Raw genomic sequence first — 72,089 nt, forward strand, 5'->3', positions numbered from 1 at the left:
GGGGGGTAACCCTCCTTTGGACGGTCAGTGTAACTTATACTAGATACATATGAGGGTAACCCTCCTTTGGACGGTCAGTGTAAATAATACTGGATACATATGGGGGTAACCCTCCTTTGGACGGTCAGTGTAAATTATACTAGATACATATGGGGGTAGCCCTACTTTGGATGGTCAGTGTAAATTATACTAGATACATATGGGGGTAATCCTCCTTTGGACGGTCAGTGTAAATAATACTGAATACATTTGGGGGTTAGCCCCTTTGAAAGGTCAGTGTAAATAATACTAGATACATATGGGGGTAACCCTCCTTTGGACGGTCAGTGTAAATTATTATAGATACCTATGGGGGTAACCCCAATTGGACGGTCAGTGTAAATTATTCTAGATACATATGGGGGTAGCCCCCCACCCCCTTGGGACGGTCAGTGTAAATTATACTGGATACCGTCATGGGACTGTCAATTAATACACTACTGGGTACTTGTGGTGTTACCGCCGTGTGATTGTCAGTCAAAACACTACTATATACATGTAGGGTAATGTGACGGTCAGTGAAACTATAAGTGGGTTCTAACTGTCGTTGACACAAGTAAGTGTACTAGGTAATTTACATATCGAGTACTGTACAGAGGTAACTAGAAAAAAATATGTGCACGTAAAACTGAGCCTTGAAAACAAAAACACACACACACACTATCATATTGCTTAAAATCGTACTTTATATACGGATTTAACAATTATAGACAATTTAAGAAAACATGGATAAATTACAAACATAATATCATAACTTTAACAATGTATGCATCTGTATAAAACAGTGATAAACATATTGCAATCAGATGAAGCTTGCATCGAATTCAAGGAAGATTAATTAATGTAAATACTTTTAAAATCAAATAAAACATGAGTAAAATGAAGGTATTGGGCGTAAAAATGACCATCGGGCATGGGCATATATGTATGGAAGGGAAAATAAAGATATCAAAATTGGTTCGTTATTACGAATACACAATGAGCAAACCTTGTCCGACGTCTCATCATAATACTAGACTTGGTCCCGTAAAACAATCGTATTGCTAGTTCGTATACAAGGACAACACGAAACATATTCGAAATTATAGACAGTAAATCTAACATAATATTCCACAACCAACAGTTTGATTTGGGCTTAAACTTTTGACATTTTTCTTTTCTATCGTCCCACAGTGCAAGCTTTCAAAAATGTCCCACTTGGCACAATACATTTGAGGCGACGGCGCCAGTCCAGCGAGCCGCGCTTTTTCCTCTTTTAGGTTTTGAGGTGATTTAGTCCCCAAGGCCCCTTATCATTTGCTTTACCATATAAATCTGCAAAATCAGTGTCAGCTTTTCTGAGTTTCTTCCATTGTTCAAGCTTTCAGCTGGTTAGCGCATATCTGCCAAATTTATGAAAATACTTAAACATACTTTCTTACTGCTACTTAATACTCACAAAAAATCATATGGCAACGAATCAGTCACAAATTATTATCTGGCCCGTATTGATATGTCCCTCCCTCAGCCAGTGAGCAGTGTCAGGTCTCGGGCGTTTTCGATGCTTTTCCGTTTTAAGCATTTTTACCACAAACCAATTCACAACAAGAACTTTGAAACTGATGTCAGGTCCTTGGTGTTTTCGATGCTATATAGTACCTCTCAACTTGATACAAGCCAACAAGCCCACAACGCCGGTCCCTCAATCGCTCCACGAACTCCCGCGCGACATCCGATATGCTCAACCCATCCTCGCACTCACACAAAATTGCAAAGGTGAATGGGTCAAGGTCACTCGTAGCCTTAAAAAACGTTACTCGTCTTAACTTTAACTTTTCTGGACATTTCCAGAGAATGAAGTCCGCTCCACTCCACACTTTCCACGTTTCCTCGAGCCTGCCGATATGTCCGTCCGTTTGGAACACAGACAGGAAGTACACACTGTCCTTGCTTATCGGTGTCCTTGGTAACGGTTTCACCTCGTTTCGCAAGATGTACTCTAATTCGTCGTAGACACCTGAAACATTAAATTATCTACATACATATTTTTTTTTTATTTCTCAAAAGCTGTTCTTAAAGCAGCGTTGAACGTTTTGAACGTTTTGACAACTTTTTTATTTTTTTGTCTTGTGGAACGAGCCAATTTTTGCGAAATTAAGTGTAAACCATCTATATAAGACTGCTGACAAAAAAAGAGATCTCTTTTTAATATTAGATCAAACTAGAGCTGTCACAGGAGTGACGAATACCCCCAAATGCCGCCTGGACACAGGAATGGCAAACCATTTCTTTGAAAAGATGCCATAACTCCAAGGTTACTGCACACTGCATCTTCTTTTATCATGCATGTATTGTTTGTCCGGAAACCTATTTTCGTAACAGTGCACAAAAACCTTTACTCCACTGGTCCCATTTTCAATCACAAGCATTGTCTTCACAGAGGCTGCCTATACAGCAAGTTTCATCACAATATCTCATGCCCAATTAAAGTTATGAAGCAGAAACCATTTTTCTATTTTTAGTAACAGTGACCTTGACCTTCGCCCCACCAGCCCCAATATCGAACTTGACCTGTATCTTCTGATGTTACACCTGTGTACCAAACAATGTTCAAATCTGTTAAGCCTTTCATGAGTTATCGTCCGGAAACCGTTTTTCTATTTTTAGTAACAGTGACCTTGACCCCACCAGCCCCAATATCGAACTTGATCTTTATCTTCTGATGTTACACCTGTGTACCAAAAAATGTTCAAATCCGTTTAGCCTTTCATGAGTTATCGTCCGGAAACCGTTTTTCTATTTTTAGTAACAGTGACCTTGACCTTGGCCCCACCAGCCCCAATATCGAACTTGACCTGTATCTTTTGATGTTACACCTGTGTACCAAAAAATTTTCAAATCTGTCTTGCCTTTCATGAGTTATCGTCCGGAAACCGACAGACCGACCGACCGACCGACCGACAGACCGACCGACAGACTGACCGACAGACCGACCGACCGACCGACCGACCGACAAGCTCACTCCTATATACCCCCTCAAACTTCGTTTGTGGGGGTATAAAAATGATGTTTTATGCATTTTTCTTAAAGCCACAAAACATTAAAAGTTTATATTTTCAAGACTGATTTGTTGGTGTATTTTTTCATATAAACGATGATTGAAAACTAGACGCTGCTACCAACTTCAAAATGATTTATAACATATTTTGTATTCAGCTGAAGTCCTCTCTTTGTTAATGTCGAAACGACGTCCAATTTAAAGTACACGTATCTTGAAACAATGACGACAACAAGGTCCCCTACATGTTTTGTCATTGTCAACAACAATCACCCAATGTTTAAACTGTTGGGAATGGCGAAGCACCATTGTCTGCTTTTATGACATGCAAGTGTGACGTCAACGTCCGTCAACGTCAGTAACGTTTAATTGTGAACGTTGACAGATATGCGGTTATTGTATGTACATGTATGTGTTTCTTTAGACCTTGCGGTCAAGGTTAACCCGTGGAAGTGCAAGTACTTATTTCTAACGGGGTCCTTTGTTTTTGCTGAAGGGACAGCACGCGGAAGAGACAGTGGTGGGATACAAGGAAGTCCGGGTGCGATACCCTAGGTCTTTTTCGAAGAGACCCCTTGGTTCTTTAACGTGCTCGGTGTAAAGTACCGATACACGGGGTACAACTTTCCTGGGTTAAACCAGTGCTGAGTACACCCCTTTTCCATGCAAGCCACCCTTTAAATGCCGAACGCCACGCAAGGGAGCTACTTGTAGCAACTTTATTAACGTATTTAGGGATCGAACCCGCGACCCCCCGCTCCGTAGGCGGACGCCTTAACCACATGGCCAACTATTAACAGCAGTTACAGTTTGCAAGGCTCTGTATTCTGGTAAATAGCCATGTTAATACACAAAAACGTGAAATTATTTTCATGGTTTCTACGCTAGCTCAGTTGACTTTTAATCAATCGTTTGAATCCTAAATCAAACGACCAAGAGCGTGGCCTTCGTTCGGTCTGGCAATGGTTGATCGTTGGGTTAGCACGGCACTGACTAACGGGACGCCGTCTTCTCCCAGTTCTTAATTAAGAAATGCGATACACGGTAGGATAATCGTACACGTACAATATATTTCGAGGAAAAAATCTACACAATATCATGTTTACAAAAAAAGATACGCATAAGTAAACACATAAATAAATAAATATAATGCAAAAGAAAAAAAGGAAAATAAGATTTAAACCCCTAATATGATCGAGCAAGGCCTGGCTGAAATGAAGTTAAGTAAGTATTCGGTGTATAGGTCCCCTGACCCCTGCCTTCAAAGATTCCCCCTGTCTACCGGTGCCACTTTTGTTTCATATGTACGATATTCCAAGTTATAAACATTGTTTAACACAAAATAACATTACAAATAATACGCTTAAGACGATTTGTAAAGATATTATAAAATTGTGCACGGCCCGACCTCAGGCAACTGCCGTCTTTCCAGTAATTTGCATAGTGCAGTGTATATCATAAAAATGTTAACATATTACAGCGCCGTTTTAACATATCTAGTTGGCAAAGCCAATGGGATTTGGCAGTATAACTAGGTTGTTGTTATGAGTCATTATTATGGGAAATGGAAAATAGAAATGTAATTGTATTAGAAAAACAGAAAATGATCTATCTTTTGGATATAATGAATTTGGTGTCTTCGTGAACAGGAGTGATTCTTACCGACAGTCCCAACTAATCGCATACATTCGTGTACAAACGACGAACATTGCAATACTACCAGAGTTATGGTGAACTAATTATTTGCATATTTACATACGTGTTCCTTCGAGAAAAGACTAATTAGATATTTACTGCCTGTTATTTAACCAATTCCAGTTGACGTCAGTCAAGTTTTCACACGGGGATTGTCCGTAGTAAATAAACATGGTAATTGTTATTTGAACGGCTCTAAAACAAAATAATTATTCCAAACGACAGACACTCATAGTCATTTATAGTTTACATATATCTAGCTCGATATATCTGGCAGCTGCAATTTATGAGTTTAAGCAGTGCCAAATTGTTACGATATCACGTCTGATAGTATAATAGTTTTCATGAAGCATAATTAACAACGAAACAAAGGCTTTCTCGTTTTCCAGTTGTCTGCATTATGCAATTATACGATCAAGGCATGCCACATACGATCTAGGCATGTAACATACTATCTAGGCATGTAACATACGATCTAGACATGTCACATACTATATAGGAATGTCACGTATGATCTTAGCATGTCGCATACGATCTAGACATGTCACATACTATATAGGAATGTCACGTATGATCTTAGCATGTCATATACGATATAGGCATGTCGCATACAATCTAGGCATGTAACATACTATATAGGAATGTCACGTATGATCTTAGCATGTCACATACGATCTAGGCATGTCACATACGATTTAGGCATGTCACATACTATCTAGACATGTCACATACTATATAGGAATGTCATGTATGATCTTAGCATGTCACATATGATCTAGGCATGTCACATACGATCTAGGCATGTCGCATACAATCTAGGCATTTCATGAACAATCAAGGCATATCACATATCATCTAGGTATTTCACGTACGATCTAGGTATGTCACGTACGATCTAGACACGTCACATACGATCTATGCATGTCAAATACGATTTAGTCATGTCACGTATGATCTTGTCATGTCACATACCATAAGGTATACCACGTGCGATCAAGGCATGTCACATAACAAGTAGGCATGTGACATACGATTTATGTATGTCACGAACGATCTAGCATGTCTCATACGATCTATGCATTGTACATACGATCTAGGCATGTCAAATACGATCTAGGGATGTCATGGACGATCTAGTCATGTCAAATACGATCTAGGAATGTCGCATACGATTTAGGCATGGTACGTAAGATATAAACATGTCACGTACGATCTAGACATGCCACATACGATCTATGCATTTCACATACGATATAGTCATGTCTTGTACGATCTAGGCATGTCAAATACGATCTAGGGATTTCATGGACGATCTAGTCATGTCACATACGATATAGTCATATCACGTACGATCTAGGCATGTCACATACGATCTAGGCATGTCACGTACGATCTAGTCATGTCACATACGATCTAGTCATGTCACGTACGATCTAGTCATGTCACGTACGATCTAGGCATGTCACATACGATCTAGTCATGTCACGTACGATCTAGTCATGTCACGTACGATCTAGGCATTTCACGGACGATCTAGACATGTAACGTACGATCTAGGCATACGATCTAGACATGTCACGTTCGATCTAGGAAGGTCACATACGATCTAGTTATGTAATCTACGATCTAGGCATGTCAAATCCAAAACAGAAAAATATCCAAATGCTATTTCACTGATTGAAACAGTGAAATATTATTTTTATTTCACAGATAAATCCTTATAAAATCCCAGAAAGCATAAACAACCCTAAATTAACCCTAATTATGATCATTGTAATGTGACAATTGTACGATAGTTATACCTGATGCGATGATCCTTCCGGGTCCGTTTCGCGGGACAGGCAATTTCCTGCAGTTCCGAAAAAGGCTATGTGTGGGGGCGCCGGGGCTAGAGGTTGTGCTGCTGTTGGTGCTGTTGTTGCTATGGTGGTTGTTGAGTGGAATGTGTTGATGCCCTGCCGCCAAGCTCGTGCAGTAGACCGCGTAGTCCACATATTGGAATGGATCTGAAGAACACACATGGCTTATAAAGAGAGAAGTAATAACAGTGTTGACACTTTTACATGTCTTTATATGCTCTACAACGCTACATGTGATATACAATGTTTATATGTGCTGTACAATGTAATATGTGATGTATAATGTAATATGTGCTGTACAATGTAATATGTGATTTACAATATTAATATGTGCTGTATAATGTTATATGTGATGTTCAATGTTTATATGTGATTTACAATATTTATATGAACTGTACAATGTAATATGTGCTGTACAATGCAAAATGTGTTGTACACTGTTTATATGTGCTGTACAATGTTTATATGTGCTGTACAATATGTGCTGTACAATGTTTATGTGTGCTGTACAATATGTGCTGTACAATGTTTATGTGTGCTGTACAATATGTGCTGTACAATGTTTATGTGTGCTGAACAATGTTTATATGTGCTGTACAACATGTGCTGTACAATGTTTATATGTGCTGTACAATATGTGCTGTACAATGTTTATATGTGCTGTACAACATGTGCTGTACAATGTTTATATGTGCTGTACAACATGTGCTGTACAATGTTTATATGTGCTGAACAATGTTTATATGTGCTGTACAACATGTGCTATACAATGTTTATATGTGCTGAACAATGTTTATATGTGCTGTACAATGTAATATGTAATATGCAATGATTATAAGTGCTGTTTAATGTAATATGTGCTGAACAATGTTTATATGTGCCGTACAATGTAATATATGATGTACAATGTTTATATGTGCTGTACAATGTAATATGAACTGTACAATGTAATATGTGCTGTACAATGCAAAATGTGCTGTACAATGTTTATATGTGCTGTACAATGTTTATATGTGCTGTACAATGTTTATATGTGCTGTACAATGTTTATATGTGCTGTACAATGTTTATATGTGCTGTACAATGTTTATATGTGCTGTACAATGTTACATGTGCGGCACAATGACATATGTTCTGCACAATGTAATATGTGCTGTATAATGTTTATATGTGCTGTACAATGTATAATGTGCTTTGTTCTCAGCATAATTGCCTCCCCCGCTAGTACAGAAGCAGCTTCACGTTTCAGAGATATCTATTATTGTTTAGATGCATCGGCCTAATGTTTCGTCACAAGTAAATCGTACGATATTGTGGTTTACCTTGCTCATTTACATCATTCAAACCCAATCGTCAATGGTGTACAGTTCCACCACTAGGTGTGCTTCTAACATGAACAGTCAGTGCTTTTTAATAAATAAAAACTTAAGAAGGCTTTGGGTTGGCACCAGTATAGACGTGTTCGCAGTTCTAAGTGAAGGAATCCTGAGACAAGAAGAAACATTAACGCGATATAAGTGCTATTATCACCATTAATTATCAACGATATACTTAAGATACGTTAATACATTAATAACATTCCTTTGTTTTAATGCGCTTGATTAGATTGATATTGTCTTTCTGTGGTCTTGTAATGCCATAAATGTATTTGGCGCAAAAAAATAAGACAAAGAACTGGAAAGACTTTGGACTGAACTTAATGCTACTATTCAGAGGTGAAAATGTCGTCTAAATAGAATACTTTTGCGCTAAAAAAATGCTTCCGGGTCGTTAAAAGTCCTTAAAGTAGTTCTTTAAAATATTTTCCCGAGTTAAGTAGCATTTAACGATGTGTACATTGCAATCTTGTATGTATTGTCAAGTTTACACATGATTATTATCATACTTTAAGACATTAATGTGGTTTTGAATAATACTTTGAATGACCTCTTTCTTGGGCGGATGGATTCAGAGATGACTCCAGGCATGCGGCAATAAATGTGTCACATGGACGTTATAGATAGTGAATGTAAACAAATCGTCTGTTGTGATATAAACAGACAACGTGCTCATGAATTATGGAAAAATATTGTTAAAGCTGAAATCTTTTCTAGAAATTCAATATGCACAGAAGTCATTTTACATATAATAAAGAAGATATTTTTGTTCCGACACCTATAATTCGCATTCTTCCAATCACCTATTCTAGTCCTGGGGCCAAACTGATTAACTGGTATAAAACCAATAATTAGTAACCAATCATTTTTTTAAATTCTTTTCTCGAACAAATCGTGTCCTGTTAACGAAGCCCCAGAAATAGTCCCGAGGAATGTTTGCTCGGTGAATCCTGACGAACAATTACTACCATAGTTCCAGTAGGTGAATCCTGACGAACAATTACTACCATTGTTCCAGTAGGTGAATCCTGACGAACAATTACTACCATTGTTCCAGTAGGTGAATCCTGACGAACAATTACTACCATTGTTCCAGTAGGTGAATCCTGACGAACAATTACTACCATTGTTCCAGTAGGTGAATCCTGACGAACAATTACTACCATTGTTCCAGTAGGTGAATCCTGACGAAAAAATAACTATCATTGTTCCAGTAGGTGAATCCTGACGAAAAATAACTACCTTTGTTCCAGTAGGTGAATCCTGACCAACAATAACTACATTTGTTCCAGAAGGTGAATCCCGACGAACAATTACTACCATTATTCCAGTAGGTAAATCCTGACGAACAATAACTACCTTTGTTCCAGTAGGTGAATCCTGACGAACAATAACTACCATTGTTCCAGTAGGTTAATCCTGACTAACAATAACTACCATTGTTCAAGTAGGTGAATCCTGATGAACAATAACAATTGATTGCTCCAGTAGGTGAATCCTGACGAACAATTACTACCAATGTTCTAGGGAATAAGTGATTTAAGGTATCTGCTGTATAATAAGTTTACGAGTAGTTAGTTCACGAATTCATTGGCCAAAATGTTAAATTTCGATGTCTGGTGGCCCCTCCATTTTTCTGGTATCATTAAAAATGGTAGTGCTTGGTAAAAAAATACCTGCAAAATATCACATAGATAGCTTCCGTTCTTTATTTCGACTCTTTCAAGAGAAATTGAAATTGTCTCCTTTGCAAATTTCCTAGGCCAAAAAACTGGTTTGACATATTGTTTTTGGTACTATTTCAACCCATTCATTCTTTACATATCAAACCGTTACAAATGATAACGAACAGTCTTGGCTCACCAGGAACCATAAAACAAACACACCTTTGTGTTTCGGATGATATGTTTCTGATGGTTAACAAATCGTTATAATCTTTCATAACGCGTTGAACTCCCGAGCGATGCCGTACTTAGGTGACCAGGTAGGATGTACTAGTACACCAATAAACACACCCACCTGTCTATGAGGAGAAGTCACTGTCTTCTAATACAAATGAGAAGCTATTTTAACAGTGACGATTGTGAAACTACAAAACTGGATACGTTTCCACTGCTTCATCAGAAGGAGACTAAAATAAAAGCATGTTTTATTGTTGTTAGCGTGAAAAGACTCGTATGGGCCACTAGTTTGACTGTTCTGAGCGTGATACGTCTCGTACAGGCCACCAGATTTAGTGTTCTGAGCGTGATACGTCTCGTACAGGCCACCAGATTTAGTGTTCTGAGCGTGATACGTCTCGTACAGGCCACCAGAGTTAGTGTTCTGAGCGTGATACGTCTCGTACAGGCCACCAGATTTAGTGTTCTGAGCGTGATACATCTCGTACAGGCCACCAGATTTAGTGTTCTGAGCGTGATACGTCTCGTACAGGCCACCAGATTTAGTGTTCTGAGCGTGATACGTCTCGTACAGGCCACCAGATTTAGTGTTCTGAGCGTGATACGTCTCGTACAGGCCACCAGAGTTAGTGTTCTGAGCGTGATACGTCTCGTACAGGCCACCAGATTTAGTGTTCTGAGCGTGATACGTCTCGTACAGGCCACCATATTAAGGGTTCTGAGCGTGATACGTCTCGTACAGGCCACCAGACTTAGTGTTCTGAGCGTGATAAGTCTCGTACAGGCCACCAGAGCGTACAGGCCACCAGTTCCAGTGTTCTGAGCGTGATAAGACTCGTATAGGCTACAGTTATTACCAGCCTGTGTCCGTGAGTTGTCTATCTAAGCAGCAAGTCGTATTACCAGCCTGTGTACGTGAGTCGTCTGTCTAAGCAGCTACAGTTATTACCAGCTCGTGTCCGTGTGTCGCCTGTCTAAGCAGCTACAGTTATTACCAGCTCGTGTCCGTGTGTCGTCTGTCTAAGCAGCTACAGTTATTACCAGCTCGTGTCCGTGTGTCGTCTGTCTAAGCAGCTACAGTTATTACCAGCTCGTGTCCGTGTGTCGCCTGTCTAAGCAGTTACAATAATTACCAGCTCGTGTACGTGTGTCGTCTGTTTTAAGCAGCTACAGCTATTACCACCCCGTGTCCGTGTGTCGCCTGTCTAAGCAGCTACAGTTATTACCAGCTCGTCTCCGTGTGTCGTCTGTCTAAGCAGCTACAGTTATTACCAGCTTGTGTCCGTGTGTCGTCTGTCTAAGCAGCTACAGTTATTACCAGCTTGTGTCCGTGTGTCGTCTGTCTAAGCAGCTACAGTTATTTCCAGCCTGTGTCCGTGTGTCGTCTGTCTAAGCAGCTACAGTTATTACCAGCTTGTGTCCGTGTGTCGTCTGTCTAAGCAGCTACAGTTATTACCAGCCCGTGTCCGTGAGTCGTCTGTCTAAGCAGCTACAGTTATTACCAGCTCGTGTCCGTGTGTCGTCTGTCTAAGCAGCTACAGTTATTACAAGTTCGTGTCCGTGTGTCGTCTGTCTAAGCAGCTACAGTTATTACCAGCTCGTGTCCGTGTGTCGCCTGTCTAAGCAGCTACAGTTATTACCAGCTCGTGTCCGTGTATCGTCTGTTTTAAGCAGCTACAGTTATTACCAGCTCGTGTCCGTGTGTCGCCTGTCTAAGCAGCTACAGTTATTACCAGCTCGTGTCCGTGTGTCGTCTGTCTAAGCAGCTACAGTTATTACCAGCTCGTGTCCGTGTGTCGTCTGTCTAAGCAGCTACAGTTATTACCAGCTTGTGTCCGTGTGTCGTCTGTCTAAGCAGCTACAGTTATTACCAGCCCGTGTCCGTGAGTCGTCTGTCTAAGCAGCTACAGTTATTACCAGCTTGTGTCCGTGTGTCGTCTGTCTAAGCAGCTACAGTTATTACCAGCTTGTGTCCGTGTGTCGTCTGTCTAAGCAGCTACAGTTATTACCAGCCTGTGTCCGTGAGTCGTCTGTCTAAGCAGCTACAGTTATTACCAGCCTGTGTCCGTGAGTCGTCTGTCTAAGCAGCTACAGTTATTACCAGCTCGTGTCCGTGTGTCGTCTGTCTAAGCAGCTACAGTTATTACAAGTTCGTGTCCGTGTGTCGTCTGTCTAAGCAGCTACAGTTATTACCAGCTCGTGTCCGTGTGTCGTCTGTCTAAGCAGCTACAGTTATTACCAGCTCGTGTCCGTGTGTCGCCTGTCTAAGCAGCTACAGTTATTACCAGCTCGTGTCCGTGTGTCGCCTGTCTAAGCAGCTACAGTTATTACCAGCTCGTGTCCGTGTGTCGTCTGTCTAAGCAGCTACAGTTATTACCAGCTTGTGTCCGTGTGTCGTCTGTCTAAGCAGCTACAGTTATTACCAGCTTGTGTCCGTGTGTCGTCTGTCTAAGCAGCTACAGTTATTACCAGCCCGTGTCCGTGAGTCGTCTGTCTAAGCAGCTACAGTTATTACCAGCTCGTGTCCGTGTGTCGTCTGTTTTAAGCAGCTACAGCTATTACCACCCCGTGTCCGTGTGTCGCCTGTCTAAGCAGCTACAGTTATTACCAGCTCGTGTCCGTGTGTCGTCTGTTTTAAGCAGCTACAGTTATTACCAGCCCGTGTCCGTGAGTCGTCTGTCTAAGCAGCTACAGTTATTACCAGCTCGTGTCCGTGTGTCGTCTGTCTAAGCAGCTACAGTTATTACCAGCTCGTGTCCGTGTGTCGTCTGTCTAAGCAGCTACAGTTATTACCAGCTTGTGTCCGTGTGTCGTCTGTCTAAGCAGCTACAGTTATTTCCAGCCAGTGTCCGTGAATCGTCTGTCTAAGCAGCTACAGTTATTACCAGCCTGTGTCCGTGAGTCGTCTGTCTAAGCAGCTACAGTTATTACCAGCTCGTGTCCGTGAGTCGTTTGTCTAAACAGCTACAGTTATTACCAGCTCGTGTCCGTGTGTCGCCTGTCTAAGCAGCTACAGTTATTACCAGCTCGTGTCCGTGTGTCGTCTGTCTAAGCAGCTACAGTTATTACCAGCTCGTGTCCGTGTGTCGTCTGTCTAAGCAGCTACAGTTATTACCAGCTCGTGTCCGTGTGTCGTCTGTCTAAGCAGCTACAGTTATTACCAGCTTGTGTCCGTGTGTCGTCTGTCTAAGCAGCTACAGTTATTTCCAGCCTGTGTCCGGGTGTCGTCTGTCTAAGCAGCTACAGTTATTACCAGCTTGTGTCCGTGTGTCGTCTGTCTAAGCAGCTACAGTTATTACCAGCTTGTGTCCGTGTGTCGTCTGTCTAAGCAGCTACAGTTATTTCCAGCCTGTGTCCGTGAGTCGTCTGTCTAAGCAGCTACAGTTATTACCAGCTTGTGTCCGTGTGTCGTCTGTCTAAGCAGCTACAGTTATTACCAGCCTTTGTCCGTGAGTCGTCTGTCTAAGCAGCTACAGTTATTACCAGCTCGTGTCCGTGTGTCGTCTGTCTAAGCAGCTACAGTTATTACAAGTTCGTGTCCGTGAGTCGTTTGTCTAAGCAGCTACAGTTATTACCAGCTCGTGTCCGTGTGTCGCCTGTCTAAGCAGCTACAGTTATTACCAGCTCGTGTCCGTGTGTCGTCTGTCTAAGCAGCTACAGTTATTACCAGCTCGTGTCCGTGAGTCGTTTGTCTAAGCAGCTACAGTGATGGTTACTACCAAGTCAGCATTTAAAACAAATGGTGATGCCTCTAAAGTACATACGTAAGATAAAGTAAAGCTGAAGATATCAAATGTTTTAGGTCACAAATCACGTCAGCTGATACGAATATTTGATCAATTCAAACATTTCTCAGAATGATTATAATGTAATAAAAAACAATGTTAAGTTCCAATATAGGTGAAGACGGGTCGAACCAAACAATCCGTAGAAAACTGTAAAAACATCATTGTTTTCCATCTTTACCTCATAACTTGGTTCATAATGTTGTCATTTTCTCAAGTTGATATGTATGATTTTTAAAAATCGATCGAACTATTTTATAAATTGAACATTGTACCCAAGTTGTCAAATTTAAGAAAAAGTAGGAAGAGTCAAGGGTAAAGATGTTTCGAACAAGAGAATCAGGCGAATACGAAAACTTATATGAGCACGAAGAAAAATGACGACAAAGCATGTCGACATGGATATGTTCTGAGAGTTGGAAGATGTAATAACATACCAAAGAAATGCAGTTCCATTTATAACTCCAGACATCGTTCATCTTGTAATAATTCTTGGTACAAAAAGTGTACTCATGAACCTAGATAAAGAGAGCGAGGAAATAAACTAATATTCAATAAACTTTAGACGCAGAGTAATAACTTACGATCACTATGAAGTGCTTTCAATAAGAAACCTTCCAGAAATGTCGGCTGTCGGATGTTTGCAAGTGCATGAAGCCTCCATTGTCGGCTCAAATGATCTTCATCGGCGTAAAATCGAAATCTGCCCTGAATGTTGTAACTTGAACGGTAAGTCATGGCTTTTTTATGGCAAGCTGCCGTCAATTTCCTAAAAACAACACACTCAGCGATATTACGATTTCAAGAGTAATCTGGTTTTCAAAATGAATGCCAAATATTTTATCAAATCAAAGAACAATAATTGTAGAGAAAATAACTGGTTCAAGAACAAAGCGTGGAAATCAACACATATCCGAATTACACAGAAAGAGGAATATTCCAGGAAACGTTATTATTGTTCGTTGGTGTCACCATTAAGCTGCTTTATAGATGACAATCCGGGTTTCTATCACGCACATGTCAGCCCTCTAGATATAAACGAATTTGTATCTAAACCGGAATTAATGGTATAGTATCCTATTTCATATGTATTTATGATGCATTTTCACAAAGGTACATTACAACTTCAGTATTCAGCAATATAATAACCTGAAGAAACCATTACGACAAATCAACAATCCCCGAAACATGCCATATTCCGCTGCAAAGAACGAACACTGTACTATTCCATCCCTCATTTGCCACCGGAATTTGATACTGTTTGTCACACGAGATATTCTGATATTCGACTATTCATTTGGAGCGGAGTAAGATAGACACACATCAATATGCTGATGACTTTGTACACATAATCCCAAGTTTTATAAAGAGCCACAGTTTAAACATGAGAATTGAAAGCCACACGTTCCAAGTACTTCATGGAGAACATCAATACCAATAATGCTGTAGCGTTGATTGTATGTGACGAACACATTAAATACTGCGCTAATGTTCAATTACATGCAACATAACTGGTTGGTACTGGAGCCGTTGTTACGATACACGATGACATATATTGCTTGTCGGAATCACATGTAAAGTATCTACTGTATCTTGAAGAAACTTATTTTTCTTTTTGTTTGATACAATATTGCTTATTTCAACTTGCGTATAATACGTTCAATTCCAGATGAAAACTTTAATTCACCCTTGTGCACAGTGGTCACAACTTGGCTGTGGGAGAGCAATATATCAAATACATCTATTTGATAAGCACATAGAGAGCTTCTACCTTCTTTACCCTGCGCGTATGAGTAAATTTAAATAAATATATAAATTATAACGAGAGAGAATATTAGGTATGACAACATTCTAAAGCGACCATATGATGGTGTTTACGAAGCTAGTGTTGTTTTTATCAATTTGTCGGACACGATTCTTTACTCTAGCCCCAATAGACAAACATGCAATAATTTGTTTATGTTATGCACGTTTAGTCCATAAAACAGCAAATCTGCAAAATCAGGTTTTGTTTCTCATTTGTCTCAACACCACAAGTGTTACACACAAAAAACAAAAATAAACAAAATGATAACGAACGCTACCTGATTTGTTATACAAATGTTTGTTACAAATCATAAAAAGCTGATATATGTTACGATTAATTCTTTTGAGAAATTCTCTGAAGTTTCTTAAAGAGGCGAGCAACTATTCCCTGCCCATCATCTGTCATTCTAACCTGCGTAATTGCTTCCATTTCAGATAATTCGTCTTCCGCTGGCTATATAAGATCTAGCCTTAAACGACAAGGGCGTGCCATTTCCATACGAAATAAGTCGGACTTGTAGTTAGTATATCTTTACATTCAATTGGACATTCACTGATATTATTTTACGAATGAAACATCATTGTCCACGTGTACAAATGAATTTGTTAACATATAAATGTATCACAAAACAGCTACAAAGGTTGAGCGAACTAGGGGTAAGACACAAATTTGCAAGGCAAATGTTTGGTGGGGTTTGACTATATTTGTCAGAGTGGTTCCACTCGTCGTACTTGACAACACTCTTGTTCACATATCTTTTCTCCTTGTGTTATCCACAAAATAAATATTTGTGTGTCACTTAATATTTGTGTGTGGCTTGTTTCGACACGTGTTGACTATCTGCTGTACCTGGGCTTTTAATCCTGGTGCTAGTGAAAACATCCCAACACCTTCTCGACAGCTCGGCGTGTCTATGTAATTTTCCTTACATTATTAATGAAGGTCAACAATATCGCAGCATCTGGCTCTACTGCTCCAGACATATTTGTCACACAAGTATTAATAATGTATGGTTTTAGCCAAGTTTTAAAAAGAGACATGGTGCTGCAGAAAAAGGGACATGGTGCTGCAGAAAAGGGACATGGTGCTGCAGAAAAGGGACATGGTGCTGCAGAAAAGGGACATGGTGCTGCAGAAAAGGGACATGGTGCTGCAGAAAAAGGACAGGGGGTGGTAAGGGCGAAAAAGGCGTTTTGTGTCTGGCATTGCCATTATGAATTTCAGTAAAAATATAAAAAAGTAGGATTAGGATTTGTGCTTAATTGAAGTTATAGTAGGTTTCAACTGCAAAATATGTCTTATTTGTATGCATTAAAAACAATAATTTAAGCTTCAGTCAAAACAAAAGATTGTTTTTATTATCTTAAACATTTAATTCTATGAATACAGAAGGAAACCCATGTGGGCAGAAGGGCGCTACCAAAGATTATCACGGCGCAGCACCCTTCCATGACTGTTTAGCTAAAGGGCAGAAGGCCGCTACCAAAGATTATCACGGCGCAGCACCCTTCCATGACTGTTTAGCTAAAACCCTTAAAATGTATACTTGATCCTATTTTGGTAAATAAACAAATATTTACAGTGTGTGCTCATCCACTTTATACAGTTGTGTCGTAGGTTTGTCTGATTTTCACAAAACATGATGAAATTGTACATATTTTGTTGAATAAACCTCATCGCCAGTCTATACTTTTAGCCTGTGTCAAACCTTTATGTGAAGTTTGAGGAATTTGAAATGCTGTCCGCATTATAATCAAGATGGAATACTTGAAACGCTTAATATATCCTTTCCCATCTTAAGACGTTTGGTTAGATGTATATTATCTGTCTCGTATTTCTACTCCCTAAGGCATTCTGCGTAAAGAGAAGACAGAAAACTATAACTGGTTTCATCTGAACTTGCTATTTTTCAGACCATTATCAGTGCATTATTCCAAGCAAAGGGAAAGGAAAGCGGACAATAAGACTTCACGTCGTTAGTGCTTTCTACGGTGGAAATGATGTCTGAAACAGAATACGCACATTCCACAACTGTCATTTGGTAACGTTTAAAGTGACACTCTTATTCAAAATCAATTCATACACATGTATAACTAACATAAATTTTGAGTGATAAACCTTAAACTACCTTTTAAATAATGCATTTATGGAAAATATTTATTACTGATAACAAGACTGAAGCCGTGTATTTAATGGTTGAAAACGCAAAAATATGAAATGACTGGTGAGTGCTAAAAAAATTACTGAGATTTACTATCGTCCCATATAAAGGTAGAACTACCGTGTTTCCTGCATCTTTCTTTGAAATTAAACTCGGTGTCCTTAATAAAAATCATTGTTTTCGACATGTATTCATCCTTTTTGGTATATTAAAACAATATTATGAATTGGGGTTAATCTTATTTGGAAGTAAGAGTGCATCTTTAAGAAAATATCTTTGTTAGAAATATGATTTATCTACGGCGGCATTTCCTACCAGTTTCTAGTGGTGCTGTTAAACACCACAACTCTCAACTCATTTTACCGCGTAAAAACACAGCAACATTCAATAATTGTATTATTTTTTTCATAGAAAGCGTTGACCTATTGTCAATATTACACAGAAAATAATTTCTTTAGCCAAATAAAAATCTTGAGTAATTGATAAAAACAAACAAGCGATGAATTGTAGGAGTAATTATTTGCTGTAGAAAATGTGTGGTTGTTTTATATTTATATGAACCTATTTTTTTTCACTATGTCTATGAGAGAATGCACTTTTAAAAAGAGTAAAAACACGTTTAAAAAAAAAAAATTCAATGTCATGTGGATAATGAGATTGAGATTGTGGTCGGACTCAAGTATTTTCGTGATGATAAAAATTGCAGGCAATTTTGGTCGTTAATTGGAATCATCTGAGTGTTATAGTTTTATAATTTTAACACAAAGTTCGGCAAATAAAAATAAAGTCAATGTATTGCCATTTGTGACGTTTATAGATTTCAGATGATTGACGTTACGACTAAAATCCTTAATTGAAAAGGGCCACCAAAAGGTTAAAGGGTCACCATTCAGTATCTGTAACCATGGCAATATATCTGGAACTTCATGAAACTGTTTCAATATTCACACACATGGATACAACGAGTACCAAAATTGACAGACCTTCTTAAAGGCCTAGTTTAAGCCTTCTATAAGTGACCCCAACCCCCAAATCGGTGAAAAGTACACAACCTTTGTGTATTGATCCTAATCTAATTGCCTATTTGTCTTATCAGGTCTCCGATCTGAGTATCCTGCTGGGCAGTTTTCGAGGTTTTATTATAGAAATGGACCCTAAATGGCCCTGAGCCAATAAACAAATACACAGGAAATTTGCCCCTACTGTGACACCAGTTCAATTAGCAGGAGATACACAGCAGGGGATTGTCATGCCAAACATTCCTTAACTATGCCTTTAAGTCCTATTTGATGGCACCTTGACAGCCAGGTCATACGGTAAAGAGAACTAATGATGATTGTTCTAGCTGCACTCTCACAGATTGACCGTTTTGACAATATGTGATTCTTTTGTCTTGGAATGAGCCAATATTTGCCATAATGTATAAAAGCTAGTGGTATAAGAAGGCCCAGTAAAATTTATATCGCAGTTTTTCATATGTATGGTCGAAGATTGATGTTTTATGGCTAAAAGCGTTACTTACGCATTAAGAACATTGGTTTTTTTGCCGTAATTCGAACAATTGGAATCTGTTCTAGTGTGTGTTGTCTTGACTGACTGATTTGAAGTCGTTGAAAAAATATCAGCTGATTCGGAGAAAAAAAATGGCATTATTGTAAATCTGTGAGAGTGCAGCTTTAAGACGTCTGCCTTTCAGAAATAAGTGTTATTGACATGAGAATTATCCTTGAAGAAAATAAAGCATCAAATCAATATAATAACTTCACAAACAAGATACAACGAAACACTTCAAAGACAACATTTGTCAATTATAAAAGTATAGAATAATAACTTGCAGACAAATATCTGAAGAAGCACGAAACTGAAAAAAATACAGGTTTAACTTCACAATGTCTTACATAGTGTCGCACCGTTGTAATGAGCTAAACATGCTGGGGCGGTATTCATAAAACTTTTTAAGTCATTTCCTAACTTAAGTCGATGTCTTAAATTTTCAAAATCAAAAGAAAAGAAATGTAGGAGTGTTTTTTTTACATTAAAGCAGGTTTTATGCAATATGGACAATAGAAATAATGCATTTGGGAGTTATTTTTTTCATATGACTAAAGAGATAGTAAAATTAGGAAAGTGACTTATTGAGGAAATTACTTAAGAAGTTTTATGAATACCGCCCCTGGTAATTATAAGTAAAATAAAGTTAAAACTATATTCTCTATCGAGCCAACACCCACGTGCATGATATAATAATAACATGAGTTATTGACGAATAATGTATGAAGTAATTAAGAGAATGTGTCTCATAGATTGCACTTGTATACCATTTCTGATGGGCAAATACTATCTCTCATGATGCGTTGAACTAGCGAACGAAGTCGTAAAATACTTTCTGACAGGTAGAAGACACTGCAAGAATACCAAAGAGATGCATTCCTTTAATAACTCCGGGAAGCATCTATATGACATTATGTTACGAAAGTGTGTTTTCTTCATGGAAACAAACGTGTGCATTGTGCATGAATAATATAAATGAAACTATGTAAGTAATTAACTTACGATCACCATGAATAGCTTTCAACAAAATCCCTTCCAGAAATGTCGGCTGTCGAATGTTTGCACGTGCATGTTGCTTCCATTCCCGCCTCAAATGGTCTTCATTGTCGTAGAATCGAAATCTCCCCTGAATTTCGTAGCTTGACCGGAAAGACATGGCCTTTGGTGGCGAGCTGTCGTCAAATTTACAAGAATGTTTTTAAACTTATCCTTTTAGTATGTATCATTTTAACTTCATCCTTATGTGCTATACGGAATTTATGCAAACTTCTGATGAAAACAAAGAACGTCTTACATATCTCGACCAACTAAGAAATTCAACTCAACTCAATTCGCTCAACAGGATAAACTTTAATCTTATGAAAATACTGGATCAAAAATAGCGCATAAAAATAAATCAACAAGCATGCGGACTACGAAGAAAATATTATATGATGACGTCTTTACAATTAGCTATGTCACCATGATCCTGTAGCAGAACATCCACTTATTTATAATCCGGGTCTTTCTAAACCATACACATAAAAATTATCTTGTCGGAATAATTCGCTACAACATCTACGAACTAATTCGTAGAAAGCTCCAAATTCATGATATCTGTTGCACTTTCACGCTGTATTTTATCAGAAATATTAACCTCACAAACTAACGATTAACCACAAACAACTAAACATCTAATATTCCACTGCCAACGACAGAACGCTGGTTTTATGTCGACCCTCGATTTTCACCAGAACTCGGAATTCTTGTCGCAGGCGAGATTTGTATGTGATCTAAAATTACTCTCAATTCTCCGGGGAAGATTCAATATTCAGATATTCGGCTATTCATCTAACAGCGGAATAACATAGATAAACATCAATAGGTTGATGATTGTAAACATTATCCGAAGTGTTATTAAGTGCCACAGGTCTAACCTAAATGCAAGCCACATGCCGTTACAGTTTGTGGGAGGACGTCGATAACAATGATGAACCTTTCTTGACGAAAACAATTAATTGTGAAATTGTTCATTTTGTTCTCATGGTAATTCTTGAACAGTTGTAATAACAGGTGGGGGAATCACGTGACTTCGAAGGGGTTCTCACATGGGTCACCACGGGTCACACTCGATGAAAACAAACAAGTGATGTTAATTTCTAAACAACTTATTTGAAAGAGAAGATATGAAAATAACTTAGCCTATAATTATTTTCAGCTTTTACTAGTGTGAAATATTTTAGATTTGCTTGTATTTAATGATGCAATAGTTGGCCGAAATTAGTCTTTTATAGGCTAAGAAATATTTCATACATTATTTGTCAAAAAGGTTAGTTAGAAATTAGCGTCACTTACTCGGTTGTGACCCGTGCTGACCCGTGTGAGAACCCCATTTAAAGTCCCTGTAAAACACGCTACACTGTGTCTCTAGTATACATGCTGAATGACAACGTCGTGGCTTGAGATGTCTTACTCTTTATATTTTGTTAATATTTATTTATATTTATATTTATATTTATATCTTTTATTCAGTTTCTCATTTATATGACATCCAATTTTTCTTATGACTGTGCATTTGAAATACAAGCGTAAAAACTGGCCAGTTTAAAGCAATAACACAGCTGATGTGGCAACTAGTCTTCGTATAATGGTATGCAAATTTGCAAATTCATGTAATAAATTGGAGGAAAAATATTAGTACATTAATACAGAGATCTATAGATACACGTCTAATAGGATATGACAACATCTGAATTGAGACTTCAAGTTAAATTGTGTTGATATTTGCAGGGGCGTAGCTAGCCCTCTATTCATGTGGATTCATAATTGTGCTAGGGGGATTCGGGGGCATGCCACCTCGGAAAATTTTGAAAAACATGGTGCAATCTGGTGAATTTTGGACGTTCTGTGGTGCTTTATTTAATGGACAGTTTTAGGATCATGTAGTTAAGTAGGCAAAATGCAACATTGGCTGGTTTTTGTTTTAAAAATTGTCAGAATCATGTATAGGCAGCTACGCGCCTGATATGTACTTGCTTCATACATTAAGTTTCCTTACAGTTATCAAATGCCATTTGTAACCATTTGTCTTTGAAAAAAATGTAAGGCCCATGACTTGTACTGCTCGTTGAAACCGGTTAATTGGCACCAATAATAAAGGGACACGTACCCAATAAGTATGAATTGTGTTTTTTAATAGAAGACTGTACACAGTAAAATATTGCGGCTACCTACATCTCTATCGGAACAAAAAAGAGCTCATTCTGTTTGATGTTCTGTTACTGAAGTAGGACAACAATGCTACCCTCATTGTTTACCCTCATTGTTAAGAAAATGTTGGCAATGCAATTTATTAGAAGCAATTTAGGTAATTATAATTTGCAAGTAAAAGTTGTCAAGTAATTAGTTTTTGGAAGAAATTTAAATAGCCGACTACGTTTCTGTCGCCCGAAGTTTTCCCGTGGTATTATCTGTCACCCAGGGCTACGGTATTGTTCCAACTGAGGAAATATTGAGGATATTGTCCGGATCTTGCGTTAAAGCTGCACCCTCACAGATATACCATTTTTACAACTTTTTCTATCTTGTAAATATCTGCAAACCTGGCAATGATATAAGATTGCTGATAGAAAAATCAGATCGTAGATTTTCATATTTCCGTTCGAAAATTAATGTTTTATGGCTTAAACCGTTACTAACGGTTGAAGAAAAATGCATACAACATCAATCTTTGAGCTTAAATATAACAATCTGCGATCTAATTTTTTTGTCAGCAATCTTAAACTGGTTTCCATGGATTTTCGCAAAAATTGGCTCGCTCCAAGACAAAAAATAAAAAAGTTGTCAAAACGTTCAATCTGTGAGAGTGCACACGGGGGTTCTCTCTACCTTTTTACCCTTTATATTTTAAATTGACAATGGGCTGAAGACACATTTTGCATACCTCAAACAAAATAAAATAAACAATGTAAAACAGTTAAAGTTTTTATTATTCATAAAATGACTAATATAAAACATAATGACTGTTGAATAAGCAAAATCAACACTGTATTGAGTTATCTATCAAAATAAATCGACTAATGCATTTGCACACGCGTTCGCAAAAATCCAAAATAAGAATTTACCTTCCCATCATTTGTCATGTTTTGTGCAATGCTGTACGCATATAAATATCCAGTTAAGTGAAGATACATCCGTTTAAATTACTCAAACCATTTTGCACATTGTTTATGAATGAAATTCACCACAAAAGTTCGCGATATTCAGCCACCAAGATTTGTTCCAGAATCATAGTAAGTAGTAGTTTTCGGCCATTTTGATTTCTGAGCACATCGAACAAATTTGATTGGCTGATGACTGCCGACGAATAAAATGGCGACTTTGCAAATTAAAAGTGCTTTGTAAAAAAATCAGTATACATGCTCTTGTTCAGAATCATAGTAAGAAATGGGGATGCAATGTGAACATTTTATGTTATTTTAATGATTCACATCGCGTAATGTTTGTCTTTTGGTTGATAGAGGTACTTTTACATACGTATTTCAAGTTCGCTTTGCAAACCCTTGTCAGGATTGCGCATAGGCGTTTTACCCCTTTTCAATAGATACTATTAGATAGATAGATAATAGATAAATCTTTATTTCCTCCTTTGAAGTATTATTTGAATTACATTCACAATGCAATGATATATTCATATTACGTTCAGTCACTCTCAGAATAATATTAGTTTTATCTTGCTCTTTTACAATGCGTACAAAAATACAAAAATAAGTACACTGGGTCGACTTTCGAATCCAAGGGTCGACGAAGAAGCTGTATATACCTGCGAACACATGTGTTTAATTTAATTGGTATACTAGACTGCATGTACCTGTTTGCAATTGTGAATAATTACCATGTTGGAAAACAGCACTTGAAAAGGCTTAAAAATTAATAAAAACTTAAACCAACATGCTGGTAACCATGGCTGTAAATCATTTATTACAGATAAGAGGGTTAGAATTCTATTAAATAACCCGTATAATGCATATTTTATTGATTAGATGTTATAGACGCCATGAAATATCATCCCTTGACTAAATCTTTCTTGCGTGAAATTGTCGAAGTAAAGCTATATGGAATTGATTTCGAGCATCCCAGACAATACTATATGAAACGTTTAAAGACAAAATTGATGTCTAACACGCGACAACCATGAACGAAACTTTTGATCAGAACAAATACTCCAATTTTCAAACAACCTATAATCGAACTTGACCTAGAATTTATAAGAAACAATACATGTAATTCGTAGCCAAGGAAAGTTGTCTCCTGTGTGTTGGTGCTTTACACCGCATAACCATGTTTTAGCCACGGAAAGTTGTATCATGTGTGGCAGTGCTTTATAGAGCGCGACCATGTTTTAGCCACGGAAAGTTGTATCATGTGTGGCAGTGCTTTATAGAGCGCGACCATGTTTTAGCCACGGAAAGTTGTATCATGTGTGGCAGTGCTTTACACCGCATAACCATGTTTTAGCCAAGGAAAGTTATCTCATGTGTGTTGACGCTTTAAACCGCGCGACCATATTTTAACCTACGAAAGTTGTCTCCTGTATACCACCTGTTTAATTACGTCACATATGCTACGTCGGAAGGCAATATTTTGCTTAGAATAAAGACTTAAATTAAATATAACTTTTCTTTTACTACACCATTTTAAATGAAACAACGGGCAGCCTATGCCGTAAAAAGAGCCCCACCTATGTTTTATAACCGGAGTTTTGATAAGGTGATTAGTTTCATCAAATACTTCGACAAACCTGTTTCCAAAACAATGTTTTGAAAGTGCTCCGTCAGACGGCCGAATCGTGAAAAGGTTTGTCGAAGTGTTATAAGAAACTAAACCCTCAATCAAACTTTGGTAAAAGACCGAAGGCGGGGCTCCGTAAGTGGCATAGACTGCGCTATGTTTCATTTAAAATGGTAAAGAAAATGTCAGTTATCATTGTTTTAAGTCTTCAATCGAAGCAAAATATTGCTTTCTGACGTAGCATTTATGACGCAATTGATCACGTGGTATACACACACTGTTATTGCTGTCAAGTGGTAAAACATCCTGTAAATCTGGGTGACAAACGGATGGAAGTTTCTTAATTATAAAGAGGGTTTTATCTCAGTTTTCCTCGTCCAGTCGACCACGTCTGTAAGTTCCATTTTCTGTCAAGCATTTTTGTTTGTTTTCCTTATTCGGACATACTTTGCTCACACTAGATAATGCTGTTTATGTAAATCGGTTTCCCAAGAGCTTCTTGGAGACTTCCAAAATAATAACATTGTTGATTTTGGTGTTGTCTACAGCAGGTTACGGAATGGTATTCAGGGAAATTATTTTTAGTGTTAATTCTCATTATCTTTAGTGTCAAAATGAATTTACTGTCCTGGAGAGTGCCATTGAATCAATGTTTCTGTTATTTAGAAGAGCTCTCTTCCACAATGTATTGATTGATACGCTTCCGACGGGCACATAAAATCTTTCCAATTTAGTGGTTGAAAAAAACCGGCCAGATCGTAAAAATACTGGTTAAGTCATAATATGGTTCATGTGGGGTAAAAAATCAAGATACAAGGTCAAATCATTTTTTTTAATTTTTATTAGTAAGCATACGAATCCACATTCGGAACTCCTCGGCCATTTTTATCGAAAACAACCTCGGATGTATGCCGGTACATCAGTAGAAGAAGTTCGTATTTTTTTTAATAATATCATTAATTAAATGTAGTATTTTAGTTTGTATTTGTTGATGTTAGTTTCAATATTGATTGCCAATGAAGTGTTTTATTGCAAGCATAAATAAGACTCCCAAGAGTTAGGTCATTAAGTTTAACTGCTAAATTAAATTACTACGCTATCTACTTGCAGCGGACTTAAACATACCGATTTCTGAATATGTAAACCGTCCATATACATCCGAGGTTGTTTTCGATAAAAATGGCCGAGGAGCTCCGAATGACGAATCCAATGTTATAATTGGGTCTCGTCGTCATGAAATATTCTAGAATGGTTATCTTTACGAAATCTAGGTCAGCTCAAGTTCACTTTTTGGTCATGTTGTATTTAAAACATGGTCAAATCATACAAATTTTAAAGATTATTTAGAATACAACCTACATTTTCATCCAATGAAATTGGAGATTGGCAATCCGATTATTAAGTTCTAGACTTAATCAATAAATGTTTACCTTCCGCGGGTATATTAAGGTCCGGCTGCTGCCACTCATCCGATACAAAGTCCCTGCGTCAGATTTTGCGTTGACAATGTGTCAGCCAATGAGGCAGTTAGACGACCATTCAGAACTCCTTGGCCATTTTACATCGAAAATAACCTCGGTTAACAATGTCAGAACTGTTTGCATTTAACTTCACTGCAAGTTGATCGTGTAGTAATTTCAATTTATCAGTTAAACATAATGACTTTACTCTGCACTGCAAATTAACCGGACGGTATACGCGTCCGGACGCGTTCAATTTTAGACATTTTAACCTACAAGTGTTCAAGTCTTAACACACACGTGTTCAAATAAGTGTAAACATTTGATTAATTTGTATCGGGTGTTCACTTTGGTATTCAAATTCTTAACGCTTCAAGTGTACAAAAAATTCTTGACATAAAGATTGCCTTTAAAATGTGTTCAGGTGATTTTAAAGTGGATGTAAATTATATTTAAATATATCATATTTTACAAACGATCTTGAAAATGAGTAATTTGAACGAACTTTTTACTGAATTAAAACTTTTGAACACCAGCGTTCAAATCGCGTCCAATCTTGAACACACCAGCCGTTATCACAATGAAAGCCAAAGCTAAAAATAGCGCAACCGGTTCATGGAATTCTGGGTAACAGAGCGTGTTAGATTGGAATAGAAGAAAGGTAATTGTAGACCATATTTTTTACTTTTAATCATACTTTTCAAACAAACAGATACTGCATGCATGGTTAAAACGCACCCCTTTATACTCATGTATTAACAGTGCCATTTGTATTGCACATGCCGCAATTTAATCACCAGTTAATCCAATGTTTATTCTGATTTTATTTCCTCGCGAAAACTCATTGCATTGCATATACAATTGAAAAGTATAAAATTAATCACTTCGATCGTTTTACTGAAAATGAACGATGATATAACGTCTGGAATTACATGTAAACATGTGTTGTCTTATTGCTGATACATTTCTGCCATTTCAAAATCATAACAATACATTATCACAAGGATGACCCTGGTTTTTCAGTTGCTTGCTCTAGATGAAACTAGAAGATACAGATGTGAGCTGTTGAAAACAAATACGACCATCCTTAAGAGTGTCATTGAGTCGGTGCCTTGTTTTGGAGAAGGAAAATATGTAAGTAGTTCTGATCTGCTGGGCAAGATCGTTAGTGTGATTGCTATATTACTTATTTAAAAAAAGAAAACATCAGGGAGTCTATTATAACATCCTTGCCTTTTTATCTGCTTGGTTGTGAAAATGCTAGTGCCATAACACATAAAGAGCTTTCAGTATTGAAATGAATTACTGCTCTCAAATTACAATAGACAACATGCAAAATATTCGTATAGCAGTTTAAAAGTTCATGATCAAAGTATTCGTCAAAATGTTTTGTACACCTTTTCAAACATAAGTTCTTTTTAAGGTGCTGTATGAGTTCAAGAAGATGTTTGGGGGAGAATTTGCAGACATTGTAGGAAACACAGAATTTTGGTGCGGGCTACTCAAAGGCTAATGGATACGGTTTTGGGGCCAGATGCATTGAATGCTGATGATGATGGAAAGGTAAAAAAGAACTATTAAATATATAGGACATTCTCTCATTCTTGTCTGTTCACAATGTATTCAATGGTTAAATGACAAAAGTGTTGACTTATTACATCGTTAATACACATGTCTCTGCAAAACATATTAGGGCTGGTAAGGAAATAAATGCATGTTTTTATTGATAAAGAAATTATTTCAACTTCCATCATTCCAGAAACGAAATGAGATCTGGAGTATTGTCCTTGGATCCCTGCAGCTAATTGAAAGCGAGACGAAGTTTGACCGGGGGGAAACAGGGCACAAAACGCCATCAACCCACAATTCAAGTGTGCGAGGTAATCCTTTTATGCATACAGTTAATACATACAGTAAAAGTAGTAAAAGTAGGCGGGGACTTGAACACCCTGTCATATGATATGAAGAAGGGACTGTAAGAAAGTATCCAGGTAGTCCTACAACAATAGACCCGCTGAGTCATTTGAAACCCCTGGTAATTATGGCAATTTTCAGTACATTACAGCTTAAATTAAGGAAATGAGTCTTAATTTTGACCATATTATACATCAACATGTTTTTTATATATATATTTATAGCATTGGCAGAAACCAAGTTGGAATAACTGGTGGCATTTGTTGCTGTTTTAAGAATGAACAGCAATAATTTGATCACTAGAATTTGCTGTCAACTATGGTTGAATGATTATTTTGAAACACACTCGTTAAATTGATATGCAGTGTTCCTCATTTTTTATAGTGTGAAGCGAACACAGAAATAGATGTCTTGCAGAAATCGAAAACCGGCACAGCCCCTACATTAACGATCCTAAAAGGAGATGTCAACTGTGCTTACATCACAAGAGACGATGTAACCATAAAATGTTATAGAGATTGCTATATGGTTTATATTATACAGCTTTTGGCTGTAAACTATGTTTTTGACATTGATTACCCAAGACCTATTGCCATGTTCCTGGGCTTCCTTCAACAGTTCATTGTTAATGAACTTTTTCTGAGAGAAACATCTAAAACATTTAAGTTCTTTTGCAAGAAAATCAGACCACTCCTCGATAAAATCAAGGCCCAGGACAGGACACATGCTAAGCCATCTAATACTTTGATAAACGATATATAATCTAATAACAGCAATAAAAATAACCCTGAATATATTTATTATATGCTTTCAGGTGGTTTACAGACATAAGTTAGTGAAATAAACAATATGGCAATGTTGAAAATAGTGCAAATATCAATTTGAGATAATTCAAACTGAAGGTTTTAAAAGTTTAGCCCATTCTACAAACCTAAACAAACGTGTCAGCATGCACAGGGCTGGGACACCAAAAGTGAATAGACCACTCGTCGCTAAGCCACTCGTAAAATATAACTTTTGGTGCTCACTAGGTGAAATATATTATGATCGTACACTGAAACAAACAATTATCCTCTATATGATTGCTCTCTATATATTCATGGTTATTTGTATAGCTGTTTTAGGTTATATTCCAAATGCAAAAAGAATGTCTTTCCCCAATCTCCATTTAATTATTCACCATGAATCTTTTAAAAACATGTGAATTTGCATGAGCCTTATTAAACTTTGAATTTGAAATCAAGGCAATATTCGTATGTCAACAACGAACTGTGTATCGACCATAAGTCGTCAAAATGGACTGTGGTGCATAGTGTTTCAAATGAATGTTACTTAGTCCATTTCAGAGAAATAATTGTATCACTCGAAACTGTTCATACCGATTTTTGAGGCATCAAATGAACAATAATTTGTTACTGTTTGGTTTTGAGTTGACATTTATCTTACAAAATGTTTCACATTATGTTTTTAATGCCATAGTGATACTAAAAATTTGATTCTAAGGATATGCAGATTTGGTCATGTATTGTCATATATTTTTGAAATACAGTGTATATACTATATTATAGAATATATACTTTTTGGATCTTTATTATAGACTGCTTAACCTGTTGTTCTTTAACTAATAAATGAAACATTTCAGTATCACTGTATGTTGCATGTACAGTGAAATTGTCAATTTTATTGTAAAATGTATTAAAACAAGCTGCGTGAATAATAATAAAGTATTGTATGAGTATTATTTTTCTGCCATTTATGTGGATTTTCGTTTGTTGAGTGATGATTTCAGAAATATCATTTAGGGTTTGTTTGTGTCTGTTATAACAATCCCTTTCAATAAAATTGTTTTTATGTTATATGATTTATTTCAATCTTTTATAACCATGCCATCTGAACACTGGTGTTAAATGTATTTGAACACTAGTGTTCTGATTTGAACACTTCCAATTTGGTCAAGATTACGAAAACTTCAATTTTGAACACATTATGTGTTCCAAAGCTGAACACTTTGCCTTTGAACGTGTTCTAAGTGTTCAATATCTGTTGCATGCAATTTGAACGCGTCCGGTGTTAATTTATAGAACATTTGAGGTGTTCAATTTTTAACACTGGGAGTGTTAAATATTGAACATGATGTTCAATTATTGAACAGTAGTGTTAAGGTTTAGAACACTCTTTGAACGGAAAGACGCGTTCAATATCTGTTGCATTTGGGTGTTCAAATCATGTTCTAAAACTTAACACTTGGATTTACAGTGTGGGGAATCTTAATCATGTTTGCAATTACAAACTTCACTGTCAAACAATTTAAACTGAGATATAATAAAATCACGTTAAAACACCACAACATATTAATATTATTATTTAAAATTTAACGAACTAATTCTATTGATGTATCGGCATATTTCCGATGTAAAATTGCCGAGGAATTCCGAATGAAAGATGACGCTGACTCCGTCCATTCTAAATCATTACGACTTCATATCGTCTAAGTATTACATAAGGATGATATTTTTAAATATTGACCGAAGGGAAATGGAACCAGTTCGTAATTTCACCACTGTTCTTTTTAGTAAGTTTTAAAATTCTAACAGGTATTTCAAGCTGCATACCGGAAATGACATCAAACGTTATAAGCAAACATGTATACACTTTCTATCACTTTAATGATTTGCTGGCGTACGTGTAACAACTTCCCTTTGTATAACATTTTCGCAATTTCATTTTATAGTTGCTCTGAAATGAGAACTATTTTCTACATTCATACACACCAGAAGTAACGCCCTTCGATCATTCAAGTGTTCAATTGTTATTTTGATCGAAAGAAAAAACCCCAGCTTTATCCGTTAACTCTTCACAATTTTATTTAGAGCAATATTGCCATTAACTATGTCTTAAATACCCTTCCGTCTAAGCTTTTGGCAAGCCAGCGCAATTCCAGCCACTTGAACGCGAATCTGTTAGATCGGAAATATATTCCAAGATATTATAGTACTTATCCAAATATGTTTGAAACCATAGAATTGTTGAATACAGATCATACTGATTTGTTAAAGGATCTTTCTAGTTTCGTGTATAAAGCATATGAGCAGAGAAAGAATTTCATTATTTACATGATACATGAGTATTATATGTTTTAGTACCAGCCGTTAAATTGTTGTTAAAGGACTGGTACGTAATAATACTTTTGATTAAAATTTGCTACTATTTTTGTAACTTTAAAATATCTTAACTAGTTAAAAAACAATCATAAACCGCCAAGCAAAAATAAATAATGGAAATGATCATGGATTATCATGGTCTACTTCATTGATGTATATATATATGTGATGTTATGTGTGGTAATAAACTTGTGTTCTGTGTTCTGTTATTAATTTAAAATTTGTGCTATGAGCTAAAATTATGATAGTTTAAAACAGCTGTACAAATTAGTTAAAACTAAGAAACGCAGAAATGCCTGCACCAGAAGATTGAAGATTTTCAACAATATGAGGCGACGAAGGAAATTAACTTGAACATGATCAGAAAATGGATGATGCAGGCAGACAACCAAGATTTCTTGAAAGATGAGAGACAGTACTAATACCAAACAGATGCAGTCTCATTAATTCCAATATCCACATAGTATGTCTCGTGACAATGATTGTAAAAAATAAATGTGTCTTCAAAGACACAGAGTATTGTAATTAATAGGACGGCATTGAGCTTTTTCACTTCAGAAATATAACTTACGATCACTATGAAGTGCTTTCAACAAAATCCCTTCCAGAAATGTCGGCTGTCGAATGTTTGCACGTGCATTTTGCTTCCATTCCCGCCTCAAATGATCTTCATTGTCGTAAAATCGAAATCTCCCCTGAATGTCGTGGCTTGACCGGTAGGTCATAGCTTGTTTATGACAAGCTGTTAAAGATGCACTCTTACTCCCACATTAGATTTACCACTATTAATACTTTTGTTTTATTATTCCAAAAAGGCTGAATAAATGTCGAAAACAATGGTTCTTATGAAGGATACCTATTATAATTTGAACGAAATGTGCATAAAACACAGTATTTCTACCATTTGAAATCATAGAAGATCACAGTAAATCTTTTAGCATTCACCAGTCATTTAATATGTTTGCAGCTTTTAAAAACACGGTTACAATCTTGTTATCAGTAATTAATATTTTCCATAAATGCATTATTAAGTAAGATGTTAAAGGTTTATCAGTCAAAATATATGTTGGTTATACACGTGTATGCATTGATGTTGAATAAGAGTGTCACTTTAAGTTTTCGAGGACATTCTTGCTTTCTAACAACTCCTTGATAATGTTACACTGTATTCGATTTAATGGTAAATGTGATTTCCAGAATGAATGCCAAATATTTCATCATATTAAAGACAGTATTACATATCTCGACCAACTAAAAGCACTAATACACATACAATTCTCAGGGCATAGAAATCAACGAGACAAGTTTCCAAATAAAGAAGAAAAGAGAAGGAAATTGGCAAAGGTTGGCGCGGTTGGTTCAGTTATGTCACCATTATGTTACGGACGAACATCCAGATGGATTGAATCCCGGTACTTTATCATCATAGACATAATGTTTCCATTGTGCTAAATGCATAACCTGCTCAACAGGATTTGGTCAAACCCGTGGCTAACAGACAATCATATACATGATGTATTATTCCTTTTTACTGTATCATTGGTTGAGTTTTCACAATATTTTGTTCGGCTTTTCCTCAACGACTTTACTCCCACAATCACCAAAACATCCAATATATCACTGCTGATGACAGAACAATGTTTTCATGTTACCTCCGTCTACTTTTTATTAGAACCCGGACTTCTCGTCCCAGGCGTGGTTTGTGTGATCTGGTTTGTATTTGTAGCAGTTTCCACAGAAATACGACCGCCACAAACCATTAGCCATGATCATCCAAACATCCAATATTTCACTGCGGCAAACACTGAACTTTTTTTTATATCTGACACTAGAACGTTACATGCGAGTTTTTTTTTGTATGGGATCTGAAATTACTTTCGAGCAAACTTGAGATGTTCGGCTATTCATATAACAGCGGAAAACATGGATAAACACCAATAGGTTGATAAGTCTATAAACATTACCAGAAGTGGTATTTAGTGCCACAGGTTTAAACTGAATAAACAGATCACGTACTCACTAATTTTGGGGAACGTCAACATCAATGAGTCTGGCTGGACGAAAATATTTAACATGCTGATTAATGCTGGAACGACTTAACGACATGTCAATTCGTCATGCCACATTGTAATTTCACTTAACGACATGACGATTCGTTATGACGTATAGTAGTACCACTTAACGACATGTCGATTCGTTACGACGTCTTAACGTTATGTCGAATCGTTATGACGTAAAGTAGTACCACTTCATGACATGTCGATTCGTTACGACGACTTAACGTTATGTCGAATCGTTTTGACGTATAGTAGTACCACTTAACGACATGTCGATTCGTTACGACGACTTAACGTTATGTCGAATCGTTATGACCTATAGTAGTACCACTTAACGACATGTCGATTCGTTACGACGACTTAACGTTATGTCGAATCGTTATGACGTATAGTAGTACCACTTAACGACATATCGATTCGTTATGATGTATCGCTATTACCATATCACGTGATTTATTCGTGTATTAACGTTTATAAATACAAATACAAATACAAATACATTTGTATAGCGCAAAAAGTATTGTTCAATATTCGATTGCGCTTCACACAGTTCATGCGGTATTTTACACAAGGCTATATACAGTCATTTACACATAAAATCTGGTAGGCTCTTAATTATAAAACAGTCCAAACAAGTAAGTTTTCAGTTCCTTTCTATAAGTAGGTTCACTTTTAATGTGTTTTATGTCTCTAGGAAGAGCATTCCACCATTTTGGCCTAACCACAGCAAGTGATCTGTCAGCAATTCTGGTTCTGGTTCTTGGAACAATAAATTGAATGTCATCAGAAGATCTTAGTCTGTATTTTCCCTGAACACGGTTTAACAAAGACCTCAAATAAGATGGAGCTGTTCCCTGCACAATACGGAACACAATGACAAGAATTTTAAACATAATTCTTGCCCTCACAGGTAGCCAGTGAAGGGATTTGACGACTTCGGTAGTTGGATGACCGTATGGTGTGTTGGTCACAACTCTTGCTGCTTGGTTTTGAACTTTCTGAAGTCTGTTAATCTGATAGGCAGGGATTTCCGTAAATAATCCATTGCAAAAGTCAATATGAGAATGAATAAGCCCGTTCACCATTATCTCTGTTGATTTTTGTGAAAGGTGTTTACAAATTTCTTTCAGATTTCAGATTAAAGTGTACGGAAGGAAGAATGAACTGTGACAACAGTTTCGATGAAGAACTTTTTCTTTTTCAACAGTTTGTCTTTTGATTTCTTTTTACTATAAAATTACCGTACTTTCTGTATAAACACCTTTATCGATTCACCTCATCCGCCTAACAAGAGACTATAAGGAACGGCCAAGTCAAACATGTAACACACAAAACAACATTTCCATGTATCAAGTTAAATGGCACTTATCTAAAATCAGCATCAGGAATTATAAGATGAATAAGACGAGAAATGCACGACGAAAAGCAATGAATTATGAATATTTTCTTTTGAAAACATATGTTAACAGTGAACGAAAATTGATACAGGCCGCCAAAACAGCCTTGTATCACAAATAAGACAATGGCCCTATCAAGCTAAGCATCGATATCAATATGATTCGATTGCCTAAAAAAAAACGAAAAAAAATAATACAAAACAAACAAACAAAAGCATGCCTACATCATAATGAAACTTTGCAATAAGTTTACTAGACGGAGCTCAAGAGCTGTTGCGATATATTGTCTCACGAAGTCCCAGAACACTATCGATGAGCTGGGACTGACCTGGATCTATTCTCTGAATCTGTCACTCAGATCTCCTCATTAATGCCCCCATTGATTGGCAACATTGCCTCACGCTGACAATAAGATCGATCTTTGAATGACAAGGTCACGCTACTGGTATATGAAACAAGTTGGAGGTGCGTTTTTTATATACATGTATACTAGATCGACATACAAGAATAAGAATAAAAATGTTATGCGAATTCCAGTTTGCTTTATCTCATAACCTTCGAAAGTATAATTTATTATACAGGCTGAAAGTTGAGGACACAATAAATAATTATCTATATTCTGTTTTGTTTTATTCCAATAGCAAACATCTATATACACTTGTTGTATTTTCCATTATTAAACAAGGCTGCATAGCGATGACTCGATTGTCATATGCAGTGTTAGGAAAGATTAAAAGAGATTCCACAGTTCTAAAGTGGATCTCAACGACCAAAACACAAACTATACAAAACTGTTGATGCCATTCTAAGATCAAATATTAAGCAACTTAGCGTGCCTTTCGTGTAGGTGTTTGGGAACTATTCGAGTGTTTCGAAATAATATATTATCAGGGTTTGGCCAACAAGAATTTGGATTTTTTTTTGCAAAAGTGATTGTGCTCAAATGCCAAACTACGAGAGACTATCCAAAACACAATGTATTGTGGCTTTTTATTTCAAGAAATATATTTGTTACGAGGAAGTGAATTTTAGGTACTCTGTTGCTTGTATTTTATTCAGTATCTTCCTTTTTAAAAGATAGAACACCAAGAAGCCACACGCCATTGTCGTCTGGATCATCTTAAACATTTTAAAACATTAACATATTTATATGAAGACATTTTTTCGTTAAATTGCAAATGGAATTCTGACAAATCTCTATTAAATGATTCCTTTGCAGAAGCGAATTCAGAGTTTGGCATTAGAGGGGGTTTGGCCTTTTGGAGCGCAAGTAAGAAATTACGTCCCAGTCCTGATAAACACGAACAATGCATTATTTTATCAGTTAATAAGGACTTGTTGTCGTTCTCAATGACATAAGCATTGTTTTCATATTAGTTCACGGATATTGTAGTTAATAAGTACATTTTTACAATTTAAGAGGGGCTGCGTGCCGGGTAAGCGCCTGTCTAAAGCAGCTAGTGCTAACTCAACATTTCACCAAAACATGATGCAAATGTTATATTATTAATTGTACCTTAGCATTGAATAACAAGGAACATTTGAAACGTTTCAGTTTTTGGCCTTCCCGATCCATCTATTGTGGTAGGCAATGAACGACACAATGTTTTTTTGGTTTATCTTGGCAATACATAAGGTAAGTATGCAATGGTAAATGTTGTTAAAACAACCCGCTAATTGCATCTTTTTTTTTGTTTTTGCTATGATAAGAGTAAAGTTCCTTTGAATAATCACCCAAGTTACATTAACTTATACTTAGTCGCTCACGTTGGCACGATGTTGGGCGAGAGTATTGTCTTGTGTTGTTTGTGGGGAGGGGAGGGGGACTGGAGAACCCAGAGAAAGTCCACTTGCCCGGCTTCCAGACTACCAACCAAACTCACATGCACCAAGGCCGGTAATCGAACCCGGGTCGCGTAAGTGAGAAGCGAGTGCGCTAACCATTGCGTTAACTGGACAACCAAAATCATCCTTAGCGAGATTGTCGTAGGCAAGGGTAATGGCTTAGTCGAGTATCCATAGACAACATGGATCTCGAGCGGTAGGTTGCTCTAGACTATGTCCGGGTCTATTGTTCGTGAAAAATTGTTTTAAATATTTATGTTGTGGTCCAAAAAACTCCGCAACTGCGTACCGAATATTTTCTTCTCTCCGTTACAAATAAACGAGAGTTAAGTTCCGAGTAATGCAAACAATCCTCGTACAACCCCCGCACAACCCCTTTTAGCCCCTTGTATACTTTAAAAGGCCACTGAATACCGCGGACAGGTTCCAGACACTAACCAGTTGTCCCTGTCACGAAAGACTATGAAGAACATAAAACAGTACCTTTATAAAAAATAAGGTGTCAACTTTAAGCTGTTATTAGTTAACAACGTTTGCATTTGCTTTTGGTACGGGAAAATTCCCCCCGACCACGTAATTGATGGTGTTGGTGGTGAAAATTCCCCCGACGAAATATTCCTCCCACCCACATAATTGATGGTGTTGGTGTGGGAATATTCCTTTCATCGTAATTGATGGTGTTGGTACGGAAATATTCCTTTCACCGTAATTGATGGTGTTGGTACGGAAATATTCCTTTCACCGTAATTGATGGTGTTGGTACGGAAATATTCCTTTCATCGTAATTGATGGCGTTGGTACGGGAATATACCTTTTACCGTTGTTGATGGTGTTGGTGTTGGAATATTCCTTTCACCGTAATTGATGATGTTGGTGTGGGAATATTCCTCCCAACCACGTAAATGATGGTGTTTGTGTGGGAATATTCCTCCCACCCACGTAATTGGTGGTGTTGGTGTGGGAATATTCCTCCCACCCACGTAATTGATGGTGTTGGTGTGGGAATATTCCTCCTACCCACGTAATTGATGGTGTTGGTGTGGGAATATTCCTCCCACCCACGTAATTGATGAATATTCCTCCCATCCATATACATATGGTGTTGGTACGGGATTACCCCCCCACACACACACACACACACACGTAATTAATGGTGTTGATGCGGGAATATTCCTCCAACCCACGTAATTAATGGTGTTGATGCGGGAATATTCCTCCAACTCACGTAACTGATGGTGTTGGTACAGGAATAGCCACGTAAGTGACGGTGCTGATGCGGGAATATTCCTCCCAGCCACGTAATGGACGGTGCTGGTACGGGAATATTCCTCCCACCCACGTAATTGATGGTGTTGGTGCGGGAATATTTCTCCCACCCACGTAATTAATGGTGTTGATGCGGGAATATTCCTCCAACTCACGTAACTGATGGTGTTGGTACAGGAATAGCCACGTAAGTGACGGTGCTGATGCGGGAATATTCCTCCCAGCCACGTAATGGACGGTGCTGGTACGGGAATATTCCTCCCAGCCACGTAATGGACGGTGCTGGTACGGGAATATTTCTCCCACCCACGTAATTGATGGTGTTGGTGCGGGAATATTCCTCCCATCCATATATTTGATGATGTTGGTACGTGAATATTCCTCGCCCGACGTGCGGGAATATTCCTCCCACCAACGTAACTGACGGTGCTGCATGGTACGGGAATATTCCTTCCATCTACATAATTGATGGTGTTGGTACGGGAATATTCCCTCCACCTACATAATTGATGGTGTTGGTACGGGAATATTCCTCCGTACCCGCCATAAGAAAAATATATCCCTTTGAATAATTCATTACTTCCGGCGATAATAATGGCTTTCTTACATCAAACGAGTACAGCTTCCTTCATATAAAAGTGTAAAGAAAGACACATTTCCTCGATAGCAATCTTTATAGTCACGTTGTTTAAGGTCGATGGATACCCCGTGAAAAAGATCATAGTTGCTTGGCGTAGTTAAAATACAACTACAAATCTCGTTTTTCTTATTAATGCTTTTACACTCATCCGTTTTATTATAAGGAATTCAGTGCGGAAGACTTTGAAGGTCGAGGATTAGCAACACTATACTAAATACTTGCACGCAAGGTCGTCCTTTTGATCGCCCATTACGATTCGATACGAGATTTGGACTGTATATAGTAATGTAACATGCTACAGCTTTATAAGTCTTTTTTATTATTTCATTGTGTTCAGTTTTCTTTAGGACTATCTTGCATTATCAGTATTAAATAAATAATGTCCAATCATCCCCAAGAAGCAAGATTTTTACGTTTAATTGGATGGACAAAATGTTATCACCGACATAAGTCAACTCAACTATGTCTGTTTGTAACTCTAGGTGTTCTGAACGATCTAACATTTTGATGCTCGTGTAATATTGTGCACAAGCCACATTTTTACCGGGGCTTATCAGGTACCGGGTCTACAATGTACAGCAGGATGTATTAAGCGTTCATTTAGTTGACGATCCTATGACGCTTATACTATTGTACACGGTTGAAACAAGGCATTTTACCGAGTCCTCTAATGTATCTGTGACACCTCCAGAACGGCTTTGGATGGAAAAGTGGGATTCTTCTGAAGAGCAAAGATACCAACCCGCGAAACACTTACTAGAGCCATCATTGATCGGAAAGAAATGCAAACAAGTGACACAACTTTCAAAAAAATCTTTAAAAACTCAGCATACGTTGACTATAACGTTACGAACACAGTTTAAATTATGAAACTAATATTTATGTTGATATACATATTCCTTTTTACAAAATACATGATGCTTTTATTTTTTTCATACAAGTTTATCTGTGTTCCACACTTAATTTCTAAAATTCTGCTACTTATTCTCGTATTTTCCATTGCATTGTTAAACTATGAAATAGATAGTGCTTTGTATACACACAAGGGCTTTGGTTTGACAGCAGTATAAAGCATTTTGCAGATATATGTGGATATCACCGCAATATAAAAGCTTTAATCATATTACATTATCAACAATGTACTGAACCAATTATTAGTTTTCCCTTTTCATGCGCGTGATTACATTGACACAATCATTCTATTACTTTATAATACCCCCAAGGGTGTTCTGCATCTAGCTCTCAACTCTCATGTTACTATTCAGGGCATTCAGCTCACGACAATGTCCACTGGAGTTACATTGTGATTTTTCGTACCAAATAGTTATCAAAATTGCTAACATACACGAATTCAATTGTGTAATTCATTTTTACGAGCATTTGTTTTTACATTTATACTTTTCGGATGGCGATGTTGAAAGGCAATGCTGTTGTTATTTAAGGAATGAATTGCGGGGTTGATGTCATTATCGGGGTATGAACGCAATTGGGTTGGTCAATGTGTGTGGAGTCCGAAGGACTCCACGCGTACTTTGACCAACCCAATTGCGTTCATATCCCTGATAATGACATCAACCCCGCAATTCATTCCTTATATTTACACCAATAGTTCATTATTTCATTCAAGAATTGTTAAAGAAATACTTTATTTCATTTAAGAAAACCTTTCGGTCATCCGTTCTTACCAATTCTATAAATAGAACGACCCGACTATAACCGGAAACATTTTTTTAAATGACGTCACAATAACGCGGGAAAAGATCAACCACTTGAAATCACTTTAAAACGTAAAATTGTAACACTTCTGGTACCAATATATTTAAAATATAATAAACTAACACTTTTAAAAATGCTGATCTATATTTTACGGGACCTGCAGACACCATACAATCAATAACAAGATCAATATCTTTAATGTATATTGTTATGAAATGAATTACGACCCGAACATATCCGAAGATGTTGCGTTCATCGATTGATGAACGCAATTGCCGAAAGGCAGTTCATTTAAGGAATGGAAGTTGAGGTGTAAACATTTCAGGATGAACAATATCGTACGATGATCTAGGAAGATGTATTTATACAGAACAGAACAGAAAGTTTATTTCGTATAAAACAGTTCACATAATAAAGACACTGATATAAGTAAACGATGACCCTTGATCATTGATAAATTGAATATTCTGCATATAGACATGGCGATCTGTTATAAAATGAATAAAAGCCTGAAAAAAGAAAGAAATAAATAAAATTAAATAAATACTGTTTAAGCTATATTCCTATGGTTTGTCTTGTGTGGATATCTCTACGTGATGGTGTTAGTACTAATGTCATTCACAAATAATAGCATATTATAATCAACGAAGTACATTTAAATATGCAATTCTTTGAAAATATACATTATGAAAAAAGTGCAATTTACAATATGACAGGTAACAATAATAACTTTTTCCGAAATTTTCATCATCGTAAAGCTAAGCGTTGTTCTGGCGGAGTTGCTGTTTATTATAAAGACTCACTTAAGCCCGGTATTAATATTGTACGAAATCATAACGATAGTATTATATGGTTAAAACTAGACAAATATTTTTTCAACCTAGATACTGATGTTTATCTGTGTGCTGTCTATTTATGGTGTGAAGGATCACCGGCTTATGATGTAGTAAACATTGACTTTTTTGATCTGATACAAAATGACATTTATGATTTTGACCGAATTGGAACTGTGTGTTTGGTCTGTGATTGGAATAGTCGTGTTGGAGTTAGAAATGAGTTTATTGTGTATGATAGATTTACTAATGATATTAATAATGATGACTATATTACAGACGTACCCCTAGTTCGGGCCTCTCTAGACAAACATTGTAATACATTTGGCTTACGGCTTCTTGATCTTTGCAAATCCACGGGATTTCGTATTTGTAACGGCCGAATTGGCAATGATAATAATTGTGGGTCATTTACCTTTGCATCGAGAAATGGGTCGTCTGTTATTGATTACCTGTTGTGTAAGCAATTCAATTTTGATGATATTATCGGATTTAGTAAGTGTCCATTCAATGAATGGAGTGATCATTATCCACTAACGTTTTCGATAAAAATTAATTATTCTTTCTGCGACAAAAGTAAAACACAGTGCAATTTTGTTAAGCAGGTATGGTGTGATGAATTAAAAGATCAATATAGAGCGGGGTTAATATCTAAATTACCTGTGTTTAACACATTAACGGAAAATGTAAATACAAAATAGATCTGATATTGATAATATAATACATAACTTTACACAGACCATTCACAGTATTGCTGATCCCTTGTTTAAAAAGGATTATATATTTAAAGAGAAAATTTGTTTTGTCGACAATTCACATTGTAATAGCAAACAATGTTTTGATGATGATTGTATAACGGCAAAACGTAATTATTCGGACGCTGCGAACATGTATAACAATTGTAAAACGAACACAAATAGAATACAAATGTGTACCTTGAAAAATGTTTATAAAAAGCTCGTTAAGCGTAAGCGAAAGTTGTTTAAGGTTGCCCAAGGCAAATGTATTAAGCAATTACGATTTTCTAAGCCTAAGGCCTTTTGGAAATATTTTTAAAAAGCTAAACAAAACAGCAGTGCTGATATTTCGTTGCAAGATTTTACCAAATATTTTTCAGAATTGAGTGATGATATATTACAAACTGAAAATGGTGAAGCCGAAGATTTTGTTAGAAATAATGATTTTACAAATACATGTGAGAGTTTCGAACCGTTATTAGACGGAGATATAACAGTTGCTGAAATAAATGCTGCTGTTAAAACATTAAAACGTAACAAGTCCTGTGGGCCAGATGCCTTGTTAAATGAATATTTCATAGAATCTATAGATATTTTGGGTTTACATTTGTGCGATGTGTTTAATGCTATTTTAAACAGTGGTTATTTCCCCGAAAGCTGGACTAAAGGAATCGTTATACCCTTACATAAAAAGGGAGCTAAAAACGATGTAAATAATTATAGAGGCATTACCCTAGTTAGTTGTATGTCAAAACTGTTTACGACGATACTAAACAAAATAATAATATATTTCTGTGATGAAGCGAATGTTGTATCAGACGCCCAATATGGTTTTAGAAAAGGCAGATCAACAGTTGATGCTCAGTTTGTTTTATTAAGTATTATACAAAAAATTCTTAACGAAAATAAACGTTTGTATTGTGTTTTTGTAGATTTTAAAAAGGCTTTTGATTGCATTTACAGAAATGCGTTATGGCTAAAAATGTATAAAACCGGTATTTAAGGTAAAGTTTTACGAATTGTTAAAGATATGTATGAAAAAGTAAAATCGGCTGTTAAGATGTTAAATATACTATTCTGACTTTTTCGAATATGCCATAGGCTTGAGGTAGGGTGAAGTCATGTCTCCGGTTTTGTTTTCCTTGTTTTTAGATGATTTAGAACTATTTTTACAAGCAGATATGAATTCAGGCCTCACTATTAATGACCTTATAGTTATACTACTATTGTTTGCGGACGATATGATTATACTAGGCAACACACTTGAAGATATCAATAGGTCACTGTCATTATTAGAAGTGTACTGTAATAAATGGAGTCTAGAGGTTAATACAAGTAAAACAAAAGCCATGGTATTTCGTAAAAGAGGTGGTCTGTTCAGAAATGAAAAGTTTCTATATAAAAATAATTGGATTGAAGTTGTTAGCGACTTCAATTATTTGGGAACTGTTTTCAATTACACGGGCACATTTGCCAGGAATCATGAACACATAATTGGAAAGGCTCTTAAGGCACTAAATGTTTTATTGGCTAATTGCAATAAGTATAATATCAAGCCAAAAGTTAGTTGTCAATTATTTGATGCCTTCGTTGGCTCAATACTAGGTTATGGGTATGAGGTTTGGGGATTTGGAAAATCAAAAGAAATCGAGCGCATTCATTTAAAGTTTTGTAAAAGAATCTTAAATGTACGCATCAATACTTCCAATTGTGCTATATACGGGGAACTAGGCCGTTATCCCCTGTATGTATTACGATATATTAGAATTTTAAAGTATTGGTTCAAAGTTATTGAAACAGATAATATTACTATAAAGGGACTATATAATATGTCTGTTAAAGACTGTCAAAATGGTAAACATAATTGGGTTACTGATGTTAAAGATATTCTAAGCAAACATGGCTTTGCATATGTGTTCGATAATCCACAGCTATATAATGTTAATACAATTGTCAGTCTATTCAGAGACACATTAATTGATACATTTAAGCAAACATGGGGTAAAGACAAAGCTAGAAGTAGTGTTCTAAATCTGTATAATAATATTAAAAGTACATTAGACCTTGAACAATATTTGAACATTCTACCGCATGACTTACGATTTTATATTACTAGATTAAGAGTGTCTGCTTATTCATTAAGAATCCACACCGGTAGATATGCTAATAACAACATTCCTAGAAATGAACGTTATTGTACTTTTTGTAATTCAAATGATCTAGAAGATGAATTTCATTTCATATTAATATGTCCTTGTTATAATGACATCAGAAGGAAATACATTAAAAAATATTTTTATGTCAGACCAAGCATGTACAAGTTTATAGAACTGCTTAAGTCAGACAACAAAAAATACTGTATTTAAATTATCCAAATATATAAAAGAAGCTCTTAAACATAGAACTTCCATTACATATAGTGATTAGTTTATATCAGCTCATCCTCATGTTTTATCATTTGCATATTATGTTTTTTTTCACGTATGGACAATTATTCATATCTACGTATAGACATTGCCTGTATCGAATCTGTATATGTGACATGTTGAATTCACGTTATATAAATATATTTATATTCTATGACTATGTACCTTGTTGGTATACGTCGAATAAAATTATGTTCATGTTCATGTACGATAAAAAAAAAAAAAAAAAACAACAACAACAACAAAAAAAAAAACAATTAGTATACCAGTCGAACATTTCTATTTCTCAATTCAACAGCCTTGTAAACAAAGATGAATACGTTACGTAGTATATGTTTATTTTCTGACTGTAAAAGTTCGATAGCTTTTAAAATAGAGGCTTGTTGACGATAATATCTAGGTATGTAATTATTTCTTATCTCAATATACATCTGGAATTCAAAAATAAAATGGAACTCGTCTTCAAGTACATTGCATATAGGGCACAGCCTTTCATTCAAAGGAGTTCTATTCCATCTACCCACTTCTACATTCAATCTATGTGCGCTCATTCTTAAGTGCAATTCTATATTTTGGAATATTAACGCAGTTCAAATAGGGTTGGAAATTGAAATTAACGAAAGTACTGTAACTCTTGAAGAGTCATGGATCCTACGTTCAAGTTGAATAAAAATATCACTTTTAAAAGAGACTTAAATAGCGGAATATCATTGACACCCTTGTTTAGCCAAACATGATAAAAACCTAAATCTAAGAATCTTTCTGATACTCATTGCCGAATTTGTAGATCGTGGACGTGTTTCTCTATCTTGCAACATTATTTTATAAACCATGTTAAGATATTTGTGTGCTTGCGAATTTATTACTTTAAAACAATACCGCACCATAATTATTATACTATATATGAATTAATATCAAGTCTACCAGTCTCGGCGTAAACAAAGTTGTTTTGAGTTGTTGTTTTCACACATAGCACATATTTATCGTAAAGAGTATGGATGCGTTCAACGGCCATCCTTTTGGAGGTACCCCAGATTTCAGACCCATACAATAGTATGGGTTCAATTAGTTTATCAAAGAGCCCTAAATTATGACCGGGTGTAATATTTGTAAATTTATTTAAATATTTTTAAACGGAAAATTGCTTTTCTTGCTTGTCCAGCGAGTGTTGTTGTTGCTTGCAGAAAAGAACCACCTGTTGTAAATACTACGCCAAGATACGTAAAGTGTCCGACTATATCTAAGATATTAGCATCATAATATAAACGTAAATTAGCAGGAATTCTTCCATCTTTTTGGAAGATTAAAACTTTTGTTTTTTTCAATGTTGACCTTTAGTTTCCAACTGTTACAATACTCACTGAGTATATTTAAATTTCATTGTAACTTTTCACCTGATTCCGCAAATAGGACTATGTCGTCAGCGTTCATTAGCAGGAAAATATTTAACATGTCTGTACCAATGCCTTTAGCTCCTTGTAAATATAAAACCTCTTTTAAATCATCGATATTGAAAATAGAAATGGTGAGAGGCATTCAACTTGCCGTACGCCTAAACAGCTTTCAAAAATATTACCAAGCTCACAGTTGAGTCGAACTCTTGTTTTTACATGACCATACATTGATTTTATAACGTTAAACAGTCTGCCTCTGATTCCAAGTCTATATTTTTTAAACCAAAGATTCTCTCTTACAATATAATCAAAGACTTTGGAAAAGTCAACAAATACACAATATAGCTTTTTGTTTTGGCTTATAATATGATTAATCAACCCATGCAATGCAAAAAAATAATCAATGGTTCCCATTTTTGCCCTTAACCCAGCCTGTGATTCAATGTATACATGACAAAATTCTGCCCATTGTGATAGCCTCTCATTAATCAAACTCGTGAACAGTTTTCCCAAAACGTTTAACAATGTAATTCCCCTGAAATTACTTACCTCGTCAACGCTTCCCTTTTTATGAATTGGAACAATATACCCCTTTGTCCATTTTTCAGGAAAATAACCAAACCATTACAAACATATCCACATCCAATTCCTGACAATTGAAATAATTGTCTTCTGGCTTTGATAAATTGCTTAACAAACACATACTTGAAGTAGATCAATACATGTAAGGATCGCCGCCTTGGAGCGGCCAGCAAAACACGAGTTCACTGGGGGTTACCCCATTGAAACGGCCAGCACAACACGAGTTCACTGGGGTAACCGCCTTGGAAAGGCCAGAATAACATAGATTCACTCGGGGTTGCCCCATTGGAACGGCCAGCACAACACAAATTCACTGGGGGGCTACCGCCTTGGAACGACCAGAACAACACGAGTTCAATGGGGGGCTACCGCCATGGAACGACCAGAACAACACGAGGTTACTGGGGGTTATCGCCTTGGAAGGGCCATAAACAACACGAGTTCACCTGGGGTTACACCATTTGAAAGGCCAGCACAACACGAGTTCACTGGGGTTTAAACCATTTGAACGTCCAGCACATCACGAGTTCACTGGGGTTTACACCATTTGAACGGCCAGAACAACACGAGTTCACTGGGGGTTACCGTCTTGGAACGGCCTGAACAACACAAGTCCATTGGGGTTTACACCATTTGAACGGCCAGCACAACACGAGTTCACTGTGTGTTACCGCCTTGGAACGGCCAAAACAACACGAGTCCACTGGGGGTTATCGCCTTGGAACGGACAGAACAACAAGAGTTCACTGGGGGTTACCGCCTTGGAACGGCCAGAACAACACGAGTTCACCGAGGGTTACCGCCTTGGAACGGTCAGAACAACACGAGTCCACTGGGGGTTACCGCATAGGAACGGCCAGCACAACACGAGTTCACTGTGTGTTACCGCCTTGGAACGGCCAGAACAACACGAGTCCACTGGGGGTTACCGCCTTGGAACGACCAGAACAACACGAGTTCACTGGCGATTACCGCATTGGAAGGGCCAGAACAACACGAGTTCACTGGGGGTTACCGCCTTGGAACGACCAGAACAACACGAGTTCACCGAGGGTTACCGCCTTGGAAAGGCCAAAACAACACGAGTCCACTGGGGGTTATCGCCTTGGAACGGACAGAACAACAAGAGTTCACTGGGAGTTACCGCCTTGGAACGGCCAGAACAACACGAGTTCACCGAGGGTTACCGCCTTGGAACGGTCAGAACAACACGAGTCCACTGGGGGTTACCGCATAGGAACGGCCAGCACAACACGAGTTCACCGAGGGTTACCGCCTTGGAACGGCCAGCACAAAACGAGTTCACCGAGGGTTACCGCATAGGAACGGTCAGAACAACACGAGTTCACTGTGTGTTACCGCCTTGGAACGGCCAGAACAACACGAGTCCACTGGGGGTTACCGCCTTGGAACGACCAGAACAACACGAGTTCACTGGCGATTACCGCATTGGAAGGGCCAGCACCGAGTTCACTGGGGGTTACAATATTGGAACGGCCAGCACAACACGAGTTTACTATGGTCACCGCCTTGGAACGACCAGAACAACAATAGTTCACTGGGGGATTAAACTAGTTCATGTGCATACAACCTCACACAAGAATAAAGTAAAACAGACCATATACACTGATAAACTAGGTTGAAGTACTCAACGCCAGATTCGAAACATTTACCTTGTTTGGAATGATTATCTGTATGAAATCTAGATCATGTTCGAGTAAGAATCAAGGAGTTCAATACATCAAATAATACCAAATGTTGTTATCATGAACTTTATCATTTCTTCACTTTTCATCAAATCGTTTAATACCTTAAGAATTATTCAGTTTTCCTAAGTTGATAACTTAATATTCAAAATTTATTTTATTGCACCAACGTTGACACAGTATAACGTACACGGAATATAACGGAAGGTTGTAGAGAGTTTACACACGTTCATGAGGTGACGACAGAAAGAAATCTGAATAAGCTGAGAAGATATATCATGAATGTCGGCACTGAGATTGTCTGACATCTGGAAGACACTACACGCGTACCTCAGAGAACCATTCCATTAATTCCTATATCGGCACAGTGTTTCTGGAAACAATGCTTCTTACAAAAAAATGTGTCTTCGAAGACACAAACACGAGATCTCATCGGTCAATATAACGAAATATAATAATCTACGTCATTTAAGATCAATGACTATAAACTGATGTCTTCAACCAAAGTTAAGTAAAAGTAATGTTAATAAGTAAAAACTTACGATCACCATGAATTGCTTTCAACAAAATCCCTTCCAGAAATGTTGGCTGTCGAATGTTTGCACGTGCATGTTGCTTCCATTCCCGCTTCAAATGATCTTCATTGTCGTAGAATCGAAATCTCCCCTGAATGTCGTGGCTTGACCGGTAGGTCATGGATTATATAATTTATGGAGAATGGTTTCAAATTACCAAGCAAAAAATCTTGTTTTTCTAACTCATACTTTGAGCAATAATCACGTTATATTTTATATGGTGTCTTATCCAAAATGAATGCCAGACTTTTTATCGATAATTCACGTAACTGGAGGACCGGACATCTAATGGATCAATCTGATGACAGAAGATTCCATAGAAATCAAGTATCCGAATAACGAAGTGTCCGAAAATGAAGAAAATATTCAATAAAACTTTTACGTATTTTGGATCAGAACATCCACAGGTAATAATCCAGGTATTTCATAATCATAGATATATTTCCCTGGTATAATCCGCCCCATTAAATCTGATTTAACTCGTAGGTAGCAGTAACTCCAGATCGATTGTATCGGATTCCTTTCGTCTGTTGTTGTAAACTCACAAATGTATTTTTTTGTCAGTCGTTCCTCGCCGATATCCTAAACATCACGATTCCACTGTAAACAACCGATCTTGGCTTGTCACATGCGAGGCTTGTGAGGTATCTGAAATTACTTTCAATCCTCCGGGAAAGAGTCAATATTCAGATATTCGGCTATTCATCTAGCAGCGGAATAACATAAATAAACATCAATAGGTTGATGATTCTGTAGCAGTATTAAGTGCCACGGATCTGACACAAATGAAAAACACACGTTCTTACTGTGCGAGGTCCTCAATACCAACAATGAGTCTGCTGTAACGCAGCTTGTTAATGCTGAGAAATTGTAAACTGAAACAATGCGAACTGAAGGGACAAACCTAGTTGCCTAAAAGTTAAACAATTTCCGGTTTTAAATATTCAGTAGGATTAAGGCCAAACTAACATTAGTCAAAGGGCTACAAGACACTACTAATTACACGGTGCCACTTGACAATGCACAGTGCTTGGCGCTACAAGACAACATACAGAGCACGGCGCTACAATACAACACACATTACACATTACACGGAGCTACTGTACAACACACACTACACGGCGTTATAAGACAACACACATTACACGGCGCTACAAGACAACACACACTACACGGCGTTATAAGACAACACACATTACACGGCGCTTCAAGACAACATACATTACACGGCGCTTCAAGACAACACACACTACACGGCGCTTCAAGACAACACACACTACACGGCGTTATAAGACAACACACATTACACGGCGTTATAAGACAACACACATTACACGGCGCTTCAAGACAACACACACTACACGGCGTTATAAGACAACACACATTACACGGCGCTTCAAGACAACACACATTACACGGCGTTATAAGACAACACACATTACACGGCGCTTCAAGACAACACACACTACACGGCGTTATAAGACAACACACATTACACGGCGCTTCAAGACAACATACATTACACGGCGTTATAAGACAACACACATTACACGGCGCTTCAAGACAACACACACTACACGGCGTTATAAGACAACACACATTACACGGCGCTTCAAGACAACACACACTACACGGCGTTATAAGACAACACACATTACACGGCGCTTCAAATCAACATACATTACACGGCGCTTCAAGACAACACACACCACACGGCGCTTCAAGACAACACACACTACACGGAGCTTCAAGACAACATATATTAACCGGCGCTACAAGACAACACTGATAACACGGCGCCACAGGACAACACACACTACACGGCGCTACAAGACAACACACACTACACGGAGCTTCAAGACAGCATACATTACACGGCGCTACAAGACAACACACACTACACGGCGCTACAAGACAGCACTGATTACACTCTGCTACAGGACAACACACACTACACGGCGCTTCAAGACAACACACTTTACACGGCTCTACAAGACAACACACACTACACGGCGCTACAAGACAGCATACATTACACGGCGCTACAAGACAACACTGATTACACGGCGCTTCAAGACAACACACATTACACGGCGCTACAAGACAACACACATTACACGGCGCTACAAGACAACACACACTACACGGCGCTTCAAGACAACACACACTACACGGCGCTTCAAGACAACACACACTACACGGCGCTACAAGACAACACACATTAAACGACGCTACAAGACCACACACACTACAGGACGCTACAAGACAACACACACTACACGGCGCTATAAGACAACACACATTACACGGCGCTACAAGACAACACACATTACACGGTGCTACAAGACAACATATATTACACGGGGCTACAAGATAGCATATATTACACGGCGCTACAAGATAACACACATTACACGGCGCTTCAAGACAACACACATTACACGGCGCTACAAGACAACACACAATACACGGCGTTACAAGACAACACACAATACACGGCGTTACAAGACAACACACATAACACGGCGATACAAGACAACACACAATACACGGCGTTACAAGACAACACACATAACACGGCGATACAAGACAACACACAATACACGGCGTTACAAGACAACACACACTACACGGCGATACAAGATAACATATATTACACGGCGATACAAGACAACACACATTAAACGGCGCTACAAGACTACCCATATTACATCAGACAGTTCGCTGACCAGAAGTTAAACTATGTTGTATTTTAAGTAATAGTCATATGACACGAAGTAACATCTTAATGAATAAGATGAGCAGTGTGAACGAGCCTTTTCTTAAGCATTTAAGTATTATATCTTGTAATAGTAAGATGATCCAATATAATACTTAAATAAGTATTATTCATGTTACTTAATGTCATAGAATGCAACCTAGTATTACTTCTGGTTATCTAATGTCTTAGAATAATACCGGATTGCCTAACACATTGTCAACGCACACATTGTCAACGCAAAATCTGACACAGGGAGTGTGTATCGGATGAGTGGAAGTAGGCGGACCTTAAAACCTTCCTGAAAGTTGAAATTCTTATTGATTAAGCCTAGTATTTAATGATTGCTTAATTAATTATTGGCTGAAAATGTATGTTGTATTCTAAGAAAAGTTATCTTTTTAATGCGCCTTCACACCAAATATTCCGACACATCAGACGTTGCTTCGATGACTTAAGTTATGAAAGAATTCATTCTATGGTAAACATTACGGCACCAAGCCTTCTGTTTTCGGAATATTGTTAACGTCGGTTAATGTAGTTGACACGTACAGAAATGTTTCCCCATCTGATGGACATAACAAGCAAAACATAGCCTCTTTTATTTTGTATTCATTCCAAAGGCGTTAAACATTTAAGTAAGTATTATACATAACAGTTATATCTGCATGCGCCAGCATGTTCTTACGGTGTGTGTTATGCTACGTTTACACTATGTTCCCGGTGGCCTGGGCAGCCCCGTTTGCCCGAAACGTATTGCGCCGTGGGAATTTGGCCATTTTTGTCTCCATAAACAAGTTTTGTTAGGTTGTGCTAAGTTTCCTCACGTTTTATCAAGGTAACCGTGACAAGCCGTATGGGCAAAAAAGTGGTTCGTCCAAGGCGCACTAAGGTCCGGGCGCGGTCTACCAGGGATGCATGTACGTTGCGTCCCGGTCCGATACGTTCTGATTGGATCCCTCACGTTGTTCAAGTCTTCATCCAGGTCTGATGCGTTTTCCACGTTTTGTCAAGGCCTCCTATGCATCGAACGCGAATACCGCAGAGCTTTGGATTACTTTTGTGTCCACGGTATAAAGAAAATCACCCAAGCAACAGCTATCGTCCACCCTAGCTTGCCGTGAAAATCGTGACAAAACGAAGCACAACGTGACAAAACTGGAAAGGATGCCGGGGATTACATATGATTCCCGCCCCCCTACGGACGATTTATAAGTTGTGTAACGGCCTATTACGTACTGTCACGTGTCATTGCGTTTACCCCGTTTTACTACGACATAATACGTTTGTTATCCACACCGTGGCTGCCGTGGCATTTTTTTTTGACAGTTTAAAATTCTGGCCCGGCATGCACGGCAATAACGGTCTGTCACGTTTGCATATCTCGTTCCCCCGCGCTGTCTCACGTTTATCCCGTTTTCTCCACGGTGGTCTGAAATGCGGCTGCCGTGGCCACCGGGAACATAGTGTAAACGTAGCATAAGCAGCGAAGTGTGCTTGAAATGCTAGCAGATCTCAAATGCACAAGTTCGACCCGGGGGAAGAGCTCCTTGCACAACATTGTAAGGAAGTCGAAGCCATCCTTCAAGATGCACTCTTACTCCCAAATAAGATTTACCACAATTAGTAATATTGTTTTAATATTCCAAAAAAGAGGCATTAATGTTGAAAACAATGCTTCTTATGAAGGATACCGAGTTTAATTTGAAATAAAGGTGTTCAAAACACGGTTTTTCTACCTTATGAGACGATAGTAAATTACAGTAAATCTTTTAGCATTCACCAATCATTTAATATTTTTGCGTTTTCAGCTATAAATTACACGGTTACAATCTTGTTATCAGTAATTTATAATTTCCATAAATGCATTATTTAGTAAGTAGTTCAAGGTTTATCACTCAAATTTTATGCTTGTTATACATGTGTATGTATTGATTTTGAATAAGAGTGTCACTTTCAGTTAAAGTGTTCTTACACGGTACCACATTCTCCGATTTTCAAAATATGACCGAGTAACAAAATCATCAAACAAAATGTACATCATACTGACGTATGTAGAAGTAAACAAAAGGTATGGATACACTACGGAAGTGTCGACAGCTCATTTTCTTTGCACCATCGATAAGTGGTAGAGCTAGTGTTACTGTTTAGTGGCCGTGAAATAAGAGCCCTTTCATGCTCATTACTCAATACTTAGAGCTTGTTATGGAACATATTAAAAACTGATAAAGTGATGCGATTTATTGTCTTGAGAAGTTCTAGGAACACATTAAAGATGAGAGGACCGGTCCTTGGCTCACAGTTCCGTAATTGCTTCCGTGCCTGTCCCTGATCTCCACATTGACCTGTAAATGACAAGGGATTGTAACCTGTAAATGACAAGGGATTGTAACCTGTAAATGACAAGGGATTGTAACCTGTAAATGACAAGGGATTGTAACTTGCAAACGGAAGGCTACAGTGGGACGAAGAGACTGCGTTCAATCACGGGCTAAAATCAGTATAACACGATTAACATTGCATTACTATCGAAAGCTTAGAACAAATCGTGTCCTTGTTCAAGAATAAATAAAAAGCTGAACAGCTTTAAATTGTTAGCTTTATACGAGGGTAAATACAATATAGACTGCAATAACACAAGTCTAAAATACTAGACGTGTTATGCGGGATTCTTGGGTTTGTCATTTCAAAAATCGTCAAAAAGTCCGCCAACTTACAATTATTCGGACTACAACAACATGGCATTGGCGCCTTTATTGGCAGTAAATGCATAGCTGCACGCCGTATCAAGCAAAATGTGTACACCGTGTAATGCATCTGTCTTGTTCAGCTTTGTTCAGAGTTTATAGACGCGCTAAGAGATCGTTCTCTGAATGCCTTGATGTGGAAAATTGTCGCCTGCAAGAAGTGTGAAATTGGTTTCGATTATTGCAGACAAAAATCGAATCGTTCTTCGTAAAAGCTCACAACGCGAAGACCAAGACTGTGGTGCCATTTCAACTATGATAAGACTCCAAATTCCGAACGATCATTATAGACAACATCAAAACCACGCACATTATAATTCGAGGGTTGAAAGCGAAAAGGTTCTATCTTCTTCTTTATTTAATGTCACTTAATACCTTTTCGCTTTCACCCCTCGAATTGAACACAGTTAAAATCAGTAAAATGTTCCTTATCAAATCATAGTTATTGTATATTGTAAATAATTTTACTAACGGTTAGGGACCTCAAATATATCAATTTTCATACTTTAATAAATGTACAATGCTTGTATTTGGTTTATCTTGTTTTTCCTCCCATGGTGAAAGTTTCATCAGCATAATTGATGGTGTTGGTGCGTAAATATTCCTCCATACACGCCGTAAGGAACACCGAACCCTATCAATAATTCATAACTTCCGTTGATAAGATTGATTTTCTAATATCAAGCGAGTGTCGTTATCATCTTGTTAAAAGATATAATAAATGATAGAGAATTTCAATATTTCTTGAAAGTAAGGTCAATGTTATATGAAACGATCCGAGTTCTAAGGTTGAGCGATACTGAGTGGCTACCTTTCATTAAAGTTCCGGTTCTATGGTTGAGCGATACTGAGTGGCTACCTTTCATTAAAGTTCCGAGTTCTATGGTTGAGCGATACTGAGTGGCTGCCTTTCATTAAAGTTCCGGTTCTATGGTTGAGCGATACTGAGTGGCTGCCTTTCATTAAAGTTCCGGTTCTATGGTTGAGCGATACTGAGTGGCTGCCTTTCATTAAAGTTCCGGTTCTAAGGTTGAGCGATACTGAGTGGCTGCCTTTCATGAAAAATCCGAGTTCTAAGGTTGAGCGATACTGAGTGGCTGCCTTTCATGAACGATCTGAGTTCTAAGGTTGAGCGATACTGAGTGGCTGCCTTTCATGAAAGATCCGAGTTCTAAGGTTGAGCGATACTGAGTGGCTGCCTTTCATGAAAGATCCTAGTTCTAATATTAAGCGATACTGAGTGGCTGCCTTTCATGAAAGATCCGAGTTCTAAGGTTGAGCGATACTGAGTGGCTGCCTTCCATGAAAGATCTGAGTTCTAAGGTTGAGCGATACTGAGTGGCTGCCTTTCATGAAAGATCCGAGTTCTAAGATTAAGCGATACTGAGTGGCTGCCTTTCATGAAAGATCCGAGTTCTAAGATTAAGCGATACTGAGTGGCTGCCTTTCATGAAAGATCCGAGTTCTAAGGTTGAGCGATACTGAGTGGCTGCCTTTCATGAAAGATCCGAGTTCTAAGGTTGAGCGATACTGAGTGGCTGCCTTTCATGAAAGATCCGAGTTTAAGGTTGAGCGATACTGAGTGGCTGCCTTTCATGAACGATCTGAGTTCTAAGGTTGAGCGATACTGAGTGGCTGCCTTTCATGAAAGATCCGAGTTCTAAGGTTAAGCGATACTGAGTGGCTGCCTTTCATGAAAGATCCTAGTTCTAATATTAAGCGATACTGAGTGGCTGCCTTTCATGAAAGATCCGAGTTCTAAGGTTGAGCGATACTGAGTGGCTGCCTTCCATGAAAGATCTGAGTTATAAGGTTGAGCGATACTGAGTGGCTGCCTTTCATGAAAGATCCGAGTTCTAAGATTAAGCGATACTGAGTGGCTGCCTTTCATGAAAGATCCGAGTTCTAAGATTAAGCGACACTGAGTGGCTGCCTTTCATGAAAAATCCGAGTTCTAAGGTTGAGCGATACTGAGTGGCTGCCTTTCATGAAAGATCCGAGTTCTAAGGTTGAGCGATACTGAGTGGCTGCCTTTCATGAAAGATCCGAGTTCTAAGGTTGAGCGATACTGAGTGGCTGCCTTTCATGAAAGATCCGAGTTCTAAGGTTGAGCGATACTGAGTGGCTGCCTTTCATGAAAGATCCGAGTTCTAAGATTAAGCGATACTGAGTGGCTGCCTTTCATGAAAGATCCGAGTTCTAAGATTAAGCGATACTGAGTGGCTGCCTTTCATGAAAGATCCGAGTTCTAAGGTTGAGCGATACTGAGTGGCTGCCTTTCATGAAAGATCCGAGTTCTAAGGTTGAGCGATACTGAGTGGCTGCCTTCCATGAAAGATCTGAGTTATAAGGTTGAGCGATACTGAGTGGCTGCCTTTCATGAAAGATCCGAGTTCTAAGATTAAGCGATACTGAGTGGCTGCCTTTCATGAAAGATCCGAGTTCTAAGGTTGAGCGATACTGAGTGGCTGCCTTTCATGAAAGATCCGAGTTCTAAGGTTGAGCGATACTGAGTGGCTGCCTTTCATGAAAGATCCGAGTTCTAAGATTGAGCGATACTGAGTGGCTGCCTTTCATGAAAGATCCGAGTTCTAAGATTGAGCGATACTGAGTGGCTGCCTTTCACGAAAGATCCGAGTTCTAAGATTAAGCGATACTGAGTTGCTTCCTTTCATGAAAGATCCGAGTTCTAAGGTTGAGCGATACTGAGTGGCTGCCTTCCATGAAAGATCCGAGTTCTAAGGTTGAGCGATACTGAGTGGCTGCCTTCCATGAAAGATCTGAGTTCTAAGGTTGAGCGATACTGAGTGGCTGCCTTCCATGAAAGATCCGAGTTCTAAGATTAAGCGATACTGAGTGGCTGCCTTTCATGAACGATCCGAGTTCTAAGATTAAGCGATACTGAGTGGCTGCCTTTCATGAAAGATCCGAGTTCTAAGGTTGAGCGATACTGAGTGGCTGCCTTCCATGAAAGATCTGAGTTCTAAGGTTGAGCGATACTGAGTGGCTGCCTTCCATGAAAGATCCGAGTTATAAGGTTGAGCGATACTGAGTGACTGCCTTTCATGAAAGATCCGAGTTCTAAGATTGAGCGATACTGAGTGGCTGCCTTTCATGAAAGATCCGAGTTCTAAGATTAAGCGATACTGAGTGGCTGCCTTTCATGAAAGATCCGAGTTCTAAGGTTGAGCGATACTGAGTGGCTGCCTTTCATGAAAGATCCGAGTCCTAAGGTTGAGCGATACTGAGTGGCTGCCTTTCATGAAAGATCCGAGTTCTAAGATTGAGCGATACTGAGTGGCTGCCTTTCATGAAAGATCCGAGTTCTAAGATTGAGCGATACTGAGTGGCTGCCTTTCATGAAAGATCCGAGTTCTAAGATTAAGCGATACTGAGTTGCTTCCTTTCATGAAAGATCCGAGTTCTAAGGTTGAGCGATACTGAGTGGCTGCCTTTCATGAAAGATCCGAGTTCTAAGGTTGAGCGATACTGAGTGGCTGCCTTCCATGAAAGATCTGAGTTATAAGGTTGAGCGATACTGAGTGGCTGCCTTTCATGAAAGATCCGAGTTCTAAGATTAAGCGATACTGAGTGGCTGCCTTTCATGAAAGATCCGAGTTCTAAGATTAAGCGATACTGAGTGGCTGCCTTTCATGAAAGATCCGAGTTCTAAGATTAAGCGATACTGAGTGGCTGCCTTTCATGAAAGATCCGAGTTCTAAGGTTGAGCGATACTGAGTGGCTGCCTTTCATGAAAGATCTGAGTTCTAAGGTTGAGCGATACTGAGTGGCTGCCTTCCATGAAAGATCTGAGTTATAAGGTTGAGCGATACTGAGTGGCTGCCTTTCATGAAAGATCCGAGTCCTAAGGTTGAGCGATACTGAGTGGCTGCCTTCCATGAAAGATCTGAGTTATAAGGTTGAGCGATACTGAGTGGCTGCCTTTCATGAAAGATCCGAGTTCTAAGATTAAGCGATACTGAGTGGCTGCCTTTCATGAAAGATCCGAGTTCTAAGGTTGAGCGATACTGAGTGGCTGCCTTTCATGAAAGATCCGAGTTCTAAGGTTGAGCGATACTGAGTGGCTGCCTTTCATGAAAGATCCGAGTTCTAAGGTTGAGCGATACTGAGTTGCTTCCTTTCATGAAAGATCCGAGTTTAAAGGTTGAGCGATACTGAGTGGCTGCCTTTCATGAAAGATCCGAGTTCTAAGGTTGAGCGATACTGAGTGGCTGCCTTTCATGAAAGATCCGAGTTCTAAGGTTGAGCGATACTGAGTGGCTGCCTTTCATGAAAGATCCGAGTTCTAAGATTAAGCGATACTGAGTGGCTGCCTTTCATGAAAGATCCGAGTTCTAAGGTTAAGCGATACTGAGTTGCTTCCTTTCATGAAAGATCCGAGTTTAAAGGTTGAGCGATACTGAGTGGCTGCCTTTCATGAAAGATCCGAGTTCTAAGGTTGAGCGATACTGATTGGCTGCCTTTCATGAAAGATCCGAGTTTAAAGGTTGAGCGATACTGAGTGGCTGCCTTTCATGAAAGATCCGAGTTCTAAGGTTAAGCGATACTGACTGGCTGCCTTTTATGAAAGATCCGAGTTCTAAGGTTGAGCGATACTGAGTGGCTGCCTTTCATGAAAGATCCGAGTTCTAAGGTTGAGCGATACTGAGTGGCTGCCTTTCATGAAAGATCCGAGTTCTAAGGTTGAGCGATACTGAGTGGCTGCCTTCCATGAAAGATCTGAGTTATAAGGTTGAGCGATACTGAGTGGCTGCCTTTCATGAAAGATCCGAGTTCTAAGATTAAGCGATACTGAGTGGCTGCCTTTCATGAAAGATCCGAGTTCTAAGATTAAGCGATACTGAGTGGCTGCCTTTCATGAAAGATCCGAGTTCTAAGGTTGAGCGATACTGAGTGGCTGCCTTTCATGAAAGATCCGAGTTCTAAGGTTGAGCGATACTGAGTGGCTGCCTTTCATGAAAGATCCGAGTTTAAAGGTTGAGCGATACTGAGTGGCTGCCTTTCATGAAAGATCCGAGTTCTAAGATTGAGCGATACTGATTGGCTGCCTTTCATGAAAGATCCGAGTTTAAAGGTTGAGCGATACTGAGTGGCTGCCTTTCATGAAAGATCCGAGTTCTAAGATTAAGCGATACTGAGTGGCTGCCTTTCATGAAAGATCCGAGTTCTAAGGTTAAGCGATACTGAGTTGCTTCCTTTCATGAAAGATCCGAGTTTAAAGGTTGAGCGATACTGAGTGGCTGCCTTTCATGAAAGATCCGAGTTCTAAGGTTGAGCGATACTGATTGGCTGCCTTTCATGAAAGATCCGAGTTCTAAGGTTGAGCGATACTGAGTGGCTGCCTTTCATGAAAGATCCGAGTTCTAAGGTTAAGCGATACTGACTGGCTGCCTTTTATGAAAGATCCGAGGTCTAAGGTTGAGCGATACTGAGTGGCTGCCTTTCATGAAAGATCCGAGTTTAAAGGTTGAGCGATACTGAGTGGCTGCCTTTCATGAACGATCCGAGTTCTAAGGTTGAGCGATTGGTTGCATTTCAGGAACGATCCAATGTCTTAGGTTGAGCGAAAAAGTGCGCCGTTTATTGAACGTGTGACACTAATTGACGTCGTTTACGTTTTTTGCGTGCTTCAAGTGACGCATAGACTCCATAGTGACTGTGTTGGCATTGGTGGAACTATCAAACTTTTTAAAGTACCACTATTATTAAAAATCAATACACACACATGTTTAACAAACATAAATTTTGAGAGATAAACTCTTAACTACTTACTAAATAATGCATTTATTGAAAATAATTATTTCTATAAACAATATTATAACTGTGTATTTAATAGCTGAAAACGCAAAACTAGTAAATCAGTGCCGTAGCCAGACTTAAAAATACACCGAGGCAGAACGGTCTATTGGGGTCCGGGGGCATGCCCCCCCCCCCCACACACACACCCCTACCCGGATTAATTTATTTGCAAATAGCGATTTCCTGCCTTCTGGAGTATCTTTGGTCGATGGTTTGTGTACATTGAGGCAAATGAAGTAAGTCGAAAAAAGAAGTTTTTAGGGTTATAGGAACTGAAATATGCCAAAAAATGTAGTGTAGTCTCAGTGTAGCTACGGCACTGTAAATGATTGGTGAATACTAAAAGATTTACTGCAATTAACTATGGTCTCTTAAGGTAGCAATACCGTGTTTTCTGCACATTTCTTTTAAATTAAACTCGGTATCCTTCATATGAACCAATGTTTTCGACATTTGTTTATCCTTTTTTGGTACATGTATATCAAAACAAGTGTATTAGATGTGTAAATATTATTTGGGAATAAGAGTGCATCTTTAATGGAGTCGTATAATATTTATCATCGAATATTGTAATTCATTCAACATTATCGTGGTATATTTTTCATGTATTTATTAGCAAAAGAACACGCATTACATTACATTTACGCGATCATCCATTCCACTGCACACGGCATAACAATGTTTTTATATCACCGATTTTTCTTTACTAACTTTGATGTTCTGGTGACAGGCGAGTTGTTTGTGTGATGTGAACTTTAACTAAATCCTATTGAAATGATTAACATAGATGAACATCAATAGGCTATTGATTGTGTCAACATTTTCCGAACCTTTTTCCGAAGGTTATTCAAGTTTCACATCAACACGTCGTTATTATATTAAAATGCAAGGACTTCAATGGAAAAACATATTGCGCTTTTTTAATGACATGCATTACTGTTGGTTAATATTTGATCGGTTGAAAACATACACTGCTTCGTTCTTGTGGGATCATGTGTTTACTGACAAATTCCACTGTTTTCTTAAGGGCCTTATACACATTCGGAATTTCTGAGTATGTAAACCGTCCATATACATCCGAGGTTATTTTCGGTAAAAAATGGCCGAGGAGTTCTGAATGCCTTACACAGTGCAAAAGTGGACAGGGAAGGCCACCAATTAAATGTAACAATTAATATGTTTCGAAAGTTCATGTATTATTTAGTCTTGAGGAATACTCTTGTTTAGGAGTAGAACATGCATCCTTTGAAACATATTGTGTGGTAACAAGGAGTTGAGCAAATTTTACGAAAAAAAGATTTTGGCTCAAAAATAATTTTTCAGAAAAGTCTTTCATCAATATAATTAATATGATGTTGTGTCATAATTATCCAGACTACCTAATCAACAATGTTTTGTGGTTTCTTATTGCTATCCTTTCAAATAAAAATGTATTCTAGAAAATACTGAAAGAAGTGGATTAAACCTATTCCCTGAGTACAAAATACAAATACATATTTAAAAAAGGCTGCAATCACCAAAAGGACATTGTTATCCGGCTAGTCCTGAATACAAAAAACAAATTTTTATCAGCTGTGTGAAGTTAGCTAAACATACGACATTGGACATTCAAAATCGAATGTTGTGCTGGCACGACATTGGACATTGGAGATTCAAAAGTGAAACTCGTGCTGGCACGACATTGGACATTCAAAAATGAATGTCGTGCCAGCACGACATTGGACATTGGATATTGAGATTTCAAAAATGAATGTCGTGCTAGCACAACATAAGACATTGGACATTCAAAATCGAATGTTGTGCTGGTACGACATTGGACATTCAAAATTGAAAGTCGTGCTGGCACGACATTGGCCATTGGACATTCAAAATGAATGTCGTGCTAGCACGACATTGGACATTGGGATTTAAAAAAATGAATGTCGTGCTGGCACGACATTGGACATTGAACATATAAAAACGAAAGTCGTGCTGGCACGACATTGGACATTCAAAATCGAAACGGCACGACATTGGGCATTCAAAATATGTCGTGCTGGTTAGTTGTCTTGTTAATAAATATCAATTTCGGACCCATGATAGACAGAGACTTCGAATGATCCTTTAAGGTAGATTTCAGCAGTTCGCGTGTCCATGAGCTGAATAATACGGAACCAGTACTGTTGTCGAATTTAACTGTTTGTTTTATATTTGAACAATTATTTAGCGCGATATATATGAAATGTTGCAGATGTTAGCACCAATAAAATGAAATCCAAATTGAACAAAATTATAGTAATTGTCTACATAAAGGCAGTAGATATATCACTACATAATGATCCTTTACAATTGTTATTGTATAACTTCAATATGAATTATTGTTTGGTGGGACGCAATTTTGGAATCGATTGTGTTTTTTTTTCTTTTACTCATAAATTGTGTTGATTGCATTTATTGTTGATATACAGCATACGTCTTATTTCAATTTGGATAGTTTTAATCCATCAAAGGTGGACACCCTGCTGAGAGCCGGAATATGTTCAGTAAAGGTGTTATATTTTTATTGCTCAATATAATCCGCAGAAACAATAACGCTTTAACTAGCTCTTTCATTTCACATTTTATTACTTTTATAATCATCAAAGACTTTTGTTTGAAAAATAACTTATACAAGGTTTGCATACTTTTGGTGACCAATCAAACACCAATGTAGATGTTTTTTTATTGAGTATCTGATAAACTCCTATTTAATAAACATTGCTCAACTCTGTATTACACCTACACATGTTGCAACGGATGTATGGATCCCGCTAAATATTAAGCCGAAAAAAATGAAACTGTTATGTTTTGGTCCTTTGAACTAACTTCTGCACTTAGGAAGACCCTTAATGGTCTTCAATACAGCAGAAGCAATTATGATAGTCGTATTTGTTTGACATTTGGATGGCAAATGTGTTCAACAAGTTTATAAGCTGATGCATGTTGTGATTAACTGTTTTAGAAGTTCTCGGAAAACAATTTAAAGAGGAGAGAAACAGTTCTAACCCTGCAAAGAGCGAATGTTCGTATTTGCTTACATTAACTGGATATGTTGTCCGTTTCTATCCTTATGTAGGCTTAAGGTCGATTTTAAATGACAATGGCATACCATTTTTGACGTAATATGTCGGAAATTAATTTAAACTGTTATTGGACATACAGTGCTGAGTCCACTGAGTATATGATTAGTATAAACTGTTGCAGCAGCACTCTGTGGACATTTACCGGTATAAATAAAGAATAAAAAGCACACACATTATCCGAAGTCGAACATAAGACAAGGGTAGCGTGATGTCATGTTTTGCGATCAAGTTCGTGATTTGTCGAAATTCTTTTAATGTCAAATTATGCATGATATACAGTATTTCACAATTTGAAACTTACCACTGCTTACTGACTGAAATTTAACACTGTATGGGGGTCTAAACGCGAAGTATACATACTTGGAACATCTCCAAATCAAGATTGGAAATATGTGAGGTGGGCGCGGTCATTGATTTGTTCCTTATAACCATTTCAAAAAAAATAATTAAAATATACATGTAATGTAGTGATGAAATTGAAGACAGAACGGTTCTCCATACCCCTCAACAATCTTTCACCATTCTGTTGAACGCTGGCTCTTTTGGGTTATTAAGGGAATGCAGTAAGCTAGGTGTGTGTGTGTGTGTGTGTGTGTGCGTGCGTGCGTGCGTGCGTGATCGAAGAGCAATATTATAAGAAATTGGAATAAGATAGGTGAACATCAAAAGGTTGATGATTCTGTAAACATTGTCCGAAGTTTCATTAAGTGCCACCGGTCTAACCTAAATGAAAGCAACACGTCGTCACTATATAAAATACGAGGACGTCAATGAGAAAACAAAGTGCGTTCGCACCATTGCATGTAGCATGAATGTTTAATGATGGAACTGTTGAAAATAAATATACGGCTTCCTTCTTGCGGAATCATATGCTAGTGCAAATTCCACTGTTACAGTATCATTAAATGTCCTATTTCGATATTTCTAATACCACATGGCGTATGTTTGCAATTCATTGTTTACAACGATTTTATAAGCTGTTGTTTGGTGAGATTAAAAGTATTGCGAAGTTATCGGAAGACAGTTTAAAACTGTTCGGAGCATAAGAACAGCACTCAAGTTGGATATGTTGTCCATCTTTGTCAGTTAGGTCGATTTGAAACGACAAAAATCATAACAGTTATGTACGAAATATGTTGGAAATTAATTATGTATGCCTATTAAACTACTCCCGAAAACGGAACAATTAAAATAACAAGGCGGCATATAGTATCACAATGTTGATTGTCATCCACTAATTTAATAAAACGTAAATATTTACATTGCTGTTGGTAGTGGCAAAGATAAAAGTGACAAATGCATGTCGAAATAAAGTGGAACACGATGCAATGAATCGCGGGGGAGGTCGCTTTTTTATAATCGTATAAAAAAGTTAATATCTTGGTACATACACTTAGTAAACATAAGATAATTTCATGTCTTTAGACGATGTACTTATGTATAAGTCTTAATACGCATATGTTCTGTTCTGTTCATCTTTCTATATATTTTCTAGACGCTTTGTGTGCGAATGATTGAAGTTAAGTGTAGTATTGGTGTTGTAGACATTCGGGGAACATGCCCAAAACGGGACGATCATAGTTCATGAAATACGGTGAAACGTAAAAGCAAACACGCGTCCATTGAATAAAAGTCCTCAAGCCTCGAGAGATGGCCACCATGTAGATCACAACTTTTAACGCGTTTGAATTGAAACACAAGTTCAATTTGTGTTGCAAAAAAGAAACATGACAAATAATAGTAACAGTTTACAGCTTGTGGGGTCGGGTCGCAGCAAGTAGTGAGATTCTAGAATTGTTACGCATCCCAACAATCTGCATTATATACATTTTTATATTGATACGGTTGTTTATTATATTGCTATTACATTTTTTATACCTCTCATGTTCGTAATAAAGATAAATAATTCACAATCCCAATATGCATCTGCGCATACCGCATTGCTTTCCTGATCACGCATACTAATGTTAACAATTCTCTCAAGTGTGATTTAAACCTCAACACTTGATAATTGTGTTAAACATAGTGTTCTTAATTCTAACCATTTTCTTTTAAAAGATGTGTCAAGAAATGCCTATGACAATGTACCAAATACGACGTGATGAGGTGAGTTTGGTTAGTGGTCACCAAGCCGGACAAGCGGTTTTTCTTCGGGTACTCCAGTTTCCCCCACAACACAAGACCACACTCTCGCGCAACATCGTGCCAACAAAAGTGATATAGTATAAGCTATCATATCTTTCTCCACAATCGTTGTAAAATATATAAAGTTTAAACTAAAGTGTTGAGAGGGATCTAACTCGTGGTAAAAGCACACACATTACCCAAAGGGGCGAATATTTGACACGGTAGTATATCTTGTATGCGTAGTATGTTGAACATTCCCTCAATGTTAATTCGTGCATAACATACAGTATTACAAATAATGATTCATATAATATGAAACTTAACCACTGCACACTGACTTAATTTAACATTGTATTGCAGAATTAAACGCGAAGTATACATACTTGGAACATCTCCAAATTAAAACTGGGATTGCCATTTTAAGAGCTTTTATTAAAAATAAGAAAATACAAACAATAAAATCACAGGCTTACTTATACATGATGAATTATTAAATAACAACCGACATATTGAGTTAAACGAGTAGGAATATAGTAATTAAAATTCAATACAGATGCATGAACAACAATAACAACAACATAGAAACACAATGAAACAACTCTTCTTTAGAACCGAAGCACTTTAAGCAGCACATGTTAGTTTAACACAATTATAAGAAGCAAAAAGGCATAGTTTAATATAATTCTATATATGTACATAATTAAGTGTCCAAATTTTAGTATGTTTCAAGTTGAAACAAGTAATTGACAAATTATAAAACACACACAGATAAGCGCTGTCACGAATGTGTTTTTACGCCATTTTAAATACACGTGGATGTACATCATGAAAATGGAGAGTTATTTTCGGTACAATACGTTCCCTCATACCCTCGAACAATTTTACACCATTCTGTTGCTCATACCCTCGAACAATTTTACACCATTCTGTTGCTCATACCCTCGAACAATTTTACACCATTCTGTTGCTCATACCCTCGAACGATTTTAAACCATTCTGTTGTACGCTGGCTCTTTTGGGTTGTTGGGAATGTAGTGAGATTGTCCCCCCGTTGGCTTCCTTTTTTGACGGTGTGCACAGCGGTGTCTGCAGCAGATCACAGCCGTCACAATGATGGCGATGATGCAGATAGGCACAGCCAAGACAATTATGTACAGCGTCGATCTGGCTACCCGAATAGGCCCACCCGGTCCATAACAGACAACCACTTGCGGCTCTTCACACAGGGAGGTCTCGCTGAGCTGAACGACTTGGGATCCTGTAAACCCATAACAAGTGATCTGGTCCACATCGACAGGTGTGTCAGTTGTGTTAAGCCAGTCTGCAAAAACTGCCAAGCCACAGTCACAGGTCCAGGGGTTACCAGCTAACATCAGATAGTTCAGGTTTACGAGATGATCTAAGCTCTCAACATCTTTGTCGTCAAGTGCTTGTATTTTGTTATGTGACAGATCTAGGTGTTGGACATTTCCCATGTACATGATGTCAGGGATTAGGTTCTCAAACAGGTTGTAGGAGAGATTGAAAATCTTGATGTTGAATGCTTTGTCTCTAAGAAAAATGGTGAAGTTTTCATCAGTCTCAAATAGATTGTTCATGCCGATGTCAAGAACTTCCAGTCTTTTAACATTTTCATGCGGTATAATGTCTCCAGCCTTACATGGGACATCTTCTCTGCTGGTGTTCCGCAGATACAGCTGCTGCAGACTTGTACTTCCAGCGAAGGCTTCCCCGGCACAGCCGAATGGATTGTTCGATAGATCGATTACCGTCAAATTACGCAATGCACTTAATGCAAGTTTATCCACCTGTGATATCCCATTGCCCGATAAATTGAGATATTTCAGGTGACTTAGGTCAGCATTCACATCGCCGAAAAGTGTATAAGGAAGGTCAATTGGTCCGCTGTTCACTATGTTTACTCTGATCGTCTCCCATGTTATAAACCGAGATATCTCGCTTAAGTCCCGTAAATGTGCTCCATTACAGTCAATAACCTGGTTAGAACAGTAACAGTTTTCAACCTTATTCAAACAATGATCAACTGGTCCAACAGATGGCAGTAAATCATTTAAATCATTTTGTCCATGACACAAAATAAATATGGAAAATACCACAGCAGTAAAACACGACCTGTCTATGTCCGCCATCTTGGTTGTTTTGCTTCTACTTTTAAAAATCGATAGTAGACCGTGGTATTATAAATAGATATCATGAATAATAGAGCGCGGTATTGCGGAGCATATTATGCATATTATTTGTCTACTTAAAAATCTGTAATTAATTAAATCAATGCTTAAAAAATAAGCACAGACGCTTGTAAAAGATTCATAATATACTACAGAACAATTTAATTTACCTGAATACATGCACGGTTTACTACTTCTACTTTTATTACTTTAACTAGTACTAAATTTACTACAACTTCTACTGCGACTGCTGTTGCTGCTGCTGCTACATACTACAACTGCATTCTACTCCTACTACTACTTCTATTCCTAATGCTGTTGCTGCTACAACTACTTCTACTACGGCTACTACTGCTGCTGCTGCTGCTACTGCTACTACTACTGCTGCTGCTGCTGCTGCTGCTGCTGCTACTACTACTACTACTACTACTACTACTACTACTACTACTACTACTACTACTACTACTACTACTACTACTACTGCTACTACTGCTACTACCACTGCTTCTGCTACTGCCGCTACTACGTTAAATAAACAAATAAGTTCATATCATTATTAAGCATGTTAAGAATCAAATGTAAACTTTTACACGCATGTAAACTTTTACACGCTTTGATATTTGTTGTTGTTCGAGTCGTTATCATACTCTATACATCCATTATCAATTTAACCATTCAGGGACGGCTCCAGGATTTTACGTTAGAGGGGATGTAACTTAGGGACTTGCGTACCACCCTCAAAAACCTGGGGGGCTTTTGCATCCCGCTTGGATCCGCAAGTGCCAGTTGTCATCTCGAAAGACTGACAGCATTTATACCTAGCGTGGTCTCATGCATCTTGATTATTGTTAGGCGACTGTAAGGAATGATTTCTATAAAAATATATATTAAAACGCTTCTGTTGCATGCATAGATGTATAAATAGTATCGAGATATTAAAATAGGGGGAAGGGGGGGTGTGAGAACGGGTTGAATAAAGGGAAGGGAGGAAGATGCGAAGGGAGGAAGATGCGAAGGGAGGAAGATGAGAAGGGAGGAAGATGCGAAGGGAGGAAGATGCGAAGGGAGGAAGATGCGAAGGGAGGAAGATGCGAAGGGAGGAAGATGAGAAGGGAGGAAGATGCGAAGGGAGGAAGATGCGAAGGGAGGAAGATGCGAAGGGAGGAAGATGCGAAGGGAGGAAGATGAGAAGGGAGGAAGATGCTAAGGAAGAAGATGCTAAGGGAGGAAGATGCGAAGGGAGGAAGATGCGAAGGGAGGAAGATGAGAAGGGAGGAAGATAAGAAGGGAGGAAGATGCTAAGGAAGAAGATGCTAAGGGAGGAAGATGAGAAGGGAGGGGGAGAGATACGAGAGTGGAAGAAAATGAGAGAGTGAGAGATGGGGGAAGGTGTAAAAGCCGAGAGGGGAGATAGATGTGAAAGGGTGAGGTAGTTGAGAAAGAGGGGGGAGGAAGAGAGGGAAAGGAGACGAGAAAGAGATTGGAGGAAGGGGAGAAAGAGAGGTGATGAAGGTGAGAAAGAAATGGTGGGAAGCGAGACACAGAGAGGAGGCAGGTGATAAAAACAAGAATGTCAGAAAGAGTAGATTAGTGTAAGGAAGGGATAAAGCAAATCATATAGAAATGAGAAAGTAATAAGAAATTAATAGATCTCGAAACATGCATGACCACTTACGCAGAGGTACAAAGGAAACCTACATGTAATAATATCATATTTTAAGAGCACTATTCTGGAATGACGATTCTTCAAAAATGAGTTCATAACTTCATTGCAAAATTCTAGCAATTTAGCTTACTTTTTAGCCTTCCGGTTATGTTAAGTAAGTATATTTATATTATTATTTTTAAACATTCTATAAATAAATGCATTATTATATCATAATAGCAATGCTTTACCGTAGCGCTGTTAGCCATCACAATAAAAGATTCGAACAATGATAGCCATGAATGAATACAAACGAGTTAAGTTGCATACCGGCAGTTCATGTAAAATGGACTCTTGAAATTTAATGACTGTGCTTGAAACAGTGCCGCATATAGTGCAACCTGAAGGAAACAGTGCCGCGTACAGTGTAACATGATGGCAGCAGTGCCGGGTACAGTGCAACATGAAGGCAACACTGCCGCGTACAGTGCAACATGAAGGCAACAGTGCCGAATACAGTACAACCTGAAGGAAACAGTGCCGCGTACAGTGCAACATAAGTGAAACAGTGCCGCATACAGTGCAACATGAAGGAAACAGTGCCGCATACAGTGCACCATGAAGAAAACAGTGCCGCATACAGTGCACCATGAAGGAAACAGTGCCGCATACAGTGCAACCTGAAGGCAACAGTGCCGCATACAGTGCAACATGAAGGAAACAGTGCCGCGTACAGTGCAACCTGAAGGCAACAGTGTCGCATACAGTGCAACCTGAAGGCAACAGTGCCGCATACAGTGCAACCTGAAGGAAACAGTGCCGCATACAGTGCAACCTGAAGGAAACAGTGCCGCGTACAGTGCAACCTGAAGGCAACAGTGCCGCATACAGTGCAACCTGAAGGAAACAGTGCCGCATACAGTGCAACCTGAAGGAAACAGTGCCGCATACAGTGCAACCTGAAGGAAACAGTGCCGCATACAGTGCAACCTGAAGGCAACAGTGCCGCATACAGTGCAACCTGAAGGAAACAGTGCCGCATACAGTGCAACCTGAAGGAAACAGTGCCGCATACAGTGCAACCTGAAGGCAACAGTGTCGCATGCAGTGCAACCTGAAGGAAACAGTGCCGCGTACAGTGCAACCTGCACCTGAAGGCTACAGTGTCGCATGCAGTGCAACCTGAAGGAAACAGTGCCGCGTACAGTGCAACCTGCACCTGAAGGCAACAGTGCCGCGTACAGTGCAACATGAAGGAAACAGTGCTGGGTACTGTGCAACATGAAGGCAACAGTGCCGCATACAGTGCACCATGAAGGAAACAGTGCCGCGTACAGTGCAACCTGCACCTGAAGGCAACAGTGCCGCATACAGTGCAACCTGAAGGAGACAGTGCCGCGTACAGTGCAACCTGAAGGCAACAGTGTCGCATGCAGTGCAACCTGAAGGAAACAGTGCCGCATACAGTGCAACCTGAAGGAAACAGTGCCGCATACAGTGCAACCTGAAGGAAACAGTGCCGCATACAGTGCAACCTGAAGGAAACAGTGCCGCGTACAGTGCAACCTGAAGGAAACAGTGCCGCATACAGTGCAACCTGAAGGCAACAGTGCCGCATACAGTGCAACCTGAAGGCAACAGTGTCGCATACAGTGCAACCTGAAGGAAACAGTGCCGCGTACAGTGCAACCTGAAGGCAACAGTGTCGCATACAGTGCAACCTGAAGGCAACAGTGCCGCATACAGTGCACCATGAAGGCAACAGTGCCGCATACAGTGCAACCTGAAGGAAACAGTGCCGCATACAGTGCAACCTGAAGGCAACAGTGCCGCATACAGTGCAACCTGAAGGAAACAGTGCCGCGTACAGTGCAAACCTGAAGGAAACAGTGCCGCGGTATTACAGTGCACGTCACGAGTTGGGGACCTGAATTTGTTGATGTTTTTTCTCCACCAGCATAGGCTATTTTTTGTTTACAAAGGAACATATTTCAATTATGTTTTGACTGAAAGATTATACATGTAATGTTAATATTCTGTTTATTAGACAGGCATATCAGATAAAACCAACTTGTTTACTATTTACAAAAGTATTTGGGGTATACAATAGAGATCAATTTTCTTTTTCCATTTCATTTTTAGCGTCTGACAATTGCTCGTATTGGACTAATGCAGACAACTCTACAATAAAAAATACGGAGGATATATCAAATTTGTACTATTGTAAAACTCCGGCCATTCCCATTTACCACCATACCCCGCCAAAGTTCATCCGGTGTCGGCGGCACCGCAATCCGAAGCTTTTCGTGAAGATCCGGTCGTATTTAACTGCGTGCAGTGGCAACACTGGAGGAGCACGACATCTTTGTTATTGTGGGCAAATCACGGGAGGGCAGGAGTGGCTATGTGCTCCGAGGAATGATTTCAACAATGAAAATCTGTACAAGAGCCTTCATGGTAAAAAATGTTGGTTTAACCTCCTAAATGCTGATAATACTTTGTTCGGGCAACAGAGATTGGATCATTTCAATATTTGCTGGGACCAATAATGTAATCTTACACCCAGATATGTGTTACTATAAATTTACATGTATATATTCTCATAATAAAACTGCAAACAGGACTCATAAACCTAACCCACAAAACCACTTGTGTTTGTCTGTATAAAATTATTTGCATTATTCCTGTTATTGGTAATCTTGGTAAAGGGCCACTACATGAGACTACATACCAATTATCAAAAGGATTTTCAGTTTTTTCGAAGAAGATTTTCAAAGATATCACTTTATAGATATATGTGCAAGTTTTCAAAGAAGATTTTCAAAGACATTATTATATAGATATATGTGCGAGTTTTCGAAGAAGATTTTCAAAGATATTACTATATAGATATATGTGCGAGTTTAATAGTAGGATCATGGTTGAGGGTTGAGTGAACGAGGGATCATTTAGCAGTTATGGACGAAACAATAATCTTTGGCAATTATCTTTATTCAGTTCAAACTCATGCAAT

At 38.1% G+C, this 72,089-nt stretch overlaps 2 protein-coding genes and 1 long non-coding RNA gene across 7 annotated transcripts; 1 reads left to right on the forward strand and 2 right to left on the reverse strand.

Annotated features, from left to right (window-relative positions):
• Positions 1-703: 703 nt before the first annotated feature.
• LOC128236694 (uncharacterized) lies at positions 704-49,407 on the reverse strand. Of its 5 annotated transcripts, none has more exons than XM_052951761.1 (4): positions 48,657-48,778; positions 20,214-20,383; positions 6,574-6,777; positions 707-2,035 (listed from the first exon to the last, which is right to left on the reverse strand). In XM_052951761.1, exons 2-4 carry the CDS (start codon positions 20,365-20,367, stop codon positions 1,644-1,646), a joined length of 750 nt encoding a protein of 249 aa, XP_052807721.1. In that variant the 5' UTR covers positions 20,368-20,383; positions 48,657-48,778; the 3' UTR covers positions 707-1,643. The 5 variants fall into 5 exon arrangements, with proteins under 5 accessions (XP_052807723.1, XP_052807722.1, XP_052807721.1 ...); XM_052951759.1 differs by lacking the exon at positions 48,657-48,778 and adding an exon at positions 21,128-21,154; XM_052951760.1 differs by lacking the exon at positions 48,657-48,778 and adding an exon at positions 20,658-21,033.
• Positions 27,462-28,804, forward strand: LOC128236695 (uncharacterized). The gene is made up of 4 exons (XR_008261413.1): positions 27,462-27,574; positions 27,864-28,003; positions 28,200-28,320; positions 28,739-28,804. It is a non-coding gene; the product is annotated as an uncharacterized LOC128236695 (long non-coding RNA).
• A 16,821-nt stretch (positions 49,408-66,228) lies between the features above and the next one.
• Positions 66,229-68,224, reverse strand: LOC128237606 (leucine-rich repeat-containing protein 38-like). The gene is made up of 2 exons (XM_052953195.1): positions 68,177-68,224; positions 66,229-67,239 (listed from the first exon to the last, which is right to left on the reverse strand). The coding sequence occupies exons 1-2, from the start codon at positions 68,222-68,224 to the stop codon at positions 66,229-66,231; spliced, it is 1,059 nt and encodes a 352-aa protein (XP_052809155.1).
• Between the last annotated feature and the right edge of the window lie 3,865 nt (positions 68,225-72,089).

This window comes from Mya arenaria, chromosome 6, assembly GCF_026914265.1.
Source record: "Mya arenaria isolate MELC-2E11 chromosome 6, ASM2691426v1".
NCBI lineage: Eukaryota > Metazoa > Mollusca > Bivalvia > Myida > Myidae > Mya > Mya arenaria.

What these genes read in the sequence shown, in the direction of transcription:
- LOC128236694 (XM_052951759.1), bottom strand. An exon ending in GAAAGCTATTCATGGTGATC is followed by an intron (nt 6,778 to 20,213) that starts GTAAGTTAATTA and finishes TGTGTTCTTCAG; the next exon opens with ATCCATTCCAATATGTGGAC. An exon ending in CGGAAGGATCATCGCATCAG is followed by an intron (nt 2,036 to 6,573) that starts GTATAACTATCG and finishes TTAATGTTTCAG; the next exon opens with GTGTCTACGACGAATTAGAG.
- LOC128237606 (XM_052953195.1), bottom strand. Translation starts at nt 68,224, where the DNA reads ATGACAACTGGCACTTGCGGATCCAAGCGGGATGCAAAAGCCCCCCAG. An exon ending in GGGATGCAAAAGCCCCCCAG is followed by an intron (nt 67,240 to 68,176) that starts GTTTTTGAGGGT and finishes TGTTCTAACCAG; the next exon opens with GTTATTGACTGTAATGGAGC.